This window comes from Aegilops tauschii, chromosome 2, assembly GCF_002575655.3.
Source record: "Aegilops tauschii subsp. strangulata cultivar AL8/78 chromosome 2, Aet v6.0, whole genome shotgun sequence".
NCBI lineage: Eukaryota > Viridiplantae > Streptophyta > Magnoliopsida > Poales > Poaceae > Aegilops > Aegilops tauschii.
This window is the reverse complement of record NC_053036.3, coordinates 86,825,946-86,898,034: the sequence shown is the minus strand read 5'-3', so window position 1 is coordinate 86,898,034 and position 72,089 is coordinate 86,825,946. Positions and strand designations below refer to the sequence as shown.

At 48.0% G+C, this 72,089-nt stretch overlaps 2 protein-coding genes and 1 long non-coding RNA gene across 6 annotated transcripts; all 3 read left to right on the top strand.

The window, feature by feature from the left end:
* Window positions 1-686: 686 nt before the first annotated feature.
* Window positions 687-1,216, top strand: LOC109785767 (uncharacterized; the record flags this gene model as incomplete). The annotated part of the gene is made up of 1 exon (XM_020344359.4): window positions 687-1,216. A coding segment is annotated over one exon (522 nt), but the record flags the coding sequence as incomplete, so codon positions are not given.
* Window positions 1,217-44,659: 43,443 nt separating this feature from the next.
* On the top strand, window positions 44,660-46,940 carry LOC109785775 (uncharacterized). 4 transcript variants are annotated; one of them, XR_012201892.1, is made up of 4 exons: window positions 44,660-44,969; window positions 45,107-45,178; window positions 46,053-46,167; window positions 46,584-46,940. It is a non-coding gene; the product is annotated as an uncharacterized lncRNA (long non-coding RNA). The 4 variants fall into 4 exon arrangements; XR_012201893.1 differs by having other exon boundaries at window positions 44,685-44,959; XR_002238169.3 differs by lacking the exon at window positions 46,584-46,940 and having other exon boundaries at window positions 46,053-46,318.
* Window positions 46,941-48,542: 1,602 nt separating this feature from the next.
* Window positions 48,543-64,761, top strand: LOC109785766 (tau-cadinol synthase-like). The gene is made up of 7 exons (XM_020344358.1): window positions 48,543-48,653; window positions 58,820-59,075; window positions 61,057-61,429; window positions 61,796-62,014; window positions 62,103-62,238; window positions 62,733-62,981; window positions 64,468-64,761. Exons 1-7 carry the CDS (start codon window positions 48,543-48,545, stop codon window positions 64,759-64,761), a joined length of 1,638 nt encoding a protein of 545 aa, XP_020199947.1.
* The last annotated feature ends 7,328 nt before the right edge of the window (window positions 64,762-72,089 follow it).

The following is a 72,089-nucleotide window of genomic DNA, read 5'->3' as shown; positions in this document are numbered from 1 at the left end:
GAAGACAAGTGTGTCTAGTGACTCAGATGACTTGGGTTTATTATACAGAAACGCCCAAGTTTAATGGGCCGCCTCCACAGCTACTGTCACCCGTCGATGCTGCATCTCCGGTCGCCATGAGTCGCCTCCACCTCTGCCATATCTCTAGCCGCGCGGCGAGTCAACACTACTGCAAGCCCCGCCTCTAACGCTGGGTTCATTAGTGCTCGCAGTTGCGACCCGCCGAAGCAGCCGCGAATCACCCACTTCTGCTGTCCCGGCCTCATCCTGCTTCGGTGGCCGGCCTTGATCTTCATCTCTTCGGCGTCCCCAGTCTGGCTCTGGCTCGCAGCGCCGCCCGGGTTGACTTCGCTGCCACACACTGCAGTTCGCCGCCACAGGCGCCGGGCTGAGCTCACCTCTGCCACGACCCGCCCGCATGCGCCGGTCTCCCAGTTTGCCTGTTCCTTTGCAGCTGCGGTTGGGTACCTGAAGAAAGAGGTAATAGCACCCGCAGTCCTTGAACTTGTCCAGGATGTGATGATCTAGTCCAAAACTTGCAAAAGCAAACTATTGCATCCCATAACTTGCACTCAATATGCAAATTTAGTCCTAGCCAATCAGACGACGACAAGTGGAGCCTAGTCAGCATAGCCGGTCAGCGCAGCACATTTTGCAATTACCCCCGGCCTTAGCAGTAATCAACCCGCTCCAACCCGGGCGCGTGGCTCATCCTCCGGCCCGCCGGCGACGGCGCGTGGGAGCCGTGGGGCCGCCTCGAGTGCTGGCGCGAGCGCGGCGGGGCGGGGTCGTCCGACAGCCTCGGCTACCGCTTCGACCTCCTCGTCCCCGGCGTGGACCACGCCGTCCCCATCGCGGACTCCACCACCGCCGCGTCCAAGGGCGGCAAGTTCGCGCTCGACTTGACAGCCGCGCAGCCCCTGAGCCGGGGGAGCACCCCGGGGTGCAGCCCGCGTGGCAGCGGCGACTTCAGCCAGTGGCCTCTGGGGAACTACCGGGGCTTCGTCATGTCAGCCTCGGTCGAAGGCGAGGGCCGGTGCAGCAAGCCCACGGTGGAGGTCGGGGTGGCGCACGTCGAGTGTGCGGAGGACGCGGCGGCCTTCGTGGCCCTCGCGGCGGCCGTGGACCTGAGCATGGACGCGTGCAGGCTCTTCTCGCACAAGCTCAGGAAGGAGCTCTCTCACCTGCGGTCGGACGTCCTCCGGTGAGCGCCAGCGGCCGGCCGGCAAACATCCCATTCCGACGAGCAAACTGTATAAAGTAGCCGAGAATCTAGAAGACAATTTAGCTGTTCTTTAGTTGGTTGCGGCCGTAGTAGTTCGATTTTGGCGATGGGTTAGTAGAGTAGTTGGTTCAGATCGCTTTCTTTTTTGTGAGCGGCAGTGTGGTGTGGTTGTGATTTTTTAGTTGGCTACTCCACTTTTAGCCTCCTTTGCTAGCTGTTTCCCTCTTATGAATCAAATGAAACCGAGAACCTTTGTGATCTACTCTTACTCCATTTCGATTTTGACCTTTGTAGTAGAACCCAAGTGAAAAGATGAACTAGTACTCATTTGCGATTGAGACTGTGATATGAACCCGTGATTCCACAGGGGATAAACCAAAATCCAAAGCATTTTTGTCTGCAAGGCATCATTGCCATGCTACCTGCTTTTGCAAATAGTAGCTGCAACTGTGATTTTGAGATGAACCAAAGCTTGGGCTGGCCCTTGGAGCCTTGGAGGAGCAACTACTCAAGGCAACCCTGCAAGCAATGTCCCTTATTTTTTTTGAAGGAAAATAACTTTTGGGGAGGAACAGGGAGCGCACGGCACAGCGGAACAGGGAGCATGGCAATGGCAGGTGTGGTGGAGGAGCACGGCCGGTCTCCCTGCCAGTCCGGCACGCCCACCAGTCACCCACCGGCCGTGCAGCGAGGCAACGCACCGCGCCAGTGGGGTGGGGTGTGCGATGGGAGTGTGGGGCTGGCTGCCGTGCTCAGCCTGTCGTCCCGTGAGACGCCGCCGGTCACGGTGTCCTCCATCGCCGGCGACGAAGGGAGGTACCACCTTGGGGCAACGACCGCGGCGTCGCAGGGGCAGGTGGTGATGAACTCCAAAAAATACCTCAGGGCGGCGCAGGAGCTGCTCGACGAGGTGGTGAGTGTGAGCAAGGACGTGGACGACGTGGACGCCAAGGCGAGGAGCGCTGCGTCAGTCAAGAAGAAGGAGGATTCGGAAGGCCTTTCCGGCGGCGGCGGCGGGGAGGAAGACGCCAGCGGGGCCAAGGGCGGCGCGCCAGCGCCCGAGATCTCGCGGCAGTTCCGCTGCCTCCGCGACGCCATCGCCTCGCAGGTGCGCGCCGCCAGCCGTGCCCTGGGCGAGGACTGCGACGCCGAGGGGCTCGGCGGAGGGCTTGGAAGGTAACGCAAGGGAGAAATGAAAAGTGCGGTGTAGTACGGGTTGATTACTGCTAAGGTCAGGGGGTAATTGCAAAATATGCTGCGCTGACCGGCTCTGCTGACTAGGCTCCACTTGTCGTCGTCTGATTGGCTAGGACTAAATTTGCACATTGGGTGCAAGTTGTGAGATGCAATAGTTTGCTTTTGCAAGTTTTGGACTAGATCATCACATCCTGGCCAAGTTCAAGGACTGCTGGTGCTATTACCTCCTGAAGAAAAGTAGCCGGGCGCTCATATGAGATCTAAAAAGAAAAGGAAAAAAGGGGTCCATGACTCAGCTGGTCCAGGGGTCTCCATCCTATTCACTATACGCCAGGCAACCTCACGAGTGCGACATAGTTCATCTGTCCACTCAAAATAAAATCAGATGTTATCCCTCCTATGTATTTTATCAGCACATACTTTGTTTAAGAACAATTGCTCTGGTCTATGGTATTTTTTCGCAGGACCATTATTCTTTACAAAGGTGTCGCAAAAAGGGCGCGTGTCAGCATTAATTTTGCACTAGCGCTTGTCCGTGCCGTGCTGCTGGACGGATACGTGTGCAAGTCGCCGCCCCTGCTACATCAACACGCGCGACTGACTCGTCGTCCGCGCCCACGGACGACTCGCCCGCGTTCGTGTCGTTTCTAACATTGCGGCCGACTCTCTCGTCCGTGCCGGCTTACAACACCGATGTCGACTCTTCCGTCTGCACCGGCTTATAATGTCGTGGCCGGCTCATCTGTCTGCTCCCACGGCCGACTCGCCCGTGATTGATTTCAACTTCACCGTGGTGATCATCAACTCCGTGGTGGATAACTTCTGGCCTAACATATCAGGTGAAATCCATCCGGTATATTTTTATATTATATATTGCTTTCTTTAAAAGAGCAGTTACTCCGGCTCGCGAGTTCTCTAATGCAGGACAAGTTATCTAATGCGAAAGGGACTATTATATCACTGAGCTGTTGAAAGACTTATACCGATTTATATCATGGTCAAATATGGAGAGTCTCAAGCCAATTCCTCGAGTAGTCTTAAGACTCAGGGGCTATGATGACATGATTCAGTAAATGTTGCCAATTTGAGCAAATTCAAGAACTCCGGGTCATTGGAGGGAAGATAACCCGGTCCCGGAGGCTACCGCCATATTGGTGAAAATTTAAAAGCCGTCAGAAAATTTCCGGCTTAAAAAGAAGGATTCCGGTTTAAAATCCGGCTCAAGGGAAAGCTGTCTCCCACAAAGATTTGAAGCTCTCAATATCCAGTTTTAGAATTTCCGGTTCAAAAAGAATTAATCTGTCGCAAGTTCGAGTTCTCAGAAAAATTAAAGGGACCAAAGAGAGTCTGTTGCAAAAGCACAACTCAAACATAGGTGCCCATTGAGCACAGCTCAAAAATATTGCTTGGGGGCTTCTTGTTCTAAAGAACAAAGAGTTTTTATAACCCTTGTAATAGCCTTAAAAGCCAGGCTTGGAAGCCAGGTGTATTCACCTAAAACCCCGGGTTATCCTGCCTTTTTAAGTAAGCCACTCCGCCCAGGTAATCCTGGAATGACCCGCCGAACGTTTGACAAGTCAATCTTATGCCGACCCTGAACTTGTCAAAGTTAAAACGACGATTGGTTATGTGAGGCCCATCTTATAAGGTTTGTAAAACGGTTTAACTCAGTGGCCTGTGCAGCCCGTGAAAGCACTCGATTTTCGGCCTGGCAGCCCATGAAAAGCCTCGTTTTTTCGTTTTTTTTATTCAACAGATCTTTTGAGGTTTATTTGATGAGGCTTATAATGCTTTATGATTATAATTCACCGGTGTTTATTAACCCGGCCTGGCTTTCGACTATAAGTCGCCAGTATGAGATAAGATAATATCCGGTGTTTATTAACCCGGCCTGGCTTTGTTCATAAGCCGGCAATATATGATAATTACCAGTGCTCAAATTTTGGGTTATCACCCTTACTACACTGGCTTGGTAAACCAACAGTGTGATCAAATATCACAGGAACCGGTTTTCAAACCGGGTTATATTATTCAAATCTTTAAATAGCCAACATGGCTGGATTTTTATTATGGTTATCAATAGCTAGTATTATGAATGAGGTTTTCAAAGTCGTTTTAGCGCAATGGCTATTACTTCATTAATGGATATGATTTATTCTACAATGGAAGAAATAGTTCCGAATTGTTGCAGGCTTATGACCCGGCACTTGGGGGCTACATTATTCAAATTGAGATTACATCAAATATACAAGTCCCATGGCACTGCCAGCATGCACCATGGCACTGGGGGCTAATGCAAAGTCATTTTTTGCTCACTTTATTGAAGACCCGACTCATCACATTGTAATGAGCCGGCCCTTGGGGGCTACCAATTGCTCCTGTCAAAAATTCAAGGTACACAAGTATTAATCCATTATATTGAAAGGCCAACTACTCAGTTGGTAGAGTACAAAGCTCTTAACCTTATGGACGTGGGTTCAAGCCCTGTGGTGAGGGTTACATCATATGATATTATTTTTCAATGAAATACATACAAAGTCCCTGCTCATTATTGCATAATGACCCGGCCCTTGGGGGCTACACTGGTTGAAGTTTTTATGAGCATAAGGCAATTATAAGTCCCTGGTTGCTACAAGCATGACAACCTGGCACTTGGGGGCTACATATGTAGAACATTCAGTTTTGACTAGTGACTGAGATGAACAATCTGGATTTCTTCAAGGTTGCACCATTTATATTGAAGCAAGTCTTAAGCTTTCACTATGTTCTCCTCTTAAGACTTGGGGGCTACAGGTAATATGCATATAAAGGAGGAACGTCTTCAAATTCTCAGTTTTGAGCAAATCTGGAAGATTAATTGTGTGACCCAGCGTTGGCAGCAATCATGACCCGGTGTGTATAACAGTCATAACCCGGAATCATCAGTTTCTATAACCCGGCAATTTTGGCAATGATAAACCGGCAAGTTCTACATCCTTAAGTCGGCTGAAAATAAGATGAGTATTTCAAGACCAATATTTTTTGTTAAGCATTGGGAGCTGAATCAAATGAATTATTCTTCACAATATTTCTCTGTGACAAACGAATTGATTATGAAGCTGGCCTATTGACCCGGATTTTCTAGAAGAAGGAAATGACAAGGACTTAAGGATGATCAGGATCAGTTTAACATGGATAAATCCAAATTAAACTGGGGGCTAATGTTGGGGATATACCCCGCGGTATGACCCGGCCGGAGTTATAACCCGGCTGGGACTTGGTAACCGAAAGATGTTAAGTCAGATCATAACCAGGCAGATGTTAAGTCAGATGATAACCCGGCAGATGTTAAGTCAGATCATAACCCGGCAGATGTTAAGTCAGATCATAACCTGGCAGATGTTAAGTCAGATGATAAGTCAGATGGTAAACTCGCAGACAGTCATAACCCAGCAGACAGAGTCGCCTGGGGTTAATAAGCCCGAGACGTTAAGAAGCCCAAGATGTTAAGAAGCCCATGAAGAGAAGTCAGAATAGTTTAAGTCTTAGTCCGAGATGGACTCTACATGTAACCCGCCCCTTCAACTTATATAAGGAGGGGCAGGGCACCCCAAGAGGAGGGAGAAATAATCTTAGGGCTAGACATAACTAGGAGAGCCGGTTTACGGCGACTCCCTCGCGATAATAATGAGACCTAGCCACAAACAGCATGTAGGGTTGTTACCAGATGATGTTTCCCGGGGCCCGAAGCTGTCTAAACCCTTGTCTTGTGTTGCGTTTCTCGATTCCACTCAGCCCTTCTCAAGCTACCACATAGATGCGTTGGCCTCACGACTAAGTCCTCACACTAGGACATCTGTCGTGACAATTCCACAACATACACCATTGTCTTCCTTCCACTGCTGCAATTCCAGTGTGGTACCGAGCTTCGTGTTGCCATCTTCGCAATTTGGGTACAACCATTTTTTGTGATCCTCTAACATGCGATCAAACTTCAACTTCTCCTTTTCACTTTCGCATTGTCTCTTTACATCAACAATGACCCAACGAAGATCATCATCGGGCACATTGTTTGGTTCCTCTTGATCTTCAGCTTCCCCTGTTGCAACATCACCGTATTCAGGAGGCACATAGTTGTCATCACACTACAGGAATCAGGAACTTTGCCGTCTGCCATGGCGGACGGCAAGGCATGCCTGGCAGATGGCAAAGGCCTTTGCCATCCGCCAGCAGACGACAACAGGTCCGGCTCAACGAGCTACGACAAAGGCATCTTTGACGTTGATAACCCACAAGTATAGGGGATCGCAACTGTTTTCGAGGCTAGAGTATTCAACCCAAATTTATTGATTCGACACAAGGGGAGCCAAAGAATATTCTCAAGTATTAGCAGCTCAGTTGTCAATTCAACCACACCTGGATAACTTAATATCTGCAGCAAAGTATTTAGTAGCAAAGTAGTATGAAAGTAACGGTAGCAGTTTTGTAGTGATTGTAACAGTGGCAGCGGTAAAGTAACTAAGCAAAGATCAATATGTGAAAAGCTCGTAGGCATTGGATCGGTGATGGATAATTATGTCGGATGCGATTATTCATGCAACAGTTATAACATAGGGTGACACAGAACTAGCTCCAATTCATCAATGTAATGTAGGCATGTATTCCGAATATAGTCATACGTGCTTATGGAAAAGAACTTGCATGACATCTTTTGTCCTATCCTCCCGTGGCAGCGGGGTCCTATTGGAAACTAAGGGATATTAAGGCCTCCTTTTAATAGAGTACCGGACCAAAGCATTAACATATAGTGAATACATGAACTCCTCAAACTACGGTCATCACCGGGAGTGGTCCCGATTATTGTCACTTCGGGGTTGTCGGATCATAACACATATTAGGTGACTAATGACTTGCAAGATAGGATCAAGAACTCACATATATTCATGAAAACATAATAGGTTCAGATCTAAATTCATGGCGCTCGGGCCCTAGTGACAAGCATTAAGCATAGCAAAGTCATAGCAACATCAATCTCAGAACATAATGGATTCTAGGGATCAAACCCTAACAAAACTAACTCGATTACATGATAAATCTCATCCAACCCATCACCGTCTAGCAAGCCTACGATGGATTTACTCACGCACGGCGGTGAGCATCATGAAATTGGTGATGGAGGAAAGTTGATGATGACGACGACGACGGATTCCCCTCTCCGGAGCCCCGAACGGACTCCAGATCAGCCCTCCCGAGAGAGATTAGGGCTTGGCGGCGGCTCCGTATCGTAAAACGCGATGAATCCCTCTCTCTGATTTTTTTCTCCCCGAACGTGAATATATAGAGTTCGAGTTGTGGTCGGTGGAGCTTCAGGGGGCCCACGAGGCAGGGGGCGCGCCCAGGGGGGCAGGCACGCCTCCCACCCTCGTGGACAGGGTGTGGGCCCCTGGCCTTGATTCTTTCACCAGTATTTTTTATTATTTCCAAAAATAATCTCCGTGAGGTTTCAGGTCATTCCGAGAACTTTTGTTTCTGCACAAAGATAACACCATGGCAATTCTACTGAAAACATCGTCAGTCTGGGTTAGTTCCATTCAAATCATGCAAGTTAGAGTCCAAAACAAGGGCAAAAGTGTTTGGAAAAGTAGATACGGCAGAGACGTATCAGTCCATCATATATCATCAATATTGCCTTTCACTTGCACAACCGAACGATGTGGATAATAATAATAGTGCACGTGCATTGGACTAAGCTGGAATCTGCAAGCATTCAATAAACAGGAGAAGACAAGGCAATATGGGCTCTTGGTTAAATCAACAATAATGCATATAAGCGCCACTTTAACATTTTCATCATGGTCTTCTCCTATCGACCCCCAAAGAAAAGAAAAGAAATAAAACTATTTACACGGGAAAGCTCCCAACAAGCAAAAGAAGAACGGGAAATCTTTTTGGGTTTTCTTTTAATTATTACTACTACAGGCATGCCAAGTACACTACCTAAAAGCTACAACTAATTTTTTTTGGTTTTTCTTAATGTTTTTCAAACACACAAGAAGAAAGCAGGAAAAAGAAAATAAACTAGCATGGATAGTACAATGAAAAAGTATGAACACCGACAACTAGCATGAGTGTGTGAACATGAATGTAATGTCGGTGAGAAATACGTACTCCCCAAAGCTTAGGCTTTTGGCCTAAGTTGGTCTATGGCCATGGCTGGCCCGACGGATATCCAAAGTTGTAACTGGGGTCGTACTGAGATGCATCCTCAGGATGCCACTTGTTGGCGATCTCCTCCGGATCCCACTGATAAACAGACTGACGGTGTGGATCAAGTAGTGGTTCCGGCTCTGGTTCTGGAGCTGGTGCTTGGTTCCGGTAGGCATGGATGGCCTCCGGCAGAACAATGTACTTGCCTGAAGATAAGTTAAACAAAGAAGGAGCAGGCAAAGTAATAGTCTCAAAATAATTCTTATCAAATATCAGTCTATAGTTAAGCTCCGTTTTCTTGTTCTTAACAATAAAATCATGTGCTACCATACTCTTATAGTCTAGAAAAACAGGAGGCAACAACTTTTCTTCTTTCTCATAATGCCTAATAGGTATGTTAAAGTGTGCAGCGAAGCGCGAGGCGAAGATACCTCCCAAGATGGGGCCCTTTGTACGGTTCAGATTTAACCGCTTTGCAACAATAGCGCCCATACTTAATATGTTATCACAAAACAAGGCATGGCACAAAATAACAATATCAGGGGCACTAAGGTTGCCACAGTTTCCGCAACCAATTAAGCATCTACTAGCAAATATTTCAAAGTAACGTAGAACAGGAAAGTGTATGCTAGTAATTCTTGCATCGGAAACCTTCCTCGTTTCCCGTACAGCAATTGTATCGATAAACCCTTCCACATCATTACGATGTGGTTCCTCTACGCTGCCCGCAAAGGGCAACTTGCAAACCGCACAAAAATCAAAGAGGGACATCTCCTTATACTCATCATATAAATAAAAATCCACCGAAGGTGGTGACCTCCTAGCATGGAAATGAAAATTTTGCACAAAGATATTAGTGAGTAGGAGATACTGTTCGCGTTGGTCGCGGAGGAAGTCGGTGAGGCCTGCATTCTCAGCGAAATCATAAAAATCATCATGAATCCCGGCTTCTCTCAAGAACTCATCACAAGGCCATTCACACGGCGGAACCTCCGCGGTGCGAGGGAGATTATATTTAGGCCTCTTATCTTCTTCACTTTGCTTATCCTTCGAGCTTCGGCTCAAAGAGCCCCTCAAAAATCTCTTCATTATTTTCTGAAAATTTCTAAAAAAAATTGTAACTTCAAATAAAAGTGACCCAAACTCAACAAAATTGATAGCAACTACTCCCACAAGTGCCTAGAGACTATATCATGCATTAGAACTACTTGGGACCAAATAGATTTCACATGCAAGCTCAAGAACAGGGTCACCTAAGCAGCAAAAATTTGCAATAAATAAAGCACTGGAACAAAAACTAATTGGACCATTGGAGGAGTCACATACCAAAGAATAATCCCCCAAAGCAGTTTTGTGAGTGGAGCTTTGAGCAAGGAGATCAAAAATGGCGGCAAGGTGAGCTAGAACTCGTGCTTGAGCTGGTTGGTGATTTTTGTGGGAGGAAGAAGAAGTGTGTGGGTGCAGGAATAAGTGGAGGGGGGCCACCACTAGTAGAAAAAGGGTCAAATGTGAAGCACATTAGTGCCGGTTTGATTTTGAGCCGGCACTAATGTGTGCATTAGTGCCGGTTCCAACGGCTAGCCGGCCGCTCTCATTAGTACTGGTTCGTGGTGAACCTTTAGCACCGGTTCGTGCCACGAACCGGTAGTAAAGTGAGTGGTGGCAGGATATTTTCAGTCTGGGGCCCCTCCAGCACCTTTAGTACCGGTTTGTGTCACGAACCGGTACTAAAGGTCGTCCTACATAAACCCTTCGTCCACCCAAGCTCGCTCTGTTCTTCCCCTTTCCCCTCTCCTCTCTGTTCTTCCCCTCTTCCTCTCAAGCTCATCACACATTTTACCCAAAATTTGTCAAGATTTGAAGGCCCCCATCCATTCAAATGATCACAAAGGTTAGCAACTTTGTCCTTCCATCTCTCATTGCTAGATTAGCTCTTGCAATTTGAGGTCAAAAATAACACTTAGTTTGCATATGTAGGTGTGGTTTACTTAGTGCCTTCTAAATATCCGTCGTAACCACCGTTGATCGCCCGCACCATCCCGTCGCCGGCACCAACTTGTGGTGAGCCTCTTGTTCATGAATGTTTTACATTACCAAATTGATGTTTGTGTGATTTGGATATATAGTTACTCAAATAATTATCTTACCCATACGTTGTTTGTTATACATAGTGCCATGGTTTTGATATCCGTCCCCGTCGGCCCTCGTCCTTGTTATGATTCAGATGTGGTATATTCTCTTTTAAAACTAGTTGTTGCATTTCGTGTTTATGACAAATTATGCCCATCAAGTTGACATAGATATTTTTATCTAGGAGGTATGTGAACCGGAAATTCCAACCGACCCTATTGTCAAGATGTTAAATTTAGTTGAAAGAGAAAACGAGTATTTGAAAGAAAAATTGGAAAGAATTGAGGGGGAGAAGATGGAATTGGAGTTGCATGTTGCCGATGTCGTCGATGATCACAAGATCAAGATGGAGAAAATGCGCTTGAAGATTAGAAAGATTAGAAAATAGGCCATTGATAGTGAGGCTTGGTATCATTATGCTGTTGGATCAATTATTACCTTAGTTGTGATCTTGAACGCATTTGTTGTTGCATTTAAATGCTTTAGCTAGAGAGTTATTTGTTTGTTGCATTTAAGTGTTGTATGAACTATATATATGTATGAACTTTATGTATGAACTTGTATTAATTTGGTCTTTTCGGTGTTGTGTAATGAAGATGAGCCGACAATGGATGTATGATGACCGATGCTCTCCCGAGTTCATTAATGGTGTGCATACTTTTCTGCTTGCTGCTGAGGCAAACAAGCGGGCGGATGGTTTTATGCCTTGTCCATGTGCGGGCTGTAAGAATGATCACAATTAATCTACGTCAAGAACCATTCACGTCCACCTGTTTGAGTCCGGTTTCATGCCCCACTATAATGTTTGGACCAAGCACGGAGAAAGAGGGGTTATGATGGAAGACAATGAAGAAGAAGAGGACGACGACAGCTATCCTGGCCATGGGTTCCCTGAATACGATGATACAACAATGGGGGAAGAAGCTGAGCCAGCAATGCGGGAAGAAGCTGAAGAAGAGGCATCAGATGAGCCCGCTGATGATCTAGGTCGGGCCATTGCCGATGCAAAGAGAAACTGCGCAAGTGATTTGGAGAAGAAGAAGTTGCAGCGCATGTTAGAGGATCACAAGAAATTGTTGTACCCGAATTGCGAAGCTGACAAGAAAAAGTTGGGCACCACACTGGAAGTGCTGCAATGGAAGGCAGAGAATGGTGTATCTGACAAGGGATTTGGAAAGTTGCTGGTAATGATAAAGAATATGCTTCCAAAGGACAACGAATTGCCCGAGAGTACGTACGAAGCAAAGAAGGTTGTCTACACTCTAGGGTTAGAGGTGCAGAAGATACATGCATGCCCTAATGACTGCATCCTCTACCGCGGTGAGTACGAGGATTTGAACGCTTGCCCGGTATGTGGTGCATTGCGCTATAAGATCAGCCGCGATGACCCTGGTGATGTCGAGGGCGAGCGCCCCGGGAAGAAGATTCCTGCCAAGGTGATGTGGTATGCTCCTATAATACCACGGTTGAAACGTTTGTTCAGCATGCCAAGGTGATGCGATGGCACATAGAAGACCGTAAGAAAGACAGAAAGTTGAGAGTACCCACTGATGGGTCGCAGTGGAGAGAAAAATCGAGAGAAAGTACGGGAAGGACTTTGCAGATGACGCAAGGAACGTATGGTTTGGTCTAAGCGCAGATGGCATTAATCCTTTTGGGGAGCAGAGCAGCAACCATAGCACCTGGCCTATGACTCTATGTTTGTATAACCTTCCTCCTTGGTTGTGCATGAAGCGGAAGTTCATTATGATGCTAGTGCTCATCCAAGGCCCTAAGCAACCCGGCAACGACATTGATGTGTACCTAAGGCCATTAGTTGAAGAACTCTTACATCTGTGGAATGGAAAAGGTGTACGTGTGTGGGATGAGCACATGGGGGAAGAATTTGACCTAAAGGCGTTGCTATTCGTGACCATCAATGATTGGCCTGCTCTCAGTAACCTTTCAGGACAGACAAACAAGGGATACCGCGCATGCACGCACTGTTTGGAAGATACCGATAGTATATATTTGGACAATTGTAGGAAGAATGTGTACCTAGGACATCGTCGATTTCTTCCGAGTAGGCATCCCGTAAGAAAGAAAGGCAAGCATTTCAAAGGTGAGCCGGATCACCGGATGAAGCCTTGCCACCGTACTGGTGCTGATGTACATGATATGGTCAAGGATTTGAAGGTAGTCTTTGGAAAGGGTCCTGGCGGACAACCTGTTCCGAATGACGCTGACGGACGCGCACCCATGTGGAAGAAGAAATCTATATTTTGGGACCTGCCCTATCGGAAAGACCTAGAGGTCCGCTCCGCAATCGACGTGATGCACGTGACGAAGAATCTTTGCGTGACCCTGCTTGGCTTCTTGGGCATGTATGGGAAGACAAAGTATACACCTGAGCCACGGGAGGACCAGCAACGTATGCATGGAAAAGACGGCATACATCAGGGTCATGCCAGCTACGCTCTTACCAAAGAAGAGAAGGAAATCTTCTTTGAATGTCTGCTCAGTATTAAGGTACCGTCTGGCTTCTCGTCGAATATAAAGGGAATAATAAACATGGCAGAGAAAAAGTTCCAGAACCTAAAGTCTCATGACTGCCACGTGATTATGACGCAACTGCTTCCGGTTGCATTGAGGGGGCTTCTATCGGATAACGTTCGATTAGCCATTGTGAAGCTATGTGCATTCCTCAATGCAATCTCTCAGAAGGTAATCGATCCAGAAATCATACCAAGGTTAGAGAATGATTTGGTGCAATGTCTTGTCAGTTTCGAGTTGGTGTTCCAACCATCCTTCTTCAACATCATGACTTACGTCCTAGTTCACCTATGCGAAGAAATTAATGTTTTGGGTCCTGTATTTCTACACAATATGTTCCCCTTTGAGAGGTTCATGGGAGTCTTAAAGAAACATGTTCATAACCGTGCTAGGCCAGAAGGAAGCATCTCCAAGGGCCATGAAAATGAGGAGGTCATTGAGTTTTGTATTGACTTTATTCCTGACCTTAAGTCGATTGGTGTTCCTGAATCGCGGCATAAGGGCAGACTGGATGGAGAAGGCACGCTAGGAGGGAATCAAATAATATGTATGGACGGACATTCTCTCACTGAAGCACACTACACAGTTCTACAGAATTCCGCCTTGGTGGCTCCGTATATGGACGAACACAAGAATTTTCTACGCTCCAAACACCCGGAGCGGTCTGATGACTGGATTACACGTGAACAAACCAGGAGTTTCGCCGGCTGGTTGCAGACACGTACCATGCATGACGCCTCTATTGAAGATGACATGTACTCGCTATCCCAGTTACCATCTTCGAATATAATGACTTTCAAAGGGTACGAGATAAATGGTAATACATTTTACATGATCGCCCAAGATAAGAAGAGCACCAACCAAAACAGTGGTGTCCGCTTTGATGCAACAACCAAGACGGAAAAGGAAACATATTATGGTTACATAGAGGACATATGGGAACTTGACTATGGACGTGGTTTGAAGGTCCCTTTGTTTCGGTGCAAATGGGTCAATATGACACGAGGCGGGGTAACGGAAGACCCGCAGTACGGAATGACAACAGTGGATCTCAACAATCTTGCGTATGCAGATGAACCATTCGTCCTAGACAATGATGTGGCACAGGTTTTCTATGTGAAGGACATGTCTACCAAGCCGAGAAAAAGAAAAGATAAGGAAGCGAATGCATCATACGATGAGCCAAAGCGCCACATAGTTCTTTCTGGGAAGAGAAACATCGTGGGAGTGGATGACAAGACAGACACGTCAGAAGATTATGAAAAGTTTGATGAAATTGCTCCATTCACAGTGAATATTGACCCGAGCATCCAGTTAAATGATGAAGATTTTCCATGGCTACGGCGCAAAGGGACACACGCGGAGAAAAAGTTTCACACCCAAAGATCTGGGATGTGATCGGCTTCACTATCATCACTTTCTTCTGTGTTTCACACCCAGGAGGGAATCTCTGTAATAGTTAGGGTAGTTATGTGTTTTGGCATTTGAAACGCGAAGAAATTTTATGTGCAAACAAATTCTTTCATGCATTTACTGATTTTTTTAGCTAAATGACCCTGAAATTGAAAAGCATTTCAAATGAACTCAAAAAAGGTTGAAAGTTAGCATGGTATCATAATTTCACCCACATAGCATGTGCAAAAAAGTAGAGAGGGTTACCGCAAAAACTGGATGCACTTCGTGTACAAAATGGACAATCTCTTTCGAAGTATCAGGGTTTCGGACGAAAACTCATCTGTTACAAAGGCATTTCATTTTTTAAATAACCTAAGCATTACCAAATTGAATATAATGATAAAACACACTATATTAAACATAAGAAAAAAGAATCACTGAAAAATCTATTTTCAAAGTTAAGTTATTCACAAACTAGTGATTCACCCAAATTTCAAATAATTCAAAATTTAAACTATTCAAATTTGAAAACTACCGGCACTAACAGAAAGTTTGTAATTTTTTGTACCTAAAGCAAAAATATTCACAAAGAAACTCTAAATACAGGAAAAAACAACTCAAAAATAAATAAAACAAAAATAAATAAAGCAAAAAAATAAAAAAATAAAAAAGCCCACCTACTGGGCCAGAGCGGCCTGCATACAACTAGAAACCGAACGTGTTGTTGGGCCAGGATGCAGGCCCGCAAAGGCCCAGTAGGCCCACAGGGTAGCATACAGGTAGGCCCAGTAGGCCTGCTTTGGAGAGGAGCTCGAGAGAGCTACCGCACTGGGGCTTATAAACCAGTGCGGACGCCCCTCGGCTAGCGAGGTGGGACTAAACTTGCCGCACCGCACCTGCGCCAGCGCATCCCCTTTAGTACCGGGTCGTGGCTCCAACCGGTACTAAAGGGGGGGTCTTTAGTACCGGTTGGAGCCACCACCCGGTACTAAAGGTGGGCGCTTCCCGCCGCTTGGCTCCAACCGGTACTAAAGGGGGGCTCTATATAAGAAAACACTTCAAAAAAATTCGTCAGTTCGTTCTCCCTCTGCTTCTTCTCCTCTGCCCCGCCGCTGCCGCCCCTCGTCGCCGCCCCTCGTCGCCGCCCCCGTCGCCGTCCCCGTCGCCATCCGTCGCCGTTGCCGCCACCCCCGTCGCCATCCGTCGCCGTTGCCGCCGCCCCCGTCGCCGTCCCCATCACTGTCCGTCACCGTCCCCTCTGCCTCGCTGTCCGTCGCCTCGCCGTCCTGTCGCCTCGCCGTCGCCGTCGCCCGCACTGTGAGCCCCTCTCCCCGGCCCCTCTCCTCCCTCCAATCGAAGCCGCCGCGCTGCCGGCGCCGTAGGTGCACACACGCGCACACACACACACACACACACACACACATGCGCGCGCAAACACACACGCACGCACACACACACACACACGATTCTGTTTTTTCTGTTTTTTATACAAATGTTTTAGATGAATTAATTAAGTAGATTAGATTAATGTCAAATAGTATATAGAAATGTTAGAAATGTTAGAAATTTTAGAAATGTTAGTTTTAGCTAGATGAATTAGATTAATTTCAAATTGTTATAGAAATGTTAGTTTTTAGTTTATTATAATTTTAGTTATAGAAATTTAGAATTTGCATATAAGTCGCAATCCAATCATTTAAAAAATGTCACTTTTTGCGGGCATATAGTATTTGTTCTCGACGATGCCCGGCCCGCATCCTCACCGCCGACCCGTTCGCGATGACGTCCGGCTGACCCATGTCCGGGACTGGGCTCCGCCGGGCTGGCACTGGGAGGTGCTACCTGGAGGGGCGTGCCGCTTGGTGAGGAACCCGGCCTCGGGTCCCGTCATTGACCCTCATCTCCTTTGGTGGCGTTCGCGTGGGCCACATTCGGTGCAGAGGGAGCCGGCCCCGCCGGAGGTGGTGCGTCGCCATGTCAGGGAGGTGGACGAGCACGTCCATCGCTACATGGCTGCTATGGACGTCAGGTTCTCCAATACCTGGCAGGTTCTTTGGGCAGATGACCGGAGATATGATCCTGTGATGGTTCCTTATCTTTGGGTGTCCACCGCTGATACGTCTCCAACGTATCTATAATTTACGAAGTATTCATGCTATTATATTATCCATCTTGGATGTTTAATGGGCTTTACTATGCACTTTTATATTATTTTTGGGACTAACCTATTAACCCAGAGCCCAGTGCCAGTTTTTGTTTTTTCCCTTGTTTCAGTGTTTCGCAGAAAAGGAATATCAAACGGAGTCCAAACGGAATGAAACCTTCGGGAGCGTGATTTTTGGAACGGACGTGATCCAAGAGACTTGGAGTTGAAGTCAAGGAAGCTTCGAGGTGGCCACAAGGCAGGGAGGCGCCCCTGCCCCCCTGGGCGCGCCCCCCACCCTCGTGGGCTCCTCGTGGCTCCCCTGACCGAATTCTTTCGCCTATATATGTCCATATACCCTAAAAACATCGGGGAACAGAATAGATCGGGAGTTCCGCCGCCGCAAGCCTCTGTAGCCACCAAAAACCAATCGGGACCCTGTTCCGGCACCCTGCCGGAGGGGGGATCCCTCACCGGTGGCCATATTCATCATCCCGGCGCTCTCCATGACGAGGAGGGAGTAGTTCACCCTCGGGGCTGAGGGTATGTACCAGTAGCTATGTGTTTGATCTCTCTCTCTCGTGTTCTTGAGGTGATACGATCTTGATGTATCGCGAGCTTTGCTATTGTAGTTGGATCTTATGATGTTTCTCCCCCTCTACTCTCTTGTAATGGATTGAGTTTTCCCTTTGAAGTTATCTTTTCGGATTGAGTCTTTAAGGATTTGAGAACACTTGATGTATGTCTTGCCGTGCTTATCTGTGGTGACAATGGGATATCACGTGATCCACTTGATGTATGTTTTGGTGATCAACTTGCGGGTTCCGCCCATGAACCTATGCATAGGGGTTGGCACACGTTTTCGTATTGACTCTCCGGTAGAAACTTTGGGGCACTCTTTGAAGTTCTATGTGTTGGTTGAATAGATGAATCTGAGATTATGTGATGCATATCGTATAATCATACCCGTGGATACTTGAGGTGACATTGGAGTATCTAGGTGACATTAGGGTTTTGGTTGATTTGTTTCTTAAGGTGTTATTCTAGTACGAACTCTATGATAGATCAAACGGAAAGAATAGCTTCGTGTTATTTTACTACGGACTCTTGAATAGATCGATCAGAAAGAATAACTTTGAGGTGGTTTCGTACCCTACAATGATCTCTTAGTTTGTTCTTCGCTATTAGTGACTTTGGAGTGACTCTTTGTTGCATGTTGAGGGATAGTTATATGATCCAATTATGTTATTATTGTTGAGAGAACTTGCACTAGTGAAAGTATGGACCCTAGGCTTTCCTAGCATTGCAATATTATTTACGCTCACTTTTATCGCTTGCTACCTTGCTGTTTTTATATTTTCATATTACAAAAACCTATATCTACCATCCATATTGCACTTGTATCACCATCTCTTCGCCGAACTAGTGCACCTATACAATTTACCATTGTATTGGGTGTGTTGGGGACACAAGAGACTCTTTGTTATTTGGTTGCAGGGTTGTTTGAGAGAGACCATCTTCATCCTACGCCTCCCACGGATTGATAAACCTTAGGTCATCCACTTGAGGGAAATTTGCTACTGTCCTATAAACCTCTACACTTGGAGGCCCAACAACGTCTACAAGAAGAAGGTTGCGTAGTAGACATCAACCGCCCGTGCCCCAGGAACCGCGAGTGGCCTAGATTCTTCTGTAGTATTCGATCTTTATTAGCTACCTAGCCAGTGATGTATTCGATATATAATATTCGAGATGATGTATTCGAGATTATATATATTATTAGAGACGATGTACTTGAGATTATATATTATTCGAGACGATGTATTTAAGATTATATATTATTCGAGATGATGTATTCGAGATTATATATTATTCGAGTCGATGCATATTATGTACTATATGATTCAGTTTTTCCTTATTGATTGCATCCATGCATTGTAATTTGAATACTAAATTGTTTTATATTTCTTCTGGATTAGTTAAATAAAAGCTATGCCGGACAATGCCGACAGAGAGGGAGAAGAGGCCCTGTTCGAGATCATACGCAGCCCTAACAGGCCAGATGATCTGAATGAAGCAGATGACGGCTCCCAATATCTGAACAATACCGGGGAGGGTGATGATAAGATATTCGATCTCAACGACCGAGCTGATGAAGTCATGAACTATGATTATGATTATGATGATGCAGACAATGATTATGATGACGCATACAATGTTGATCTTGAAATAACAAAGACTACCGGTGAGGTATATTTATATAAGCAGGCATCTAGTGATCATCACATGTTTTTTTATTTGAAGATATATTAACGAATTGATCTTTCTTCTTTCAGCCCTCCGGATCAAGCAAATCTGCTTCTACAGAAAGCAGGACAAAGCGAGGCCCGGGCAAAAAGTTGAAGGAGGGTGTAAAGTACAACATCGATTCCATCAAAGCTAGTGGCGAACCCCTCACGCCTAAGAACATTGCGAACAAGTTCGTTCGTCAGTGCGGAGTTCTTGTGAAGGAGCAACTCCCGATCTCCATTCAAGAATGGAAAGAGCCAAAAACTACACGTCCAGATGTTACTTGGGTCGACGACAGAGCAAAAGAAAAGATTTGGGAATCTCTGATGGAACATTTCACCCTACCAGATTATTCCACTGATGCAGATGTGCAGAAAGTCAAGGACGCTGCTCTTAAGAAGATGGCAATTGCATTCAACACCCACAAGAAAACTGTATGGGCCAACTACGTCGCTGCAGAAAGGAAGACTCCAGAATTCAAGAGAACACTGGAGAAGCAAAGAGAACACTGGCCCGCTTTCGTGAAATTCAAGGAATCAGAATTATCTAAGGAACGGTTGAGAAAAAACAAGGACAATGCCGCAAAAAAGATGCAGTTCCATAGGCTGGGGCCAGGTGGCTACGCGGTGGCAATGCCTAAGTGGGATAAGTCTGAGCAAGAGATGGAGGATGCAGGGGTCACTCCGGTTACTAGGAGTTGGCCCCCCAGGTGCAGAACTTGGTTCTATGCGCATGGGGGGGCGTTGGACCCGAAGACAGGCCTGGTTTCGAAGAAGGCAAGTCTAAAAGGAGCCGAACAAAAGTTACTTGACGCAATAGAAGATGCTCGAAAGGGGGTGTTCACGCCCAACAGAGAGAACGACGAGCTTACGCGCGCCCTGGGAAATCCTGAACACCCGGGAAGAACATGAGGCAAGGGCGTTATTCCCTGGTATGAGGGCTTTTCGGAATGGAACGACGACTACAGGTGCTGTGCAAGAAAGAACATGGAGGAGGAGAAGAAGAGGAAGTTGGAGGAGGAGCAGAGGAAGCAGGACGTAGAACGCCTTCAAGGCCTAGAAGCAAGGCACGCGGACTTGGCACTCAAATTCCAGCGGCAGCAGCAGCAGATCGACTCACTTAGCCAGGAAAGGGGGTCTCAGCAGCGGCACCAGCTAGCGGATGATCGTCCAGCATTGGATAGCACCGTCCCATCCATGTCGAGAAGCAGCGTTGGTTCCACCCCGGGCGACCCACTGCTGGATAGATACCCTGTGGATGACATCATAGAGAACACTAACTGTGAGTTACACTTCAAAATGAAGAACATATCCATGAAGGTGGCGGACGCCGTTGCTTTTACAAATCCCCCCGAAGCAACCTTCCATTGCAACGGGATTCCAGCGGGCTATGCTCGTGTCTTGGTTGATGAGGTGGTGGACCAATATTCGGGGCTAGAGCTTGACATTCCTGGAGGTGACGACGAGCACACACTGGGAGAGGCCATACATCGTATCATCCTATGGAGAAAGGATTGCATCATCTTTCGAAGTCCACCGACACCGCGTCAGCCGAGTCCTCCTCGAAGTCCACCACCGAGTCAGCAGACTCCCGCTCCTCCAAGTCCACGAACGCGTGAACCGACTCCTCCTTGAAGTCCGCCACCGTGTCAGCAGACTCCCGCTCCTCCAAGTCCACGAGCATGTGAGCCGACTCCTCCATGAAGTCCGCCACCGTGTCAGCAGACTCCCGCTCCTCCAAGTCCACCAATGCGTGAGTAGACTCCTGCTCCAACTCAGCCACGTCAGCCGTCTCCGCCGCCTCAACAATCGCAGAAGAGACACGCCGCAGCTATGGTGCGTAGCGGTATGAGTTGAGGTAGTACAGGAGGTACAGGCGGAGACAAGCGATATAAATATGGTCCAAGCCTCGCTCCTCTTCCTCAGAGGCCTTACGACATGACCGAGGAGCAAAACGAAGCCATAGTGCGGGCCCAAGTGGACGCCCATTTTGGACCAAAACCGGCACCGCCGCCAAGGGAGAAAGTGCCTGAGAAAGTTATTGACCACTTTATTCATATGGCAAGAAAACCAGCTCCCAAGCCTATTGACTCAAACTATGAGCGCCAAATCAGGAAGGCACATCGAGCATGACTATAGAAAGAAGCAAGCTCTAGCTCGAGCCAACAAGCAGCTGTCAAAAAATGCGGGAAAACCGTTCCCCAGCTGGGAGAACAGGCGGCGCAATCGATCCCACCGCTTGTTGTGCCAACAACACATGAGAGTACGCGCACCCTATATATATGTGGGCAAACCGTTAACGTTCCCCAGCTGGGCAATGTGGTAATAACCGAGGAGCATATAATGCAGGCTGAAATGCTCAAGATCACTGTTGGACAACTCCTCGATATCGAGCCCATGTCTCCGCTTAGAGAGGAGGAAATAAAACGAAAATATGTCCGGGGCCAACCTTTGGTCGAGCCAGACAAGGTCAAGAACCTCCCAACGAGAATGTATGAATTGCATCAATGATACATGAACATTACCAAGATTTCCAATCGAGAGTCCCTCATGGTGAATGTCAAGGAGGAGCATTACTTCCATGAGAAAGCTCTGTCCGTTGAGTATTCATAACTATTTCAGTTATACAATCAAGACGCACTCGACAAATCTCTCGTCAGTTGCTATTGTCTGTAAGTGATTTCTTTCTGTAATTTAAGTCTCAAGCTAGCTGTAGTGATCATTTTGATCAATCATTACCTGTAATTATCCTCACTATATTCTTTTCTGTGGTATTATGCAAGATGAAGATGTATGAAATGAAAAAATCTGGACGCTATGGCATTGGGTTCGTTGACCCAAATACCGTTAATGAACACACATGGAATATTCCAAGTTGTCGAGCAAGTTTAGAGGAAAGCATGCTAGAGTTCTTGAAGCGACTCAATACCAATGAAGATATACTACTTCCTTACAACTTCCTGTGAGTCACACTGTCTTGTACTACAAATTATGTTTTTGCTTACTAGCTAGCTAGATGTTAATAATTAAGTGTATAGGGTTTAGGGTAGTTGATTAGTGTTGTGCACATGCCCGCTTAATTAAGACATGCAAACGTGTGCGCATGCAGTTACCACTGGATCTTGTTAGTCATTAAAGTTGATAAAGGAACAGTTGATGTACTAGACTCACTACTTAAGGAAGAAAGTGACTTCGCCATCTTGAAGGGGATACTCGACAGGTAATTTCAATCATTATTAACTATATCTCGGTGATACGTCTCCAACGTATCTATAATTTATGAAGTATTCATGCTATTATATTATCTGTTTTGGATGTTTATGGGCTTTACTAAACACTTATATTATTTTTGGGCCTAACCTATTAACCCAGAGCCCAGTGCCAGTTTCTATTTTTTCCCTTGTTTCAGTGTTTCGCAGAAAAGGAATATCAAACGGAGTCCAAACGGAATGAAACCTTCGCGAGAGTTATTTTTGGAACGGAAGCAATCCAGAAGACTTGGAGTGTACGTAAGGGAAGCAACGAGGAAGGCACGAGGCAGGGGGCGCACCCACCCTCCACCCTCATGGGCCCCTCATGGCTCCCCTGACCGACTTCTTTGGCCTATATATATCCATATACCCTAAAACCATAAAAAAACACAATAGATCGGGAGTTCCGCCGCCGCAAGCCTCTGTAGCCACCAAAAACCAATCGGGGCCCTGTTCCGGCACCTTGCCGGAGGGGGGATCCCTCACCGGTGGCCATCTTCATCATCCCGGTGCTCTCCATGACGAGGAGGGAGTAGATCACCCTCGGGGCTGAGGGTATGTACCAGTAGCTATGTGTTTGATCTCTCTCTCTCTCTCTCTCTCGTGTTCTTGATTTGGCACGATCTTGATGTATCGCGAGCTTTGCTATTATAGTTGGATCTTATGATGTTTCTCCCCCTCTACTCTCTTGTAATGGATTGAGTTTTCCCTTCGAAGTTATCTTATTGGATTGAGTCTTTAAGGATTTGAGAACACTTGATGTATATCTTGCATGTGCTTATCTGTGGTGACAATGGGATATTCACGTGATCTACTTGATGTATGTTTTGGTGATCAACTTGCGGGTTCAGTGACCTTGTGAACTTATGCATAGGGGTTGGCACACGTTTTCGTCTTGACTCTGCGGTAGAGACTTTGGGGCACTCTTTGAAGTACTTTGTGTTGGTTGAATAGATGAATCTGAGATTGTTTGATGCATATCGTATAATCATACCCACGGATACTTGAGGTGACATTGGAGTATCTAGGTGACATTAGGGTTTTGGTTGATTTGTATCTTAAGGTGTTATTCTAGTACGAACTCTATGATAGATCGAACAAAAAGAATAGCTTCGTGTTATTTTACTACGGACTCTTGAATAGATCGATTAAAAAGGATAACTTTGAGGTGGTTTCGTACCCTACAATAATCTCTTCGTTTGTTCTCCGCTATTAGTGACTTTGGAGTGACTCTTTGTTGCATGTTGAGGGATAGTTATATGATCCAATTATGTTATTATTGTTGAGAGAACTTGCACTAGTGAAAGTATGAACCCTAGGCCTTGTTTCAACGCATTGCAATACCGTTTGTGCTCACTTTTATCATTAGTTACCTTGCTGTTTTTATATTTTCAGATTACAAAAACCTATATCTACCATCCATATTGCACTTGTATCACCATTTCTTCGCCGAACTAGTGCACCTATACAATTTACCATTGTATTGGATGTGTTGGGGACACAAGAGACTCTTTGTTATTTGGTTGCAGGGTTGCTTGAGAGAGACCATCTTCATCCTACGCCTCCCACTGATTGATAAACCTTAGGTCATCCACTTGAGGGAAATTTGCTACTGTCCTACAAACCTCTGCACTTGGAGGCCCAACAACGTCTACAAGAAGAAGGCTGCGTAGTAGACATCACTCGGCCTATTTAATTAGTTCATCATTTCCTGATATCAACTATTTAATAACCCCTTTATTCATTTTCTTTGCTGCCGGGCAGGGCTTGGGCAAAGTTCATCAAGGTGACTCCAGGCAACTGGAAAAAAAGCTGTATTGGTGGCGACCCAAGGTAAGTAATTAAGTAGTACTAGCTAGCTAGCTACCATCTCTTTTATTCTTGTTCCAATACCATTAATTAATTAGCATGCTTGATTAATCATTATCTGATTAAATTCCATTCTCGTAAAGGCCCTGAAGCAGGCGCCGGGGACTGATCTGTGTGCATACTACGTTTGCAAGAACATTCGCATGATGGCGTCCGAAAGGAGCAGATCTCAAAGACAGGACTGTGTACGTTTGTCAGAACACTATTCACAAATTTTTACACCATTGTCGATATCTAGTCACACAACTAATACACATGCATATTGATCTCCTTCTTAACAGTTCAGAGAGGTGCGGGAGCAGCTCCTACCAACGGAGTGCATACTAGCACTTCAAGAGGAAATAGCGGGATTTTTGCTCGACCAGGTCATAGATCCCAAAGGAGAATACTATTACCCGCTACCGCCCCCATGAAGCACTTGTCATCGTGCTCCAAAGGCACCAAGGCAACATGTAAGAGAAATTGTATATATATATATATATATATACATGTGTATGTGTGAATAATTAATGGTGGTTGTGAGACATTCGATGATATATATTTATATATGATCGGTTCTACGAGAAAATCTATTTATATATATGCATAACGTGTACAATATGTAGTATCGTAAAATACCAGCAAACAAAAAAGAATTAAATGGAAAACACAAAATTAATGGAAAAATAAAAAATAAAACCAAAACCCCCCCAAACATTTAGTACGGGTTGGTGTTACCAACCGGTACTAATGGTCTACCAGCACCCGGGCCTGGCTCGTGCCACGTGGTGGCACTTTAGCGCCGGTTCGTGCCGAACCGGTAGTAAAGGGGGGGCCTTTAGTCTCCACTCTTTAGTGCCGGTTGTAGAACCGGCACTAAAGGCCCTTACGAACCGGCGCTAAAGCCCGGTTCTGCACTAGTGCACGAGGGGGCCATGAGGCAGGGGGGGGCGCGCTCAGGGGGTGGGCACGCCCTGGACCCTCGTGGCCAGGTGCTTGCTCCCCCTGATGTGTTCTCAGTGCCAGATATTCTTAAATATTCCAGAAAAAATCATATATAAATTTCAAGGCATTTGGAGAACTTTTATTTTCGGGGTATTTTTTATTGCACGGATAATTCAGAAAACAAACAGAATACTAAATTTTTCTTTATTTCAACTAAATAACAGAAAGTAAAAGGAGGGTACAGAGAGTTGTGCTTTCTAACTTCATCCATTTCATGCTCATCAAAAGGAATCCACTAACAAGGTTGATCAGGTCTTGTTAACAAACTCATTCCGAATCGCATGAAACCGGAGAATTTTCGAATAGCACTAGGTTACCTCAACGGGGATATGCACGTCCCCGATAATAAGAATATCATATTTCTTCTTGACAGTAGGAAGAGGAAATTCAAAACCTCCAAAAATAATCGACGGAATTTTTCCAATAGAGTTTATACTATGAACTTGAGGTTGTTTCCTCGAAAAGTGTACCATATGCTCATTGCCATTAACATGAAAAGTGACATTGCCTTTGTTGCAATCAATAACAGCCCCTGCAGTATTCAAAAAGGGTCTACCAAGGATAATCGACATACTAGCGTCCTCTGGAATATCAAGAATAACAAAGTCCGATAAAATAGTAACGTTTGCAACCACAACAGGCACATCCTCACAAATACCGACAGGTATAGCAGTTGATTTATCGGCCATTTGCAAAGATATTTCAGTAGGTGTCAACTTATTCAAATCAAGTGTATGATATAAAGAGAGAGGCATAACATTGACACCGGCTCCAAGATCACATAAAGCAGTTTTAACATAGTTTCTTTTAATGGAGCATGGTATAGTTGGTACTCCTGGATCTCCTAGTTTCTTTGGTATTCCACCTTTGAAAGTATAATTAGCAAGCATGGTGGAAACTTCAGCTTCCAGTATCTTTCCTTTATTTGTAACAATTTCCTTCATGTACTTAGCATAAGGATTCATTTTGAGCATATCAGTCAAACGCATACGCAAAAAGATAGGTCTAATCATTTTAGCAAAGCGCTCAAAATCCTCATCATCCTTTTTCTTGGATGGTTTGGGAGGAAAAGGCATGGGTTTCTGAACCCATGGTTCCCTTTCTTTGACGTGTTTTCTAGCAACAAACTCTCTCTTATCATAACGTTGATTCTTTGATTGTGGGTTATCAAGGTCAACAACAGCTTCAATCTCTACATCATTGTTATTGCTAGGTTGAGCATCAACATGAACCTCATCATTAACATTATCACTAGGTTCATGTTCATTATCAGATTGTGTTTCAGCATCAGAAATAGAAATATCATTGCGATTCTCAAATGTGTCAACAACAGGTTCACTAGCAGCATGCGAAGTCCTATCATTTTTCTTTTCCTTCCTCTTAGAAGGACTAGGTGCATCTACATTAGTTCTTTGAGAATCTTGCTCAATTCTCTTAGGGTGGCCCTCAGGATACAAAGGTTCCTGAGTTATTTTACCTCCTCTAGTTGCAACTCTAACAGCAAACTCATTTTTCTTACTATTTAATTCATTGAGCAAATCATTCTGAGCTTTAAGTACTTGTTCAACTTGAGTGGTAACCATAGAAGCATGTTTACTAATGAGTTTAAGTTCACCTTTAACTCTAGACATATAATCACTCAAGTGTTCAATCATATAAGCATTGCGTTTTAATTGTCTACCAAAATAAGCATTGAAATCTTCTTGCTTAACCATAAAATTATCAAACTCATCTAAGCATTGTCTAGCAAACTTAGTAAGCGGTATTTCAGCTTTATCCTATCTATAGAGAGAATTTACCTTTACTACCTGTGTCGGGTTATCAAGACCATGACTCTTTTCAATAGGTGCTGAATTAAGACCATGTATTTCTTCAACAGGAGGTAAATTCTTAACATCTTCAGCTTTAATACTTTTTTCTTTCATAGATTTCTTTGCCTCTTGCATATCTTCAGGACTCAGAAATAGAATACCCCTTTTATTCGGAGTTGGCTTAGGAGTTGGTTCAGGAAGTGTCCAATTATTTTCATTAGTCAACATATTATTCAATAGCAACTCAGCTTGATCGACAGTTCTTTCCCTGAAAACACAACCAGCACAACTATCCAGGTGGTCTCTGGAAGCATCGGTTAGTCCATTATAAAAGATATCAAGTATTTCATTTTTCTTGAGAGGGTGATCAGGCAGAGCATTAAGTAATTGGAGAAGCCTCCCCCAAGCTTGTGGGAGACTCTCCTCTTTAATTTGCATAAAATTATATATTTCCCTTAAAGCAGCTTGTTTCTTATGAGTGGGGAAATATTTAGCAGAGAAGTAATAAATCATATCCTGGGGACTACGCACACAACCAGGATCAAGAGAATTAAACCATGTTTTAGCATCACCCTTTAATGAGGACGGAAATAATTTAAGGATATAGTAGTAGCGAGTTTTCTCATCATTAGTGAACAGGGTGGCTATATCATTTAATTTAGTAAGATGTGCCACAACGGTTTCAGATTCATAGCCATAGAAAGGATCAGATTCAACCAAAGTAATTATCTCGGGATCGACAGAGAAATCATAATCCTATCAGTAATAAAGATAGGTGAAGTAGCAAAAGCAGGGTCATATTTCATTCTAGCATTCAGAGATTTTTCTTTCAACTTAGTTAATAATTTCTTAAGATCACTTCTATCATAAAGAGAAAACAGTTTCTTCATCCATAACATAACCCTCAGGCACAACAGGCAATTCATATCTAGGGGGAGAATCTTCATCATCACTTTCATCAATATTATCAGTTTCAATAATTTCATTCTCTCTAGCCCGAGCAAGTTGTTCATCAAGAAATTCACCTCGTGGCACAGTATTATCAAGCATAGAAGTAGTTTCATCATAAGTATCATGCAAAGCAGAAGTGGCATCATCAATAACATGTGACATATCAGAACTAATAGCATAAGCAGGTTTAGGTGTCGCAAGTTTACTCAAAACAGAAGGTGAATCAAGTGCAGAGCTAGATGGCAGTTCCTTACCTCCCCTCGTAGTTGAGGGATAGATCTTGTTTTTTTCGTCTTTCAAGTTCCTCATAGTGATCAGCAGATATAAATCCCAAGTGACTCAAAGAATAGAGCTATGCTCCCCGGCAACGGTGCCAGAAAATAGTCTTGATAACCCACAATTATAGGGGATCACAACACATTTTTCGTGGGTAGAGTATTCAACCCAAATTTATTGATTCGACACAAGGGGAGCCAAAGAATATTCTCAAGTATTAGCAGCTGAGTTGTCAATTCAACCACACCTGGATAACTTAATATCTGTAGCAAAGTATTTAGTAGCAAAGTAGAATGAAAGTAACGGTAGCAGTTTTGTAGTGACTGTAACAGTGGCAACGGTAAAGTAACTAAGCAAAGATCAATATGTGAAAAGCTCATAGGCATTGGATCGGTGATGGATAATTATGTCGGATGCGATTATTCATGCAACAGTTATAACATAGGGTGACACAGAACTAGCTCCAATTCATCAATGTAATGTAGGCATGTATTCCGAATATAGTCATACGTGCTTATGGAAAAGAACTTGCATGACATCTTTTGTCCTACCCTCCCGTGGCAGCGGGGTCCTATTGGAAACTAAGGGATATTAAGGCCTCCTTTTAATAGAGTACCGGACCAAAGCATTAACACATAGTGAATACATGAACTCCTCAAACTACAGTCATCACCAGAGTGGTCCCGATTATTGTCACTTCGAGGTTGCCGGATCATAACACATAGTAGGTGACTATTGACTTGCAAGAAAGGATCAAGAACTCACATATATTCATGAAAACATAATAGGTTCATATCTGAATTCATGGCACTCGGGCCCTAGTGACAAGCATTAAGCATAGCAAAGTCATAGCAACATCGATCTCAGAACATAGTGGATACTAGGGATCAAACCCTAACAAAACTAACTCGATTACATGATAAATCTCATCCAACCCATCACCGTCCAGCAAGCCTACGATGGAATTACTCACACACGGCGGTGAGCATCATGAAATTGGTGATGGAGGAAAGTTAATGATGACGACGGCGACGGATTACCCTCTCCGAAGCCCCGAACGGACTCCAGATCAGCCCTCCCGGGAGAGTTTAGGGCTTGGCGGCGCCTCCGTATCGTAAAACGCGATGAATCCTTCTCTCTGATTTTTTTCTCCCCGAACGTGAATATATGGAGTTGGAGTTGAGGTCGGTGGAGCACCAGGGGGCCCACGAGGCAGGGGGCGCGCCCAGGGGCAGGCGTGCCTCCCACCCTCGTGGATAGGATGTGGGCCCCCTGGCCTTGATTCTTTCGCCAGTATTTTTTATATATTCCAAAATAATTCTCCGTTGATTTTCAGGTCATTCCGAGAACTTTTGTTTCTCAAAAATAACACCATGGCAATTCTGCTGAAAACAGCGTCAGTCCGGGTTAGTTCCATTCAAATCATGCAAGTTAGAGTCCAAAACAAGGGCAAAAGTGTTTGGAAAAGTAGATACGACGGAGACGTATCAGCCGTCTGCTCTTTCTTTGCCGTCAACTTTCTGTATGCTGATGGCAAAGACCTCCTTTGCCGTCTGCTAGCTGACGGCAAATGAAGGAAATATGCCTAGAGACAATAATAAAGTTGTTATTTTATATTTCCTTATATCATGATAAATGTTTATTATTCATGCTAGAATTGTATTAACCGGAAACTTGATACATGTGTGGATACATAGACAAAACACCGTGTCCCTAGTAAGCCTCTACTAGACTAGCTCGTTAATCAAAGATGGTTAAGTTTCCTAACCATAGACATGTGTTGTCATTTGATGAACGGGATCACATCATTAGGATAATGATGTGATGGACAAGACCCATCCGTTAGCTTTGCATAACGATCGTTCAGTTTTATTGCTATAACTTTCTCCATGTCATACATATTCCTTTGACTATGAGATTATGCAACTCCCGGATGCCGGAGGAATGCCTTGTGTGCTATCAAACGTCACAACGTAACTGGGTGATTATAAAGATGCTCTACAGGTATCTCCGAAGGTGTTTGTTGGGTTGGCATAGATCGAGATTAGGATTTATCACTCAGAGTATCGGAGAGGTATCTCTGGGCCCTCTCGGTAATGCACATCATAATAAGCCTTGCAAGCAATATGACTAATGAGTTAGTTGCGGGATGATGCATTATGGAACGAGTAAAGAGACTTGCCTGTAACGAGATTTTACAAGGTATGAAGATACCGACGATCGAATCTCGGGCAAGTAACATACCGATGACAAAGGGAATAACGTATGTTGTCATTACGGTACGACCAATAAAGATCTTCGTAGAATATGTGAGAACCAATATGAGCATCCAGGTTCTGCTATTGGTTAGTGACTGGAGAGGTGTCTCGGTCATGTCTACATAGTTCTCGAACCCGTAGGGTCCGCACGCTTAACGTTCGATGATGATTTTGTATTATATGAGTTATGTGATTTGGTGACGGAATGTTGTTCGGAGTGCCGGATGAGATCACGGACATGACGAGGAGTCTTGAAATGGTCGATAGGTAAAGATTCATATATATGACGATAGTATTCGGACAGCGGAAGTGTTCCGGGGGTACCGGGTACGTATCGGGTCACCGGAAGGGGTTCCGGGCACGCCCCGGCAAAGATATAGGCCTTATTGGGCCTAGGGCGGGACAGACCAACCCCTTGTGGGCTGGTGTGCCCCCATATGGGTCAATCTAAGTGGATAAAGGAAAAGGGGAGGAGGAAAGGAAATAGAGGGAATAGGATTCCCCCTTCCTTTCCCCTCCCCTCTTTCCTCCCCCCCCCCCCCCCCCCGGAGATAAGGAAAGGGGGATGCCAAATTGGAGGAGGCCCCCAAGTAGGATTCCTCCTACTTGGTGCGCCCCAAGGCTGCTCCCCTCCCTCTCCCACCTATATATACATGGGGAGGGGACGCCTAGAACACACACCAACAATTGTTAGCCGTGTGTGGCGCCCCCCTCCACAGTTTACGCCTCCGGTCATATTCACGTAATGCTTAGGCGAAGCCCTGCACGGATTACTTCACCATCACCGTCACCATGCCGTCGTGCTGACGAAACTCTCCCTCAACACTTTGCTGGATCAAGAGTTCGAGGGGCGTCATCGAGCTGTACGTGTGCAGAACTCGGAGGTGTCGTACGTTCGGTGCTTGATCGGTCGGAACGAGAAGAAGTTCGACTACATCAACCGCGTTAACAAACGCTTTCGCTTTCGGTCTATGAGGGTACGTGGACACACTCTCCCCCTCTCGTTGCTATGCATATCCTATATAGATCTTGCGTGAGCATAGGAATTTTTTTGAAATTGCATGCTACGTTTCCAACAGCAAAGAACTGGCTGACGGCAAAGATCCTGATTCCAGTAGTGTCATCCTCTTCTCCTTCGTTGTCTTCCATCATAACCCCTCTTTCTCCGTGCTTGGTCCAAACATTATAGTGTGGCATGAAACCCTATAAAGCAGGTGGGTGTGAAGGATTTTCCGGTCAGAGTAAGACTTCTTATTCCCACATATAGGGCAAGGATAACACATAAAACCATTCTGCTTGTTTGCCTCAGCCACTTCGAGAAAAGTATGCATACCCTTAATGTACTCGGGGGTGCGTCTGTTACCGTACATCTATTGTCGGTTCATCTGCGTGCATTATATATAATTAAGTGTCTCAAAAATCATTACAGAACATCATGAATACAGAAGTGACCAAATTAATAGAAGTTCATCATCACATTAAAACCAAAGTACAGTAGTGATCAAATGTTATTACTGAAAAAAATACATAAAGTTCATACATATATAGTTCTCATTGAACAACATATATATAGCTCTCTAGAGCATCTAATTAAACCATGCATTGAAACTATGTCAAACATTTCAATGCAACAACAAATGCGATCATAATCGCAACTAAGGTAACAATTGATCCAGCGGCATAAGATACCAAGCCTCGGTATGAATGGCATATTTTCTAATCTTTCTAATCTTCAAGCGCATTGCATCCATCTTGATCTTGTGATCATCGACGACATCCGCAACAGGCAACTCCAATCTCATCCTCTCCTCCTTAATTCTTTTTAATATTTTCTTCAGGTAATTGTTTTCTTCTTCAAGTAAATTTAACCTCTCGACAATAGGGTCGGTTGGAATTTCTAGTTCACATACCTCCTAGATAAAAACATATATGTCACATTGTTCGGCATAATTGTCATAAATACTAAATGAACCAAATAGTTATAAAATATAATATATATCACATCCGAATCATAGACAGGAAGAGGGCCGACGGAGGTGGATACCAAAACCATCGCACTATATAATAACAAACAATAATAAAAGTAAGAAAATTACACAAGTATCTATCTAAATCATACAAGTAAGAATTTTTTCTTTTAGAAAGAAGATAAGAACAAGAGGCTCACCTCGGTGGTGCCGGCGACGAGAACGGCGTAGGCGGTCGACGGCGGTGAGGACAGGGATGGGACAGGACGGACCGCCAAACCTAGAAAAAACTTGAGGAAAAGGGAGCTTGGACAAGGAGCTTTGAGAGGAGAAAGCTGAAGTGTGGTTCGGGCATTTCATCGAACACCTCATGTGCATAGGAGATGAGCTAGAGCATCATAAAGCTCTCCACATCCGACCAAAAAAACAGAGCAGTGCATTGCTCTGCTCGCGGGCAGGGGGTATATAGGCTGACGAGACCCGACAAGAGCCACTCGTTACCACCCGAAGAAAACTTGACAAGGGGAAAGGATAGCGACACCGCCAAATCTTGAGTTCGGGGCATTCCGGAGGCCTGTGTCATCCTCACAAATGGCAGCCAGAGGCTGATCTGCATGAGACGACACCACTCGCCGCCACTATCTCCGTCGTCCTCGCTATGGTTGATCATACAATTTTAATCCTCTCAGGTGACCACCGTTTGGCCGACAACTGCTCAGCAGCATGTTGGCCAGATTCATAGCGCCACCTGAACTTGCGCCCGAGCCCGAGCAGCAGACCACCATGACTGCGCCTCTCCGCAGGGGATGAGGGTGACGGCCACAACAACTGCAGTTGGCCACCGCCTCAACCTGCCGTGCCCCAACGCCAAAAGCCACTCCAGGAGCAACGGCCATGGCATGAGCATGCTGCACGCTCTCAGGTTGGATCTCCACTTCCCAATCATGCACCAGTTGTGCTGCACCGGATGGAGAAGCCACAGGAGGTGGCCGTTCGGACTGCGTGTGAGCAGACCTTCAGTCTTGACATGGCAGAGAGGAGTTGTTCCGTGCTTCTGCCCAGGAATTGACGACGCCTCGAGGCTCCCCCCATCGGTGACCATGGCATCCATGAGTGGCAGCGGCCTGCATCTTCATGCCGATCTGGCCACCCAACATCCATGCATATGTCGGATCGAGCCCCACGCGGAGGGCCGCCGCCGCCACCGCTGCATCTTCCGCCTTCACAACATCTAAGCCGCCGCTGCACCTCGCCAAACCACTGCCAAGATTGCCACGGGATTGGAACCCCGCCGCTGCCGTCAGCCGCACATGCGAGCCCGGCGGCGCCGACCGGCGGCGGCAAGGGGAGGATGCACGGGGAACTGCCGAGAAAAACGGATCGAGTAGTCGCCCAGGCGGACGACGCGGGTGCAGTTTCTTTTAGGGGGTCGCCTAGAACTCAGCTGACTGAGACGTAATTCAGCTGACGCGTCCCTCAGCCACCCGCTCGTTTCCATCGTCGTCTGGGTTGTTTTTCTGGGCTGGGCGACATCCTTGTGGGCTGTCTATGCTTTGTTTTTCTTTCTTTTTTTGGCTAGGTGTGAGTTGATTTGCTAGGCCTCGTAGTACTTGTTGTTTGATGCTGGCTAGGTGCCTAGGCCCGTCTCTCTCTCTCCTTGGCTCGCGGTCTCATGCAGTTTTTTTCTAGTTTCTCAAAAATAAAGTATTTTTTTTCTTTATAAATCAACGGTGTGTTGTTTTTCTATGGGAAACACCGGTGTTGTTGTTTTTTTTTTGAGAGAACACCGGTGTTTGGTTGTGACTATGTGTGGAGAGTAGCTAGAGCGCACCTGTGAGTGAATATAATTTCATAAAACGAAACACACAAATAGGCCAAAATAGAAATTAAAATGTTCTATAAAAAGGGAAAATGATAGGAAATCTGATGCTAAGATAAAACAAACGGACAAGTAATTGGTCAAACAACAAAAGTGTCCTTTTGCTCCCGAGCTCAAATGAGATCGGGTGAACAGTAAATTCGAAAGAAAATGGAAAAAGAATCAAAATTTTGAATTTTTTTGTGATAAACTTTAACAAAGGTTTCAAGAGCCTCCAAATTTTCACGTAGAAATAACATTCGTGGAAGTCACAGAAAAAAAACAAAATCAGCACATGAGAATGCTTTTGAAAATGGCACTTTTTGGAGAATCGGTTTTTTTCACCACTTCCACATATGTGATATAAAAATTTGCGAGCACTCGGAAATTTTGTCAATGTTTCGCACAAAAAATTCAGTTTTTAATTTATTTTTTATGATTTTACTGTTCATGCAGGGTCATTTGAGCTCGAGATGAGAATAGTTGCGTCCACCCGACAACCCCTTCATGCTCCTCATTGCGGTCACTATGCGCGCGTGGATTTGCCGTTAGGTAACAACGCTTGTAGTTGCATGTTGATGGTTGACATGCAACTGGGGACCCTTGACAAACACACACACCCTTAGTTGTGAGTCGATGGGCAGCTTGCAACTGGGGGCCACGACAAAACACACACACACGCACCCCATAGTTGCGAGTCGATGGTCAACTTGCAACCGGGGGACCTCAACAAACACACACACCCTAGTTGCGAGTCGATGGTTTACATGCAACTAGGGACCCCTGACAAAAGGACACACACACCCCTAGTTGCGAGTCGGTTATCGACATGCAACTGGGCACCCTCAACACACAACACACACACATCCTTAGTTGCGAGTCGATGGGCGGCTTGAAACTGGGGGCCACGACAAAACACACACACACACACACACCCCCTAGTTGCGAGTCGATGGTTTACATGCAACTAGGGACCCCTGACAAAAGGACACACACGCCCCTAGTTGCAAGTCGATGGCCGACATGCAACTGGGCACCCTCGACACACACACACATCCCTAATTGCGAGTCGATGGGCGGCTTGCAACTGGGGGCCACGACAAAACACACACACACGCAACCCATAGTTGCGAGTCTGGTCAACTTGCAACCGGGGGTTCTCAACAAACACACACCCCCTAGTTGCGAGTCGATGGTTTACATGCAACTAGGGACCCCTGACAAAAGGACACACACACCTCTAGTTGCGAGTCAGTTATCGACATGCAACTGGGCACCCTCCACACACACACACACACATCCTTAGTTGCGTGTCGATGGGTGGCTTGCAACTGGGGGCCACGACAAAACACACACACGCGCACCCCCTAGTTGCGAGTCGATGGTTTACATGCAACTAGGGACCCCTGACAAAAGGACACACACACCCCTAGTTGCGAGTCGGTTATCGACATGCAACTGGGCACCCTCCACACACACACACACACATCCTTCGTTGCGAGTCGATGGGCGGCTTGCAACTGAGGGCCACGACAGAACACACACACACCCCCTAGTTGCGAGTCGATGGTTGACATGCAACTGGGGACCCTTGACAAACACACACATCCTTACTTGCGAGTCGATGGGCAACTTGTAACTGGGGGCCACGACAAAACGTACACCCCCCTAGTTGTGAGTCGATGGTCAACTTGCAACCGGGGGTCCTCAACAAACACACACACACACACACATCCTTAGTCGCGAGTCGATGGTCAACTTGCAACTGGGGCCATGACAAAATACACACACACACACCCTTGTTGCGAGTTGATAGTCAACTTACAACTAGGGGTCCTCAACAAACACACACCCCCTAGTTGCGAGTCGATGGGCTTCATGCAACTGGGGACCCTCGACACGCACACACACACACACACACACACAACAACAACAACAACAACAACAACAACAACAACAACAACAACAACAACAACAACAATAACAACAACAACAACAACAACAACAACAACAACAACAACAACAACAACAACAACAACAACAACAACAACAACAACAACAACAACAACAACAACAACAAACAACAACAATGATTGACTTGCAACTGGGGCACAGATGCAAGTCGATGGTTGAGTTGCAACTGAGGCAAACTACAAGAAAACGAAACGAAAAATAACCTAGTTGCGAGTCAATGGTTGACTTGCAACTGGGGCCTACAAAACTATGACACATCCCAGTTGCGAGTCGATGGTTGACTTGCAACTGGGGCACGGTTGCGAGTCAATGGTTGAGTTGCAACTGAGGCAAACTACAAAAAATGAAAAATAACCTAGTTGCGAATCAATGGTTGACTCGCTCATTGCGGTCACTATGCGCGCGTGGATTTGCAGTCAGGTAACAACGCTTGTAGTTGCATGTCGATGGTTGAATGCAACTGGGGACTCTTGACAAAAAGACACACACACACACACACATCTAGTTGCGAGTCGATGGTTTACATGCAACTGGGGACCCTTGACAAACACACACATCCTTAGTTGTGAGTCGATGGGCCGCTTGCAACTGGGGGCCACGGCAAAACACACACACGCACCCCATAGTTGCGATTCGATGGTCAACTTGCAACCGGGGGTCCTCAACAAACACACACCCACTAGTTGCGAGTCGATGGTTTACATGCAACTAGGGCCCCTGACAAAAGGACACACACACCCCTAGTTGCGAGTCGGTTATCGACATACAACTGGGCACCCTCGACACAAACACACACACACACACATCCTTAGTTGCGAGTCGATGGGCGGCTTGCAACTGGTGGCCACGACAAAACACACACACGCGCACCCCCTAGTTGCGAGTCGATGGTTGACATTCAACTGGGGACCCTTGACAAACACACACATCCTTACTTGTGAGTCGATGGGCAACTTGCAACTGGGGGCCACGACAAAACGTACACCCCCTAGTTGCGAGTCGATGGTCAACTTGCAACCGGGGGTCCTCAACAAACACATACACACACACACATCCTTAGTTGAGAGTCGATGGTCGACTTGCAACTGGGGCCACGATAAAACACACACACACACACACACCCTTGTTGCGAGTTGATAGTCAACTTGCAACTGGGGGTCCTCAACAAACACACATCCCTAGTTGCGAGTCGATGGGCTTCATGCAACTGGGGACCCTCGACACACACGCGCGCGCGCACACACACACACACGCACACAAACACACACACACACACCACCACCACCACCACCACCACCACCAACAACAACAACAACAACAACAACAACTGGGGCATGGATGCAAGTCGATGGTTGAGTTGCAACTGAGGCAAACTACAAGAAATCGAAACGAAAAATAACCTAGTTGCGAGTCAATGGTTGACTTGCAACTGGGGCAACTACAAAACTATGACACATCCCAGTTGCGAGTCGATGGTTGACTTGCAACTGGGGCAACTACAAAACTACAACACATCCCAGTTGAGAGTCGATGTTTGACTTGCAACTGGGCACGATTATCAGTCGATGGTTGACTTGCAACTTAGGCGAACTACAAGAAAATAAAAAATAACCTAGTTGTGAGTCAATGGTTGACTTGCAACTGGGACAACTACAAAACTACAACACATCCCAGTTGAGAGTCGATGTTTGACTTGCAACTGGGCACGATTATCAGTCGATGGTTGACTTGCAACTTAGGTGAACTACAAGAAAAATAAAAAATAACCTAGTTGAGAGTCAATGGTTGACTTGCTAATGCCCCCCGCCCTCCTAGTTGCAAGCCAAAGGTTGACTTGCAACTGGCACAACTGCAAAAAACGTAGTTGCGAGTCGATAGTGGACTCGCAACTGGGCCCGCTAGTTGCAAGTCGATGGTTGACTTGCAACTAGGGCGCCTTCAAACTATGAAAAACTCGCTCCTAGTTGCGAGTCGAGGGTTGACTTGCAACTAAGCCGGCTACAAACTATGACCTAACCTTAGTTGTGACACGAAGGTGGACATGCAACTGGAGTACTTGCAAAAAATGCCCCATTTGCGAGTTGAGGGTTGACTGGAGACTGGGGGACAGTTTTGACTTGATGATTGATTTGCAACTGGGACAAACTGCAACTTTGAAAGAAAAAACTATTCGTGAATCGAGGGTGGATCTGTAAAACTGGGCAACTGAAACTATAAAAATTACGATTGCTAGATGGCTACTTGCAAATGAGATGACTACAAACTGCAAAAAAACGCCAAATTCCGGAGTCAAGGGGTTTACACTTGCATAGATAGTACAAAATTGAATGGAAAAAGTGCATCAAACAAAAAAGTAAAGGAAAAAATAAATCGGCTAATAACAAAAAAGGACACTGATGACATGGGCAAAAAAATACATACCTAAAAATGATTAAAAGAAAAAAAGTAAATGGTGAAATATATCTAGACAACTTCTTCTAAAAAATGACATGAACATGAGCGATTGCAATATAAAAAAACTCACAACCATTGGCCATTGTGCAAATTTACTTCACTTCCGTATGCACAAGACTGAGCCTTTGACGACGTGAGCGAGGCTACTAGCTCAATCTCATAACGTTGCCCAAAACAAAGCCCAACACTTAGAGCTCAAAACAAACAAAGGCTGGCCCAACAAAAAAAACAGGAACCAGCCCACCCCGCTGTAGCCCTCCGTCCCGACGTAACAACGCGACACCCACGATCACGAGTTGAGCGGATCGTGCACGAAATTAAAGACACAGAGATCCGATGGTTAAATACTTAGATGTGAGATCACTAAAAAAATCTAGACGTGAGTTAGCCATTCCGTTAAAAAAAAATCCCATCCGACTAGACTTAGTTACAAGTATTTACATATGAGAATTTTTTATAGCAAAAAGTAAAGAAAAGGTTAAAAAAGAAAAATCAAATGATAACAACAACAAAAAATACAAAAAATAGGACAAAAGATAAGTCACGTGAATCAAGATCGGCAGGGTAGCTTTCCCTATTAATCTGCAGACATGAAAAAAAGCAGACAAAAAACATGAGTATGGACTGTGGTAGCTGGCGCCTAGTAATGCGCTGGTGCATGTCGCTACTGCGTGGGTAAACAGGCCGACAAAACAAAACAATTGGGCTGCCGCGCCCGCGTCCCTGCACGTAGAAAAAAAACAGCACGCACGAATCTCTGCATCTTTAGATCGGATGGTTAGAGATGTGAATGAGACCAATTTACTTCTCAGCTAGCTGAGTTTTAGCAAACCCGTTTTTTTAGTGATCCAATTTTTCATCAGCGAGTTTGTCTCTGGCGAGGCCTTCAAAACAAGATATCATATTGTCATGTTTGGACGATTTTTTATGGCCTCTAGTTGTTAGAATATGTCAACATAAGTGTCTATGCCAATCGTGAACAATTGCCACAATAATTATGTACTATTACCAGATAATATATTTGTATGTGTTTAGATGTTGTAATGTTTTGTAAGGGTGGTAGAGAGTGAATATCCAACTGTTAACAATAGAAAAAGAGTGGCATCATCCCATACAAGTACCACGAAGCAAGTTTGCTAGTGGTATTTTTACTGGTATATATTGGCGTTCAATAATCCAACAACCAAGTTAATCTAATCTGATAACAAAGTGGCTCATAATCTGGAAACTAAGTGACATTAATCTGCCAACTACTGATGAAAACAAAAGTTATCAAAACATGTCAACATGTGTGTATTAGGTATTTAGGTTTGAAGATCTCGTCGCGAGGGAGCTAACAGTAAAAGTGGATCATCGATCGGATTAACAATTTGGAAGCTATATAAAAATAAAAAAATCTTTGATGATGCGTGTCTATGAGGAAGAAGAGCCGCGGCATGAAAAGACCTCTGGTGAAGTCCAAAAAAGAAAGAAAGAAAGAAAGAAATCGGCGCGACATGACCTTAAGCCCTTAACCAGAGCAGGGCAGCATGCTCGCTATGTTCAATGAAGGCCATCCATGTCACCGTCCTCTTGGCAGCCGAGCTCAAGGTATTTTCGCCGAAACTCTGAGCGGAACATCACACGGCTGCTATGTCGTAATTAATTACTCCATTCGTTCTAAAATAGATAACCCAACTTTGTATTAACTTTATACTAAAGTTAATATAAAATTAAGTCATCTATTTTAGAACGGAGGGAGTACCAGCTAGGCCATACCTCCATGTAATGATGTACAACTTGACGTCGTTAGAGGAGAGCGGGTTCCTACGCAGCCAGAAAAGGTCTCTGTTCTTACTTCACTATCGGTCGGGCCGGTCAGCTATGGCTGTCCTGTCCTGTCAGCTTAGCGGCAGCCGGACGTCGTCGGTCGGTCGTCACGCTCACGCAGACGACGAGAGCGCGGATGCCATGCATGCATGCATGAATGAATGGGCCGGATCACTACTTTTCACACCTTGAGGACCAGCTCGCGCGCGCGGTCTAGCTAAATTAATTGGTCGCGGTAGGAAGTAGGACACTGAGATCATTGAACTTCGCCTCAACCCCTCTCGCGACCGCGTCGCCTCGCCCGGCCGCGCCCCCAACACCTCCCCCCGAACCCTCCCAGCCCCTTTGTTCCCGCCACCGTTGCCGGGCCTGGCACAAGCGGTGCCGGTGGCGGCGGCCCCTGCCCCCGGGCCTTTTCCCTCTCTGTGACGCGCCGACGATGGGCGGAGCGGCGCCTTGGGGTGCACCTAGGCGGCGGCGGTCTGGCGCGGCAGCAGGCGACCTGTCGTGGGCGCGGGTAATCTGCTGGGCGGCGATGTGACACGCGACGCAATCTGGCGGCGCCCGCTCGGCCCAGATTTGGGCCCTTTGGGCCCCATCTGGGTCTGGGCGAGCCGGCGGCATGGCTTCCGGGAGCGGGGGGGGGGGGGGGGGAGTGGCGTTGGGCTTGTGGGTGGCGGCGCTGCTGGCGCAGGCCTACTGCAGCGTGGCGGACGGGGCTTTGCGAGCCTAATTTGGGCCTGACCGGGCCAGGGGTGGCCTGGTATGCCCTGCTGCCGCGTCCGGACGGCGACCGCGACAGTGTTGGAGGCACGGGCCTCCCGCACGACAGTGGTGGAGGTGGTTCCCTCCCGTGTGGCTCTGTTGCTGCCGCTCCCAATTCCTGGCGCTCCTCTCCCAGTCCCTTTGGCCTCGTGATGATGATCTCAGTGCGGCGACATGGGAGGCATCAAGACCGCGGTGGCACATGCTAGTGGGCGGCAGTCTGGCTGGTTGGCCCCGGATCGGTTGGGCGGTGGAGTTTGGGGTGCGGGAGAAATCTCTACCGGTTCTTTCGGCACCGACGCAGTGATGCTTGCGGGTGCTGCCATTCCTTCCTGAAGGGTGTCGATGGTGCCCATCCCCCACTCCCCTCCGCATGCCGAGTGAAACCCTAGGACATGTCCGGGCAGCAGCGTCGTCGGCATCGCATTCCTTCTTGAAGGTGCTGGTTGGTACGAGCGTGCGGACCCTTGGACGGTGGTGGGACGAATCCGGAGTGCGCAGTGGTGGCCGGTCATCCGCGCTTTGTCGTGCTGCCGTTGTTGGCATTTGTTCTTTTTCTTCTTTCTTTATTGTTTCCTTTGGGCTTGATGTGTTGCTCGCCCCAGCTGCTATGTGATCAGTATTGGTTGCTTTTTAATATAAAACGGAGGAAACCTTTTTCGGTGAAATTAATTGGTCGTTAGTCATTACGAACGCGGATATCATATGTGCGTCGCGGTCTTCCGAAGCACACTGCGGCCTTCGACCGGCGGATGCACAGGCGTAAAATGCATTCAATATTGGGTCGCTAATTTTCATGAGCAGCTTCTGAACTACCACCTGAGCTCAGCTCGTGGTGACACTTCAAGTGCAAGTTACACGGAGGTACGCGCACGACACGACGGATTCAAGTTCAAGATGACCAAGGGCATGCTCAGCAACGTCGTGTTCGTTGGAATTATGTCAGACGCATTGACAATTAGGCTCGTCTTCTCCCAAAGTCCCAATGGTGACGCGAATTAAATTGTAGAGGAAGTTGCACAAACCATCAACTATCGATGTTGATTTTACACAAAACATCTACTATATGGATTTACACAGAATAACAAATATTGATGTAATCTGTTGCGGCTAGGTCTAATCCAATGTTTACATAGGTTGATGTGATTTCTAGTGGGTGGGTCCGGCATGTAAGTGCATGTTTGCAAAGAAAATTGACAGCATGTTCAAAATTTAACATGTTTACAAAAATGTGAAAAAAAAACTTGGTAGATCATACGTTTACTCAATTAATCAAGAAAAACTCAATTGGACCAAGTGTTTTGAAGATATCGAAAGTTTTAGTTGGTCGGCTGATGTGTCCGTTTTTTCTTACCATGTGTGCGCTTACAAGCAGGTTTTTTCTTCTTTTTACCATGTGTCCACTCACAAGCAGGATACACTTGTTGAAAATCATGTCAACATACTTGAATGTTGGATTAGACATGATTGCAATGAATTACATCAATATGTGATCTTATATACAACAAATCTGTATAGTGGGTGATTTGTGCAACAATAGTATCAATAGTTGGTGGTTTGTGCAACAATAGTATCAATAGTTGGTGGTTTGTGCAATTTTCACTGAAATTGGATCTGAGGTGGAGGTGTGGTGCTAGCTGACCGCTCTTGAAAAAGAAAACATTGGATGATGCCTGCCCGTTCAAAGACCCATGCAGCCATTTATTTTTGGAAAGGAGGTTGAGCCCCGGCCAGTCAAATTATTTTATTATTCAATAATGCCTCACAAAATAAAACATTGATCCTTTCGAAACCACCTTCTAGACGACAAAAATCACTCCACCTACAAACGTGATGATAATGGTGGTCATGATCAAGGCCACTTGCCCTAATCTCACCCCTACACATACCATCTAAAATCGGAGCACCGCACTAGTAGAAAAACGACTTTTAGTACCGATTCGTAAGGACCTTTATTACCGGTTCTGGAACCGGTACTAAAGAGTGGGGACTAAAGGTCCCCCTTTAGTCCCGGTTTAACACGAACCGGGACCAAAGGCCCACCACGTGGCACGAGGCGCGCCGTGGTCTGGGGGACCTTTAGTCCCGGTTGGTAAGGATTTTTTTTTATTTTTGAAATAAAGCAAAAACAGCCAACCAACTGGGCCGGCACGGCCTGCATACGACTAGAAACCCAATCTCTAGTTGGGCCAGGATGCAGGCCCGTACGGCCCAGTAGGCCCCACAGGGCAGAAGACTTGCAATATGCCCACAAAGGCCTGCTTAGAGAGGAGCTCGACACGGTAGCCGCGGCGGGGCTTATAAACCGGTGCGAGCTCCTCTCAACTAGCGAGGTGGGACTAAACATTGTGCACTGCGGGTGACAGCGCACCATCTTTAGTACCGGCTGGTGGCTCCAACCGGTACTAAAGGGGGGTCTTTAGTACCGGTTGGAGCCACCAACCCGTACTAAAGGCCACCACCTCTTTAGTACCGGTTCGTGGCACAAACCGGTACTAAAGGTTCGCCACAAACCGGTACTAATGAGCGCCGTCTGCCTGGCCGTTGGAACCGGCATTAATGATCACATTACTGCCGGTTCAATACCAAACCGGGACTAATGAGTTTCACATTAGACCCTTTTTCTATTAGTGCCGGTCCAACAAACCCTTCCCACAATGTGCACGCTCTAGAAGTCGTTGTCATCGTCTTCCGTGAACCCATCTTCGGTGCAGGGATCAACGAAATGATCTTGCCAGGCCTGTTGGCGCGGTTGGGTCAACCCATCTCCGGATGATCTGAGCTATGTATCGCACCGAATGGCTGAGCCTGTCAAGGGAGCATATTAGACTATCAGATATGTTAGCCGGATGCAGCTACCACACCCACCGGTACTTGGATATATCATACGGTCTGACCCTCCGATAACAGGGTCATGGGTACAAAGTCCGACTCATCCAGCTGACTAACGCCTTCCACTACCAGAAACTGAACCTTTCCCCACGGTGACCTATTTTCCTGTGGGGCCCGAAGCACCTCACAGGATTATTAATTTTCCTGGCGCCTTTACTTAAGTACACAGCAAAACAACACATTTACTGTAGGTCAGCGTATACATCACATGAAAATGATATGTCCCGTGAGGCTAGCTCACAGGAAAATGGTCTGACCAGTCCTCCAGCCGCTGCGAAACCAGCTGTCGCGCCAAAATAATACTTGCGCGCGTGAATTTTTTGTCCCTCCCGCGCGAGGAGCGAAGTCGCGCGAAGGCTCGTCTGAATTCTTTTTCTCTTTGTGCAGGGCCCACGGGAGAAAAAATCCTTGAGACACATGGAAACCCTACGCAGAAAATTCCCCATCCACACATCCTAGCTCCCAGCCGCCAGCCCACCGTCCTTCACCACAGCCGCCGCCGCCAGCCCACCCCTCCCCACCGTCCTCGCCCATGGCAGCCTCCCCACCGCCGACCTCGCCCGCGGCCAACGCCCTCCTCTACATCCTCCGCCCCGAAGGCCGAGGTCGTTCCCGTCTCTCGCCCTTGTGCGTGCGCATTCGTCGTAGCCAAGCGTGAGGAGGGGTCGGGTCAGTTGCTTCTTCCCTTCTCGCTTCTCCCGTCCCCATCGCCTCGCCGCGTCTCTCGCCTTGCCCCTTTCCATGGTAAACTCAGGTCCTCCCCTCTCCCCTGCTCTTTTAATTTCTTTTGTCTTTAATGTTCTTCCTTTGATAAATCTAGGCCACGAATTTGCAGAAATCTTACTAAATTTCGTGCTCTTATCTCTTCCATCTCGGTGGTTTCTTTTTTAGGTGCATTGCGAAACTATTTCTGGAGGTCGTCGCTGCCGCATTAGTCACCGGATGGTGTTCCCCTGTTCCGTTGTAAGTGAAAAACACTACTTTTTCAGAGAGGCTATCTCCCTACCTCTGGCCGGAATCGATATTGGGTCTTCTGTTTACCTCCGAGACGAGTTCCCAAGAAATCCTATTTGTTTATTGCCTTTTTGCATTCTTTTGCAGTGTATGGATTTATTCATTTTTCATGTTGCAAGAAATGGCTTTGTTCTCTATGCTAGCTCACAGTTTAGATGCTACTGCTAGGTGTGCTATTAGCAATCACATTGGTAGATCACTGAAAAACTGAAAAGATTAATGTCACTGTAATTTTCATCCTTGCTAGGTGCTTCAGGATATGCAGTGTATGCATCTTGACTCTTTTTCCTTGCTAGGTGCTTCAGGACATGCAGTGTATGTATGTGAAGATGTACTCTTCTTCTTAGATCACTGGATGCTATTTGCCCAGTACTGTTCGAGGCCCAATTCAGAGTTACGTAATAGGCTGACGGATTTCCCTTAGAGAAAAATAAACTATCATTTACTGCTTGGATCACCACGTATGACGGTGGCTGGCGTTCGTTTTTCTCTCATCCCGCTCTTCCCTGGATCCAACTCTCAAAGCACCATGCTAATTAATTGCTATTGCCGTTGGTCATGATTATTGCTGCTATTTTTTTCATCTTCCTATGGATTTGTTTCCTCCTATAAATACTTCCCATCCCAGTGCCAGTACGGTTAGATGCAGATTTACATCAATTTCCAATTAGCCAAAGCAAAATATAATCTGATGGTTCAAGGTCTCAAAGAATTCATGTATCTTTCACATTCTTTCTTCTTTGGCCCTTGTACTGTGGTCTATTGTTGGTTTTCCACTGAATCACTAGTCTTTTTTCTACACATACAATGTGTTCTTGTGCAGGCGCTGCTTTCAGGAGACGGTTAGTCCGGAACAGACGAGTGAAGATCATTGCTGGATAGTTTCATAGTTCGATTTCTACCGGTCTAACAGGTTCATGTCCTCTGGCTATCTTTCTGTAAGTATATTTCCTAATAAGCATCTCTGAATTGTCTAGTTGTAAAGAAAAAAGGATATCACATTGCAGGAGGCATGAAACCAAGTGCCAGATTATACAGTTTCATATATACTTTTCTGGTTTTATTCATATAAAATATGGTGTGTCCACAAATGGCACTACTGCATGAGATGCATTAATTCTGAATATGCATGTCTAGGACAGTACTACTCCAGTAATAATATATGTGTCACAGTGAGCTGAGTTCCAACATATTCAGTCAATGCTCTGTGCTGTCTATGTATTTAAATTAGTGGCTGCTGCCAGGTAGTATGTTGGTTTTATGTGACTTTGTGCTGGCCGGCTATAATTTAACATGGGCTGATTTGGCATCTACATGTTGTTGTTCATCATTAATTTCGTACATGACTTTGTAGGACATGACTTTGTAGGGGAACTACTGTGCATCCGAAGGAGGATATCACTAGTCCACTTGCAGTTCAACTAATGATCGACCATCTTATGGTATTTTAGAAATAGTGAAATGTGAAATGGCATGTGTGTCGATGATGCTGCTGATCATGAACCTAGGTAACATAGAAATGTGTGTATTTAGTCGTCATTGCTCTGTGCAATGTGATCGATGAGAATCAGAGTGGTGTCATGTATATTTAGAAATGTTATTGCTTTTGAGCAAGTTCATTACAACTTTTCATATGTAATTTACTGGATGTTGAATGATGGTTCAGTTGATTTATATGTATGTAAACATTAATTTTGGATGCCTTTCCTAACATGTGGGCCATCAGATGTATGATTATCTATCAAATGGATTTGTTTTTATTAAAAGGTTATAGAACTATCGATTATATGGTGTACGCTGCTAGGTGAGCATGCAATTTCTCTGAGTATATACCCTGTCAAATTTCCCTGACGGCCATCCTCCACCAAAATGTGTATCATAAACCTGACGAGACAAATGATTTTCCTGTGGGCAGCCGACAGAAACAACCGACAGGAATTGTTTTCCTGTCGGCCTACTCTCAGGCAAAATTCCTTTTCCCTGTCGCTTTAATCCTGTGGGTCTTTTCCTGACGGTTCAGCCCCATTTCCTGTCAGTTTTTAGCTGTAGGGAATAGTCCAGTTTCTGGTAGTATTCTGGTTGGGTGCGTTTGACGACTGTCACGCTGGCGGCCGGTCGTCGCCGTCGGCCAAAGGTGCCTTCATGGACGGCGCCACCGCGTGCAACTGAGACGCCTGCCGGTCCGGGGCGAAGAGGGGTCAGACGATGAAATAAGCTTTTTTTGGGGGGGGGGGGGGGGGGGGGGGGAAGGGGGGTCAGTGTGCGAAATAAGGACCTTCAGAGATCATTAGGTAATTTTTTTACAAAAATGAGTAAACTCAGACAAATGTTGACGCATCGGGCGCCGCAGAAACAGTACACTGCATGCCTAGGAATCAACAGCAGGGGCATACGAATCTATGGCATTAAAAAAGATGAAACACAGTGGATGAAATGCACATGAAACCCAATGCAGATGAAATGCAACGCAGACAAAAAGCAGGGCAGGAACAATCCCACCACCATGCCACTAGGCGGCAAAACAATCCCACCACCATGCCACTAGGCGGCAGGGACCACATGCATGCGCCCGTTCCGTTGCGGCTGTTTTTCTGTGGCGGGCTACCGTCTGACTGTGTGGCGGTAGGGGCTGCCGCCTGCCTGCGTGGCAGGTGCCACGCGTCGGCTGGCGTGCCTGCCGCCATGACTGGGATGGTCTCTTCTGTCAATTTCATCTAGAGGTGGTCTTTTTTGTCAATTCCGTTAGGCAGGTAGTCTTTTTGGACAAAAATTTGGCACCGCCACATGAAGCAACCTTTGGCCCGTCATCCCCGACGAAGGGGACGCCGCCGCAGTGATCGGAGCCGCTGCCCCGTGGGCCTTGTGCCGTAGATCTCCGCCGATTCTGACGTCCCCACATTGTCACCGGAGCGACGTCATGCCGCTGGGAGGAGCAGCCGTTGTAGGAAGATTTCGCGCCGCCGTGCACCACCCCTCCCGGAAGCCGCGCCACATGATGCGAGATCCCCGTCGTACCCTTCACCGGCGGCGCATAGGTTTTCCCTATGGCCAGCTCTAGGGACGGCAAGGGGGAGACAAGAAGGAGGAGGAGGTGGTGGCGGCGGGGGCTAGGGTTAGCGCCCCCGGTCGCCATGGAGAAGGTGACGCAAGGGACGCAATCTGTTCCTCTCCTTGGCAGGTGAGCAGCTTGTGAACACGAAAGACCAGCTTGTCAAGTCTTTTCAAAGCCACGATGTGTATATAAGGCCATCGGTCGTTCCAGCTTTTCTCCAAGCCACACCACTACAACAATCACCAGACTACACATTTTATCATGGCGTCTCATGATGCTACCGCCACTGCCACCGTTCCAGAGATGGCACCTGTGTTTCATCCCATAGTGTGGGGTGACTTCTTCATCAACTACAATCCAGAACCGTTACAGGCATGTTTTCTCTTGTTACAGTAGTAATAACAACGTCCGGGAGCAGTACATTTTTTCAGTCTGCATGTTTTCCCTTCGGTTTTGTGTGCCGAATCCCGGTTGTTTCATGGCCCGACCTCAAGTAATTACCTGGTCTGGAGCCCTTGTTGAGATATATGCCTGGATTCTGTTTGTTTATTGGCTTTCAGTTTTGTTTCGATAAACTGATAAAACTTCAAGATTGCATTCAAACTCCTCTTCTAGAGATTTTGATGTTATAAGTAACTTATCTCATGTTTCTTGTTTCCCTTTGAAGTTTCTATTTATATTTAAACATGGCACAGTCTGTTTTCCTGTTTGCAGAATAGCTAAACGATTATGTAAAAACAATAGTAATATCTAACGGCTGCAACTTTAACCAAGAACAATCTTGCCTTCTAACACAATTATTTTCTCCCCTTGTCACTACCGGACTCGTGGCCTATGCCGACGGCCCAGGGCCGTCGGCATAGGTCATTTCCCGTCGGCATAGATCTATGCCTACGGCTGCCGTCGGCATAGCCCCGTCGGCATAGATCACGTCAGCATAGTCTTGTCAGACCGTCGGCATAGTATAGCCGTCGGCATAGGTGCCTATGCCGATGGCCGAGCGCCAGCCGACGGCATAGTTTAGCCGTCGATAGTGTTTTTCGCCTGATGGCAACGGACAGCGCCGTCAAAAGCGCTGACGATTCACGGGAAGCCACGTGGCAGAGGTATGCCGACGGCTTTGCCATCGGCATACCTCTGGCACGTGGCATTCAGTGGTGCCTCCTGGTGGCAGGGCTATGCCTACGGCAAAGCCGTCGGCATAGAGTGCCACGTGTCGTCCCCTGGTGCCTCCTGGCGGCAGGGCTATGCCTACGCAAAGCCGTCGGCATAGCCCTGCCACGTGGCACGCCCTGGGAAGCCCTGGGCTCATCTATGCCGATGGCTTTGCCGTAGGCATAGTTCCCCCCTGTTTTCTCTTTTTCAATTCATTTGACAGCATTTCAAAGCAGAATAATATGGGATTAAGCAGAAATATGACAGTTCATCATCTAAACATACTCAAGTTCATCATCATCATTTAAACATACTCAAGTTCATCATCTAAAGATCATCACCGGTGAAAGTTCATGAACATAAATAGTGCAAGACATGGAACATGAAAGGTATGGCACGATGGCCACATGCACGGGTATCATCATCGACATCAAGCAAGACCGCCGCCGCCAAAACCACCACCGCCAATACCACCTCCGCCAAAACCACCACCGTCAGGACCACCTCCGCCAAAACCACCACCGCCAAGACCACCTCCGCCAAAACCACCACCACCACCAAGACCACCTCCGCCAAAACCGCCACCGCGACCACCATCACTCTGCCAGATCGGAGTGAATGGGGTCGACGGAGCAGGAGTCGAGCCACCGGTCCCCTACATGTTTGAGAGAAGATTCTAACGGTAAATATGATACGATAGTGTTGAATGAACGAGAACTAGTTTGTCAGTAGTTAGGCAAATGTACTAACCGGACTATCACTGCCTAGTGCCACCCATTCATCGAACGTGGGCATGTGTGGGGGTTCTCCCGCAGGTGGTGGTGGGGGTCCCATTTGTGGTGGATCCGTGTAGTTATTCCAAGACACCAACATAGCCTGGATGTTAGTTAAACAAGCAAACTAGAAGGTCAGAAGGAATGAAAGTACACAAATTTAACTTGGTTTTAAGAGGGCAAAACTAACTGTCATCATCTGACGATTGTAATCATCGTTTGCCTTCACTCGTTGCAAGTACTCTCGCACCTCGAGATTCCTATGCTCGACAAAGGCCTTATATGCCTACATAATTTAGGTTGTTTCTAAGTGAGCGATGCTGAAAATAAACTGAGAATGCTAGAGAGAAAGAAGATAAAGGGGAAGTACATACAGCATGCTGGTGGGCTAAGGGAGTCTGTGAATGCCCCGTACTCTCTAACTGGCTCGGGTTGGTAGCCCGAAGCCGTGTGTACGAGATCGAAGGAGTGATCAAGCCATCGAAACACGGATACCGGCCATGTGACTTCCCCTGGATGGCCACCACCGCCGTGTCGTCGATCTGAGACTGGGCGACCTCAGGACCAGGAACATCCGGATGCAACTTCTGATAGTTCTGAGTGTAAGACTCCAGGTGCTGCTCGGTCTTGCCGTAGTACTGGCTCTCGCCGTCCTTGCGACCACTTCGCTCGCGGGCCAGCTTCCACGACTCAATGTCTGAGAGCGGCCTCTTCAACTTGTCCTCCTGCAATGTCAAACAGAAGTTAGCCATACATAAGAACATGACGGTAAAGAAGAACAAAAATGCATCATGCATATAGATATACCTTCATGGCCTTGAAGCCCCAGTGGTTCCTATTTCCTTGGCCGTGTGTCCCGTCTTTTCCACGGTTAGCCCGGGCCTTGCTGCTCTTGGCAGCAAACTCTGCATCGTCGTCGAGCTACCTATCCACCAAACTCGCCCATCAGTCATGCCTTCCATAGCACCAACAAGGAACAACCTATGCAAATTTTGGAAGCATGACATGTGAGCACGAAACATATAGTTGACTGCTTGAAACAATGAAAAGTCAGTAATAGTTACCATCATGAACTGCTCCCTGTTCAAGGTAAGTCATTGCCTCTGCGCCTGAGTTTTGATCATCTTTTGTTGCAGGTAGATGTGGTAGTACTGCGAGACGGGAACCCAGCGCACCTCGTACTGCAACTGACGAGCTTTCTTCTTCGCAGCCGCAAGCAAGACCATGTCGGCTCTGGCCTTGTGCTCGTCAAGAACTCTATAGAGTTGCTGCAATCATGCATAAACCAGAAGCAAACAAAGCATGAGTTGAGTGATTCAGAAGAGAACTTACCCAAAATTTGGTGATCACGGCCTTAGCGGCCGTCCCGTACTCCGCGTTGCTGCAAGCCTCGTAGTGGGCCCAGCCCGTGGCCAAAACCCGCAGCTGCGGGTCCCTGTCTGGCCGCGGGAAGAATAGGCCAGGCCAAAACTCCTTCAACAGGACAGTGATAAGGCCGTTCGGTTTACGGCCCTTTCCGCGAAGGATCCAGTTACTGCAAAAGAATCAAAGGATTGCCATGTGTACAATAAGAAAATGTTGTCATGTGTTGAAAATATGATTGAGAGGCACTTACTCCGTCCCCGCAGGTTCAATGAGCCACTTGTGCGCCTCGACAGAAGGTGGTGTAGGTACTCCGGCAGTACCACGCAACCACCCCTGCGGAGCACCCGGTGGCAAGTCACCCCACAACTCGGGGTCAACCTCCCCTCCACCACCCTCCTCGCCCTCCTCCTCACCCTCCTCCTCGGCCTCCTCCTCCTCAGCCTCCTCCTCCTCGCCCTCCTCCTCCTCACCCTCCTCCTCCTCGCCATCAGGAACATACTCCTCCTCCTCAAACTCAGAAGGTGCCTCAGTATAGGAGGGCATCGAAGAAGACCCTCCTATTTGGGACACGGCCCGGAGTTTTTTGCCCCGACTGCCTCTCCCCCCACCTCCTCCTCCTCTAGGGGCTCTCCCCCACCCCCTCCTCCTCTAGGGTATCCTCCCCTGACCCCTCCACCTCCCTGTGAGGTGTCATCCTCGCGTAGTCGGGAGGGAAACTTGTGGGCTCGTCCACTCCGAGTAATTCCTTTGAATTTACTGAGGAAACTGGCGCCGCTGGACTTGCCCATGATTAGCAAACCTGCATTGAGAAGAAAATAAACAATTAGTAAGGATATCAAATAAATAAGCATACAGGAAAACCATTAATAACAGAAGAGCACATTAAGCATACTATTGTAATGATCATTAAAAGAACTTACATTTTCTAGAACCCATATGAATCATCACTATTGTAATCTATTTGTCGACCGGTCTCATCATCACTATCACGCATATCTTCTTCGTTGTCTGACGGAGGTGGAGGCTCTTCCTCATCGTCAGCGTCTTCATTTAACTTTTCAAGCATAATTATGTCTCTTTGATTCACAACTGCCTCACCATCAATCCGTGCGTCGTCGTCGTTTGGGTCCAGGTCAACATAACCCAAGTCATCATCCTCGTTGTTTCGGACCACGTCATCATGTTCCTCTTGAAAGAACACTCCCTCGTATGTCATGCGGTTTATGTTGTAGTAATCATCATCGTTCGGGTCCGGTAGCTTATCATGTGGCGACACATTGAACACAACTTCCCAACCCTTTAGGTACTCTTTCTGGCATGGGTAAGGCAGGTAATATACTTGTGTGGCCTGGGTAGCGGCGATAAAGAGATCAGCTCCGGCATAGACGTTTGATGGTTTAACTTCAACTAAAAGAACAGAAGGCATATGTCTCGGACCCTTTTTGGGGTCGAACCATCGGCATTTGAACACAGTGAGACTTAGGGGTTCGCGGCCACGTCTCTCAGGGCCGTACTGCCAACGATTCTGCACAGGGCCCCCCAACAATACCTCATTCGCGAGGTGCAAAATGAGATGTGTCATCGGAGTAAAGAAGCCTGGCGGGAAGATCTTCTCTAGCTTGCATATCAACTCTGGTGCCTTCTTATGCATTTCTTTTATCTTCTCAGGACATACTTCTTTAGCACAAAGCGTGCGGAAGAAATGGCTTAACTCCGCAAGCACATGCCAGACACGCTCGGGAACATAGCCCCGAACCATCACCAGCATAATCCGCTCAATCCATACATGATAGTCATGACTCTTGAGCCCGGTCACTTTGCCCGTTAAAAGATTGACCCCCTTACTTATATTCGATGCATAACCATTAGTGAACTTCACGACGTGTTTCAGCCACCTCAATGTCTCCATCTTATGAGCGGTGCTTAGGCGAAGCCCTGCGTCGGTAGAACATCACCATCGTCACCACGCCGTCGTGCTGAAGGAACTCTCCCTCAAAGCTCGGCTGGATCGGAGTTCGAGGGACGTCATCGAGCTGAACGTGTGCTGAACTCGGAGGTGCCATGCGTTTGGTACTTGGATCGGTCGGATCGTGAAGACGTACGACTACATCAACCGCGTTGTGCTAACGCTTCCGCTTTCGGTCTACGAGGGTACGTGGACACACTCTCCCCTCTCGTTGCTATGCATGACCATGATCTTGCGTGTGCGTACGATTTTTTTTGAAATTACTACATTCCCCAACAGGCCACATCTCAGGAGCGCTTCTGGCCATCGCGTGTGGGCCGTTGCGAGGGCCCACCACACAGCTACGTTCGCATGCCCTTCGGCTTACCGAGCGTGGCGTCGGCCTTTCAGCGCAACGTGCGGCAAGTCTTGGCAGCTCAGGAGGCCAGGTTCCACGCCGTCGTGGAGGAGATGGAGACGGTCTTCAGGGAACCTCCTGAACCCCCAGAGCCTCCCGAGGCTCAGGGTCCCGGTGGCTCATGAGGAGCCATTCCTTCAACGCGCGGCTTCAGCTGCACCAACTCTACTTCGTCTACAGAACCAGGTGACATCTTCCAAGTTCGTTTAAGCTGGGAGCGCCCCTCGGGCTGCATTATTCCTAGGCCACATGGGTCCGTCCCTGTGGCATGTATCCCTTTTGCTTAAGTCTTTAGCTTACTTTTCTCGGGGCGCCCCTCGGGCTGCATCATCCCCAAGCCGCTCGGGCCAGACCCAGTGGCATGTATCGTCCTGCATTTATCCACGTTGATCTGCTCTTCATGCTTAACCTGCCAACGACTATCGCCTGCTCGATCATCGCCTCCCCCGGGGCCTTCACACAGGCACATCGCTGGTGCATGGGTCCGTCCCTGCCACGCCGAAAAATTCTCCTTAAACTTCTGTGCTTGGTGGAAAAGAAGCGAAGACGTATATTCCTTGCTCATTATCAGACAATCACTTATTCCCAATCAAGAGACATGGCTAAAGGATGGAAGTGAATTAGAATCAGACGGTCGTCGAACGAATTCCCAATAAATGGAAGATCTACGTGCAACGAATTTCGTATAAAAAGTATCCGAGCGGTCGAGCTCTGGCTCGCGGCACGCGCCGCGCACGTCACCACACCAGGCCCTCAGTGCCTTCACCTCACCCAGAGCAACCAGCGGCAGGCTAACAGCTATAACGGCAAACCATGTTTCTTCTTGTGCCTGCTCACAGGGATCCTGAGGGAAGGATAGCAGGCGGCACCGCGAGTTCCTTTTTCTCTCGTGCAATTCGCTTGCGCGTTAAAAGGGGGGCTCCTGAGCATCGCGACTCAGGAGCCCTTACTGGCTCTCCAGCCGTCACCCCCTGGCCTTGACCACGGCATCGCGACCTGGCATACCAGCGGCGGCTGAGCTCGCTCGAGGGCCGGGACCTGAGGATGTAGAGCACTAAGGAGAGCATGAGGGGAGGGGAACTCGTATGGGTCGACCTGGCTATGACGCACGAGTTGGCGCACAGCCCAAGCGCGACATCAGGAAACGCTGCGAAGTCAGCAAGATAAGTTTCGCCCCAGGATCGGCTAAATATCTGGGCCTAATGGTCACTCACGCCATGCCGCTGCTCCGTTGCGGCTAAGTCATTTTCCTTTCTTGCCTTACCATGGCTGCTTGAGCGCTAAGGGGGACCTCCTGAGCACCGCGCCTCAGGGGCTCTTACTGGACCTTGGGCCGCACACCTCCTGGCCTTGACCACGGCACGCGATCTGGCATACCAGCGACGGCTGTAGCCTGCCTGGGGACCGGGACCTGTCAGCGTAGAGCAACAAGCCATCGCAAGGAAAGAAAGGGGGGACCAAGCCTTAACGGGACATGCGCTCACCAAGTTTTCATAACAAGGAAGATAAGCACCAAATACATGATAGACCCTTACATGCCCCCACGGGGTGATTCATGTTTCTTCGCAGGAAACAAAAGCTGATACTAAGGGGAATCCTATCTACACCCTTCCGTGGTAGATGCCATCATCAACAGTGGGCCACGGGAGGCCGGCGCCAACCCCATCCAGATCAGCGGCGGCGACGGCCGGACGCCGTAGCCCTGCTCCGAGAACGGCGAGAGCTCGGGGGCACGTAGCTGTCATCGCTCGTCTCCGGAGTCTCGTAAAGCTCAGGAGAGCTGCTGGACTCCCAGGGGCTGCTGCTCTTGGAGTAGCTGCGGGCGGAGCGCGCGTCGGTCTGGCGCTCCTCCCCAGAGCAGCACTCCAGGCGGCGACCCTCGGCGTCGAAGACCTTGAAGAAGAGCGTGGAGGCTCCGTCGTACTCGAGGTGGATCGCGAGGGCTCCTCTCGCACGGCAGACCCGCGCGATCTCGCCCCAGCCGTGAGTCATGAAGATCTTGCCGGTGGGGATCGCTTCGATCTCCGCTCCGGTTGCCGGAGCGCTGCAGTCGGCGTGCTGCAGCCAGAGCTCGAGAGGCCCCCTCGGCGGCATCACGTCGGAGAAGAACCGCGAGAAGCGGATCCAGGAGCTTGGAGGCATTCGGCGCCCACAGCACCAACTCGCGCGAGGAGTCCGCGGCGTGGACCCCAGGGGCGACGGCACGTGACGCCGTGGTGCGGCGGCCCCGGATGCGGCACGGGCGGCGCTGCTCGTCGCTCCAACCTGCCGAGCCCTCGGCTCGGGCGTACAAGGGTAGCGGGTACCCCGGAGGAGGCCGCTCGCACCAAGGCCTCGTCACCACCTGCATCGCCGCTTCATCACGGCGATGGATCGACCTCTTGTTCGGTGGAAGGGGCCCCGGATTGTTATGGGGAGCTTTTCCTTTCTCTTCGGCGGAAAACCTTCTGATGGGCGCCATTGTTGTCAGCAGCGGAGCAACGAGGAAGAAGCAAGCAAGCAAGGAAGAGATGGGCAACGGGGGCTCCGCCCCCCCTCCCCATTTATAGCAAGAGAAGGCCAACCGGCGTCTCCCACGATCGCAGGTAATGATGGTTTTCCTTGCATGTCGCAGGGACTTGTCAAGTCGTGCAATTGCCGAGGCAGCGTGGGGAAGCGGAGACGCCCACGTCCAATCAACCGCCACGCGTCGACCGAGGCCGCAGGCTTTTGGGCCCCTCAGTGCTCCGAACTTGACCCTTGGCTTCGCCACAAAGCCAAGCCCGAGCGCACCTTGGGCCCGGGGGCTACCGTCGGCGTTCTGGGAACGGGGGTCCCCAGTCTTGCCTGCCTGCGGCCCACAGCGCGGCCAAGCAGCAGGCCCTACGGCCCATCTTCGTCAACAAGGCACCCAAGACCCTCGCGAGGGTCCAAGCCTCGCGAGGCGGACGACACAAGACCGCCTCTGGAGTGGCCTAGCCAAGCAGGCTCACGAGGAGCGGAGATATCAAGGCAAGGCAAACCTCATGAGGCTTTCGTGACGTGAGCCATGACGAACGGTACCAGGCGTGTGCCAGGCGGGAGCCAGTGCGCACAGCGTCCCTATTTCCTCTTTGGTGCTAAGGAGGCCAGCGCAGGCGAAGAGTACCGAGGCATCCGGCAAAGGTTGCCATATTGGTGCAACGAGACCAAGACCAGGAGGACGGCAAGGCGGAGGTCATCGTGGAGCCCAAGACGACGTCACCCCAGAGCTTTTCGCATGCGAAGACCGCTTTTGTCAGGATAGCTTGTACTAGCTGTCCCCCTTCAAATTTGCCCGCCGTTGTTGGCTCCCTTCCCGCTCGATATTTGGGAAGAGGACCAGGGCCTATATAAGTAGAGCTAGCCACCACAGTAGAGGCATCGAATCCTCACGCCACAAGTTCATACGCCACAAGAACACCTCAACCTCAGGAGGCTGTTCTTCCCTTGTACTGTTCATCATCAGCCCAAGAGGCAATCCACCACCACCACACTAGAGTAGGGTATTACACCACAACGGTGGCCCGAACCAGTATAAACCTCGTGTCTTTCTGTGTTGCGAGTTCGTCGAGTTCGTCCGCGAGATCTTAGCGAGCTAGAGCGTAGATCGGTAGGAGGGAGAGACTTCGCGCGCACCCCAGTGTTCGCACCATAAGGGTTTCCCGGAACCCCACATCCGACAATCTAGCCCTTTGACCTTCCACGGACGGGCTTTGAACAGTGGACCTTTCCACTCGGTTGTGTCAGGTCAGCCAAGAGGGACACCTGAGAGCAACATCCGGGCCAAACCCACAGCTACATCCCCTCCGTGTAGACCCGACGCATCGTTTCCCCCCTCCAGGTGCCGGCGGCGGCGCCGTCCGTTAGGGGGGCACGCCCCGGAGATGCGTGCCGCCTCTTCGGACATGCCACAACACCACCTGGTTGTGGTAGGTCATCCCATAGAAACACTTGGGAGCAACGTCCCCTCCGTATACACCCGATGCGGCTGTTTCCGCCCTCCAGATGCCGCCGCCGGCGCCGTCCGTGAGGGGGCACACCGCGAACGTGAGGGGGTCACACTCCGGAGACGGGTGCCGGGCGTTTGCAACCGCCAAAAAACTTCTGTCGTCATAGCAGTTTTGATTTTAATAAAATATAAGGACCTATATTCAAAAGAACATGACGGCACATTATTAACGTGCTCGAAAAAAATACAAACTATATATATATTCATAATCTATGGAAAAAAATTACAAACTACATATATATTCATATAATACATAGAAAGCATAGAGACATATGTAAAAAAAGCATAAAAACATATGTAAAAAAACATAAAAACATATGTAAAAAAACATATGAAAAAAAATAACTATGCCGACGGCATTGCCGTCGGCATAGAAACGGCAGGGTTTAGGTGGGCGCCGTGCCGCGGATCGGTGACGTGGCGCCTATGCCTACGGCCGCCGTCGGCATATCTACGCCGCGGATCGATGATGTGTCATGCGGAGATATGCCGACGGCTGCCCGTCCCGACCGTCGGCATAGGTTTGGCGGCGTTAGCCGCTGGTCACAGGCGGGGTCATCGGGCCCCACTGGTATGCCGACGGCTGGTGTATGCCGACGGCTGCTGTCGGCGTGTCCGCAGCTAGGCCGACGGCCGTTCTGTGCCGACGGCTGCCGTCGGCTTAGATCGGGGTAGCCCGACGGCCAGGCTAAGCCGACGGCCAGGACGAGGCTGTCGGCATAGCTCCAAGTAGGCCGACGGTAGCCGTCGACATTGTTTTGGCCGTCGGGGTAGGACCGTTTTCCGGTAGTGTGTCACATGGTTAAATAAATTTCACCATGGACATGGTTTCAGTTAACACTGTGTAACATATATTTTGGTAATGCCATGTAGATGTCAGAGGAAAGGATGACAGAGAGGTCCAATCAACTGAAGGAGAAAATAATCGGGTTATTTTCGTGCGGTACCATAGTTGAGCAACTGAACCTTGTAGACACACTCCAACACCTAAGCGTAGATCATCATTTTCATGAAAAAATTGACTCCACATTAAGAAGCGCTCATGCTGGTGAATTCAATAGCTCCAGCCTTCATCATGTCGTCCTTCGGTTCCGCATACTGAGGCAGCAAGGCTTTTGGGTGTCTCCGGGTATACACTAAGAGCAACTCTAGCAGACCCCGCAAAATGCGTTTGCAGTTCGCGCAAAACCGTTTTTGCGGGCCGACGAGGGCTAGCACAGATGCAGACCCCCCAAACGGACCCGTAAAAAAGTATATTCACGGAATATGCTTTTTTACGGGTCGGATATGCGGGTTTTGCTCGCGCAACAGCGCAACGACCCGCGAACAGAAAAACTGCAAATCTGAAATTTGTCATAGGGTTTCACAAACAAGTTCAAATTCAAATGACATAAACAGTTTGCGCGCGAATAAAAGCGAAATTCATTACGCAAAAGAGGGCATGCAAAGGTATGCGCCCATGTCCGGCATCATCTTGGGGGTCAATCTTCACTCGGCGCCATGGAGTCCATCTTGAAGTTCATCGGCGCCACCGTAGCCACCTCCGTCGCTTGTTCCAACTCCCGCACCGAAATCATCCACATTGCCACCGTATGGAGCAGAGAAAACATCACCGGAACTGGCAGAGGGACCGGCCGAGGCGACCATTCTCCTCTTCAAGATCTCTCTCCTTGCCATATCATGCCATGTTTTGGTGACGTCGTCCATGTCATTGCGGTTCATTGACATGATCTTGTTCTCTTCGGCGAGCAACAATGACAGCGATTTGTTTTCAAAGGCGCGTACTTTTCTCTCCTCAATGGCAACTCTGCACAGCCCCTCTTCCTTGAGCATTTGCCATTTTTCTTGCTCCTCTTTTGCCTTCTTTTCGGCCAACTCTTTCTTGATCTCCAACGACTTCAACAACATTAACTCGTTTGATTGCACCATGGCATCAATCTTCTCCCTCAAGTTTGAAAGGGGCTTGATCAATGTCAACCGCGTTCGTGTCCAACAAGTTCACGAACTCGGTTGTTGCATTGTTCGAACCACCGCTATACCGAATGATAACAAGTCACGAGCTATCGAAAAACAATGGCGAAAATGAAAGAGAATCACCGAAGTCCGAAGAGATATACCTTTCGGCCATTTCGTCGAACACCTCGCTCGCGGGGGAAGCGGCACCGTTGAACGGCATCGCCGGAGCACCTCCTTGTGGGGGGATGGAGTGAGAGGTTGAAGAAGATTTGTTCCTTGAAGTCGGAACCTTCCTCCGCTTTGCGCCCGCGGCCTTGCCGACCTTCTCCGCCGCCGGCCGGGATCGCACAGCGGCATTGGCGCCCGGAGCGCGGGCCATCGCGGCGGGGGCAGCCGGATTCCCGCCCTGCACAAGCACGTTGCCTTGCCGCTTGCGGGCAGGCGTGGCGTGTGCTTGGGCGACGCCAGCGGGGCCTACATGGCCGGCGACGAGATCCGCCCGAGGGGAAGGGGCGTGCGCGACCTCGACGGTGACGGGGGACAGCATGGGGTCGTCCATGGCGGCGAGGGACGGACGGGGAGGAGCAGCCGGAGCTTTCGGAGGGGGGGCAATGGTGGCGGAGGGTGCGGGGAGCGGGAAAGGGGGCGCGGAAATGTCCCTCCCGCCAAATCTCGCGCCGGATGGGGGTTGAGCTCGGGTCGGCCTCCCAGCCGTGAAGATAGAGGTCGGGGGAGAAGATTTGCCGCGCCCCGCAAAAATTTTTGCGGGCCGGGGTGTTTTGCGGGGTCTGCTCGTGCAAATTTTTTGGCCCCGACCCGCAATTTGGCGGTTATTTTGCGGGCCGGGGCGTTTTGCGGGGTCTGCTAGAGTTGCTCTAATAACCCAACCTCCTGAAATATTGTATTATCCTTGAAAGTTTCTTGTTTTATGTAAGTAGCCGTTGTTAAACTTTGAATTTTTCGCTTGATAATACACAGAAACACTGTACAAGCTAAAAATTCACATCATGTCACGTAAAAGCAGTTTGGTCTGGAATACTGTTGTGTTGTTTGCTTTAAAAAAAGTACAAAACATATGCATGCAATGAAGAAGAGAGAAACACCAATGCTAGCCATATATTCTCATAAGATGTAACATGTATTTCTTCTTGCAGATGTATTCAGCAAGTTCAAAGATGAAGATGGGGCCTTCCATGTTACCATAACTAACGACCCAAGGGGGCTATTAAGTCTATACAATGCAGCATACCTTTTTATCCATGGGGAGACAGAACTTGAAGAAAGCATCTCGTTTGCGAGGCGACACCTCGAATCGATGAAAGGTAAGCTTGAGTACCCATTGGCAGAGCAAGTCAGGCGCGCCCTTCACTTGCCGCTGCCAAGGACCTTGAAGAGAGTAGAGGCGCTGCATTATATGTCAGAGTACAAAGAAGAGCCGATACACAACACCTCCATTCTGGAGTTCGCCAAACTGGATTTTAACGTTCTGCAACGTCTCCACTTGAAGGAGCTCAAGGCTCTCTCTAGGTAACATATACTAGCTCTATCCCTGGTTTATTGGTCCCCTTAGTATTTTGTGTCAAACTTTGACCGTGGATTGAATTAACAAAATGTTAATGCATGTTACAAAAAATAGTATCATTGAAAATTATGTTCAAATACGAATCCAACGTCATAAGTTTTGAGGACATGCATTACCATTTTCTAAGTTAAATCCACAGTCAAATTCTGGCATTAAAGAATAGGTAAAAATCAAGTTCTTGATATTAGGATGCTAATCCTTTCGTATTTTCCCGGAACAAAAGACAACTTTCAGTCATAGTTCTCATAAAATGAACCTAGCGGCAATATCGTTTTTACAGAACACAACACTAACAACAAACTCACTTTCAGATGGTGGAAAAATCTTTACAGAGAAGTGGGGCTAAACTACTCGCGGGATCGTGTGGTTGAGTGTTACTTCTGGGCGTATACGGCATACTATGAGAAAGAGTACACACGTGCAAGCATGATTCTTGCCAAGATAATCGCAATAATAATAATGACAGACGACACTTACGATGTCCGTGCTACTTTGGTGGAGTGTAGACAGCTCAATGAAGCTATACAAAGGTTGGGGCTGCTTGATCTTCTTGATTTGAGAATAAAACATGATTCGCAAAATTGCATTCAATGGCGTAGCTAATTAATGTGTATGCAGATGGGAGGAGAGTGCTACTTCTTTTCTACCAGAGTACTTACAGAAGTTCTACCTCAAGCTGATGAGCACCTTCAAGGAGTTTGAGGACGAATTGAAACCGGATAATAAGTACCGGGTCGCTTTTAGCACAAAAGCGGTACATCGATCTCATCCCACAACCAAACGACGACTATTTTCCTTACATTCTATATTTATTTTTCCCTTATATTTCCGTATCTCGCAGTCACAAATTTTACCCTTTTTCTCACAACACCTACCGCACTTGGGACTTAAAAAAAATAGTAGTAAATGTATAAAAAAAAACTATCTCTACGAGCTGAGACTTTTCACATCAGAAGATCTCCAGTTCACAGAACTTTATGCTGCATATGCAGCATGCTCTGCACAAATATGTAATACTGTTTAGATCTAGAAATCATATACTTCGATATGAGATAAAAGTTTTACTAGAAATTCAGTACTGATATAGGTACTCCCAGCCCAAGTGGATAATAAATCTGATTCTATATCATAATAGCGAAAAACACATGTATATTTCAAATATTAATTCTCTACATTCATATCCACGACGTCGACATATCGAAATCTTTTATCAGAAGTACTAATACGGTTTCATTTTCTCACTTGTAGTTTCAAATATTGTCAAGCAACTATCTCCAAGAAGCCGAATGGTTTCATCAGAATCACAAGCCAAGATTCAATGATCAAGTGAAGGTATCTAGTGTCTGCTCAGGCGGGCCATGGATATGTGTTGGGTTGCTTGTTGGTATGGGCGATGCTGCAACCAAGGAGGCACTGGAATGGGCCCTCGGCTGCACTGATGCTGTCAGGGCTTGTGCAGAGGTGACACGCTTCATGAATGATCTAGCTTCACTTAAGGTGAACTTTACATCTCCAAGATTACAGGCTATATTGTTCATCCTTTGATCATGATGGCACCCTTGATTTTTTATTTTTTTAGAAAAGGAGGAGGACCCCGGCCTCTGCATCTGGGCGATGCATGCGGCCACTTTATTAATTATTCTCACAAAACCTTACAAAGTCATACAACAGTAAGACTAAAGCCACCATCTAAGCAACAACTGTCGCTACACCTATCCAATTGATGAAGGGGCGCTCATAGCCTGGGCCTAATACCAAACAGACATCGTAGCCAGACCTAACATCTAAGACCTGAGGTCCCAATCAGGACGCCTGCCGGGTATGGGCACCCACCAGTCTAACGTGCTCCTCAACCAGGACGCTTGCCGGGTATGAGGCCGCCGCAGCCACTTGCCACCAATCCATCTTCAGAGCTGTACTGCTGCATCGACCTTGCCCGGTCTAGCTGCCGCCAACGCCACCATGACGCCAGCCAGCGTCGACCTCCTGCACGAGTCCATCATCGCACATCAGACTCCTAATCTCCAGGGCGCCATGCCATTGAGATCTGTCGCCATCCATGTGTATGATGAAGCACCGCTCCACCAAAGACGTCGTCCACTGGTCCCTCGAGCCCGCGTACACCTCCAAGAAAGACGCCCCCAAGGGGGAAACGACACAATCGTGCCGCCTTCTTCTGATCTATCGATCTAGGGTTTCCTCCGGAGGTAGCAGATAGTAGTCTAGAACTTCTCCACTGCGATGCCTTCAAGAAGGGAACGACGTCGTAGAACGCCGCCATCGCCGGCTTTGGCATCTAGCCAAGAGCAGGTTTTCACCCAGATCTGTTCGAAGAACTCCATCCAGCTTCTTGTGCACGGACCGCCGCCTTCTCTGTCGGAGACTAGATCAAAAGGATCCAGCCGCCGCCGCCAGATCCATGCACCAAGCACAGGGAGATGACGACAATCTCCCTGTACCAGAGCTAGCACGAACCGTAGCAGATAGAGTCGGAGACGATGATACTCCTGGATCTCCGGCAGACCAGCGAGCCGTCGGCACCACCGTGTCCAGATCGTCGGCCACGCCGGGCCGCCGCACCCCCGCGCCGTCCGGTAGTCACCAGATTCGGGACGAGCCGGAACCGGTCGGACCAACGGGCGCGCCGCCACTCAGCCATGGGGTCGCCGCCCCGGCCACCGCCGCCCCTGTGCATCCGGCCGATTCCCACCGGCACCACCACAGCCGCCGCCGCTGGGACGCCGCGCCGCCGTGGGCCGAAGTGGGGGCCGCACCTCCGCGGATCTGGGTGCCCGCGCCACCCATGGATCCGGAGGAGAGGGGAGAGGGGTGCCCGGCGCCGACTACCTGCGGCGGCGGAGGGGAGGACGGGGCGTGGGGAGGGTTGTGGTGGCGGAGGTTGCCCCCCCCCCCCCCCCCCGTGTCGTCCGTGAGGGGGGCGACGCGAGAGGGAGAGGGAGAGCATTTGTTTGTTTGTTCACAGCGTGGGAAGAACAAAAATGATGTGGCCAGCTCCGTGGAATGTTACATCAGTGAGCAGGGCGTGGCGAGTGAGGTCGCCATTGCCAAGATAGGTTCTCTGATCGAAGACGCATGGAAGACTACGAACCAAGCACGCTTTGAGCTCCCTGAGCTGCTGCTTCCGGCGGTGCAGCGAGTCGCAAATATAACGATCAGCATGCCGTTCATGTATGATAACAAGACAGATGCCTTTACGTTTAGCAGCCGTCTTGAGGGGACGATTAAGCGACTGTTTGTCAATCCTATCAAGCTCTAGACATTATGCGGTACATGCCTGTTCATGAAATCATCCACCGACAGAAGCGCCAACTACCCCGTGCAAACAAAAGATGTATCCGGACACTCCCATTCTGCTGCACCTTTGCTTGATCATTATCTTTGTGAAATTTTACTATGTATGAAATAAGGCTTGCATTATTTGCTAGTATTACTTGAAATGCAACAAAACGTAGCTTTAGTTTTCTTATCAGGCTTACCATGCATCAATTGGTGTGTGTACTTTGTGGACAATACTATGAATTAAATGTAAAGGGGCTGTCTAATCATCAGTTGACTGATTTTTATTTCAGTCTAAGTCAATTTTTCTGTCCAATGAGGCGATGACACATCAGTTTATTTGTTTTTTAGTGTGGTCCGTTGCAAAAATCAACTGATCTCAGTCAAATTTGGCTTGCTGGGCCTCTCACCCCACCCATGCACCTGCTGTCCGCTATGCTTAGCAAAGCGGCCGCGGCAGGCCATATCAAAGGGTTGGTCGGCCACCTCATTTCAGGAGGAGTGACGCACCTTCAGTACGCGGATGACACGCTGCTGATGTTTCGTCCGGACCACCATAGTATTGCCACGGTCAGGGCGATTCTTCTCAGCTTTGAGCTTATGTCAGGTCTCAAAATTAATTTCCACAACTGCGAGGTGCTCTACTTGGGGGTAGAGCCAGAGGAGGGTCGACGTATAGCCGATTTGCTCAACTGCAAAGTGGGTAATTTCCCGTTTACGTACCTTGGCCTCCCAGTGGACACAAAACGGCCCACGATTAAGGATTGGGAACCTCTATGTGCCAAAGTCAGGGGGTAGGGTTTGCCCTTGGAGAGGTAAATTCCTCTCGAAGGCTGCAAGGCTCGTTCTCACCAACTCGAGCCTTTCATCCTTGCCCATGTTTGCCATGGGCCTCTTTTTGTTGGCGGAAGGGGTACACGCCAAGATGGACACACCTCGGGCCAAATTCTTTTGGGAAGGAACGGACCCTAATCGCAAGTACCATATGGTTAAATGGGCGTGGGTGTGTCGACCCAAAGCCTTGGGAGGCCTTGGGATCACTAACACGAGGATCCTAAACATCGCGCTTGAAAGGATCGATATAGTTGACTAGGGGGGGGGGTGAATAGGCAACTAACAATTTTTAGCTTTTCTTTACCAAATTAAACTTTTGTGTCAAAATAGGTTGTCTAGATATGCAACTAAGTGAGCAACCTATATGATGCAATGACAACAAGCATGCAAGCAAATAAGAGATATAACACGAGTAAACTTGCGAAAGTAAAGGGACGAGATAACCACGAGTGGAGCCGGAGAAGACGAGGATGTGTTACCGAAGTTCCTTCCTTTTGAGGGGAAGTACGTCTCCATTGGAGCGGTGTGGAGGCACAATGCTCCCCAAGAAGCCACTAGGGCCACCGTATTCTCCTCACGCCCTCACACAATGCGAGATGCCGTGATTCCACTATTGGTGTCCTTGAAGGCGGCGACCGAACCTTTACAAACAAGGTTGGGGCAATCTCCACAACTTAATTGGAGGCTCCCAACGACACCACAAAGCTTCACCACAATGGACTAGGGCTCCGTGGTGACCTCAACCATCTAGGGTGCTCAAACACCCAAGACTAACAAGATCCGCTAGGGATAAGTGGGGGGAATCAAATTTCTCTTGGTGGAAGTGTAGATCGGGGCCTTCTCAACCAATCCCGAGAAAATCAACAAGTTTGATTGGCTACGGAGAGAGATCGGGCGAAAATGGAGCTTGGAGCAATAATGGAGCTTTTGGGGGAAGAGGTAAGTCAACTTTGGGGAAGAAGACTTCCTTATATAGTGGGGGGAACAATCCAACCGTTACCCCCCACACCAGCCCCGCAGAGAGCGGTACTACCGCAGGAGGCAACGGTACTACCGCTGATCACAGCGGTACTACCGCTACCCCGGGCGGTACTACCGCTGGGCCTAGAGCGGTACTACCGCGGTGGTCAGGGCGGTACTACCGCATACGAGCGGTACTACGGCCCCCACTACCGCGGCTAGTACCGTAAAACCCGACACGAAAAAAGACCCCTCGAATCGAGGCGGTACTAGCACGAGACTGCAGCGGTACTACTGCTGGGGGCTATCAGCGGTACTACTGCTCTAGAGCGGTACTACCACTCTTAGAGCGGTACTACCGCTTGTAGCCATAAGCGGTACTACCGCTCCGGCCCGCGGTACTACCGCTGGGACCAGAGAGGGCACACTGAGAAGGGGAACGAGCCCATCATAGAAGCGGAAAGGCTCGGAGGGGGGCAAAGGAAGTGTACGTGATGATTCCACCCTAGCCTTTCCAAAACGGACCCCCTCTTGATAGTACGGTGATCCCTATGAAACTAGTCCACCAAACTAATTCGAAAGGACTACACCGTCTTCGCTTCAAGCTCCGAGGGGAGGGAATCGTCTCGTGCCAAAAGGATGAATCTCTGAAAACACTCAATGCACATGATTAGTCCGCAAAAGCATTGTCATCAATCACCAAAACATCTTAGGGATAAATATGCCCTTACAATCTCCCCCTTTTTGGTGGATTGATGACAATACGGGATTTGCACAAACGGGAAAAGACAAAGGACATAAGCAAACCCCAAATCTCTAAAATATAGACGGGCTCCCCCTAGATATGTGCCATCAAGATAAGTGCTTTGGACTGCACGACACACATACTAGGATCAACACTCCCCCTGTATTTTAGAGACCAACAACCTAAGCGAGATTCAAGAGAGCAGGATATATAACATAATAAGCATGCAACTCATGAGATACCAAATGACTAAAGACATAGATAAAGATATGATAAGGATAAGGTAGCATATGTCTCACACCATATGACTGGAACTAAGGTCTCACTGAACATAAAACCAAACAAAGCACAAGGTAGCAAACACAACGAAAGCACAAAAGACAAAGACACACTCGCAACACAACGACGCAAATCCCTAGACTCTCTCCCCCTTTGGCATCGAGACACCAAAAGGGGCAAAGAGCTAAGCTACGGCTCCAGGTGAGAGCATGCTCAGGATCTCGAACATCAGGACTCTGCGTGATCATCTGCACCGCCGTCCTCAGCCGGAAACTGCTCGGCATCTGAATCGGTCCACGGACAGTGCTGCTGGATCCACTCCTCCTCCTCAGTGATCTGACCCTCAGAGCCGCTGGTGACTGTCGCACCCAACTGACGCATAAGCTCCTTGTGACGCCCCCTTGCCTTCTTCTCAGCCACATGAGTCATGTACTGACCGTGAGACTCCTTGCAGAACAACTTCTTCATCTTGTGTTTGAGCTTCTTTGCCCAAGAGGGCTCTGCCGCAGAAGGCTCTGTCCCAGAAGGCACATAATCCTCATCGTCATCATCGGCATCGGTCTCGCCCTCGGTCTCCATGGTAGCAGCAGAAGATGGAACTCAAGATCTAGGAATGCCCCAATTATCCTTCTTCCTCAGACGCTTGATCTCATGAGAAACCAACTCTCCAGTTTCCAGCTGCTCCTCAGGATAGGTACGTCTCCAGGCCTTCTCAATGAGCAACATAATGAACGGACCATAAATCGGACACTTGCGCTCAGAAATAGCCGCAAGAAGTTCAGACCACATAACATGAGAGATGTCCAGGGGCTCGCCAGTGTTTGCTTCCTTCTCACGCTGGCAGAAGAGAAGCATGTCCACGAGGTAAGAGTGTACCATGTCCAGATTCCCGATACGAGGGAAGAGAGTCTCGCGGAAGATGCGGTGAAGGATGTCCAGATAGGCAGACAACTCATAGGTTTCCTTCCTCGTCTCAGGGTGGACCTTCCGAGTACAGTAGGGCCAGAGGGCTTGCTTGTGAGTGGAGGTGACATTGTGGTGAGGACGAAATCCGACTGGAGTCTCGAGCCCTTGATCTTCCACCTCTAGCAACCCCATGAAGGCCTTCCACTTGACAGCTAGCACATTCCCATTAGTCATCCAAGTCAGAGTCCTATCTTCATCAGTTCCTAGGTGGACAGCGGCAAAGAACTGAGCCAGCAAATCTGCATCAAAGTTCTTGTTGAACTGCATGATCCTGAGAATGTTCAACTGAGAGCACATCTGAAGGGCATCACCAAAGTACTCAGGGTCCTTCTCCATAGCATCCGTGTTGATGGAATGAACATTGACAAAGAGGTTCTTCTTAGCCTTGATCACGTCAAAGTAGGTGGCATACTGAAACCGGTTCCAGAACGGGCGATTGACAAGGTTGGGTTCTTGGTCTTCCTCATATGGGTTGCGGTGACGCCTGTCCCAGAATTCCTTGCTAGTCATCTCAGTCACCTTCTTGCCACTTGGCTTTGGCCTGTTGGCAGTCTTCTTCTTGAGAGGAGGATTGGCACTTGAGGAAGCACCCACTGGCGGCGGTGGAGCACTGGAAGAACCACCTGCAGCCTCAGATGTGCGGTACCGCTTTGACGTTGAACGCCCGGGGTTGACACGGCGGACTTGCTGCTCAGGATGTTCATCACCTGGAACCAAACACACGGACACACGAAACAACCAGAAGGAACGAGCAAAACCAAATAAACACAACAAATATGGATCAACATGTGGTAGGAAACGATGGAACTGGGCATCCGGCGGTAGTACCGTGCCTGCACAGCGGAAGTACCGCACCAGCGGTAGTACTGCGCCTCCACAGCGGCAGTACCGCTCCAGCGGTAGTACCGCGCCAGATGGGCGGTAGTACCGCCCGAGACGGGGCACGGAGGATTCCTACTGCCGTGGTCAGATCCGGCACTACCGGGGATGCCAAATTCAAAAATAAACCTACCAAACATCAATCCAAAGAGTCTAGTTGCCTTCTCCAACCTACTCAAGCCTAGATTTGGCCAAAAATCTAGAGATGCAACCACTATTGCCCCTAAAACGCGAGATCTGAAAACTAGACAAGAAGAGAAGAGGAACGGGGGCAATACCGGCATCCATGGCAAGAGGGCGAGGTGGGGATCGACTCCACCGAAGGAAATGGAGAGGAACGGTCCGGAGACGGAGGGCCGCCGGAGCCCTCCCGCGGCGAGTTGGCGCTGGAGAGAGAGGAAGAGGAACAAGGGGACGAAGCAAATGGGTATGGGGGAGGAAACCACCCCTGCCCACGACTTAACCCCCTGGCCCCGCCCCTCAGCGGTAGTACCGTGGTGATGGGCGGTAGTACCGCGCCTTCACAACGGTAGTACCGCCCAGCGCAACTCAAAAAACGACTCAACACCTATGGCACAAAAGGAAAAGAAGGGAAACGACAGCAAGAAGAGAAAACCAACACAAAGCAACAAGAGCACCAGCACGAGAACAAGAACCACACACCTCTACACGAGAGGGCGGTGGCCGAGGCCACCTATGTTTGAGTCAATTGGTATGGCACCGCGAAGAATTATCCTTGGGCCCATGACCAAAACTCGTCTTTGAAGCACAAGTACCATCAAAAATGGCTAATGTGGAAGAGTGAGATTAGTTTATGCATTATGGGGGGAGGAAGAGTTCATTGAGAGAACAACACTCCCCCTAAGTCCATGCCTACACCTAGACAAGAATGCATGATGAATGTGAGGGGTGTGCAAAGGTTCAAACCACATTGCTCGAATCAATGATATTTAGCTCATGCCTTAACTCGCGAAATCTTGCTTCATCCAACGACTTCGTGAAAATATCTGCAAGGTTATCATGAGTGTTGACATAGTTGAGCTCGATCTCCCCTCGCCTAATATGATCCCGGATGAAGTGATACCGAATCTCAATATGCTTCGTCTTGAAGTGTTGCACCGGGTTAAGAGAAATCTTGATGGCACTTTCATTGTCACACCAAAGAGGCACTTTGTCACAAATGACACCGTAATCCTTTAAAGTTTGCCTCATCCATAAGAGTTGTGCACAGCAACTCTTGGCCGCCACATACTCCGCTTCGGTGGACGAGAGAGACACACAACTTTGCTTTTTAGAAGACCAACTTACCAAAGAGCAACCAAGAAATTGGCACCCTCCGGAAGTGGACTTCCTATCCACTTTGTCTCCCGCCCAATCGGAGTCCGAATAACCTACAAGCTTGAAGTTTGCTCCTCTTGGGTACCATAAGCCAAAGTTTGGGGTATGAGCCAAATATCGAAAGATTCGCTTGACCGCCACAAAGTGGCTTTCCTTAGGTGCGGCTTGAAACCGTGCACAAATTCCCACACTCAACATGATATCCGGTCTGGATGCACAAAGGTAAAGCAAGGATCCAATCATGGAGCGATATACCTTTTGATCCACCACTTTACCATTGGGATCAATGTCAAGTTGACACTTGGTGGGCATTGGAGTGGAAGCCGGCTTGACATCACTTAGCTTGAATCTCTATAGCATGTCTTAAGTGTATTTGGCTTGGTTGATGAAGGTTCCTTCTCTTCTTTGTTTGATTTTGAATCCGAGAAAGAACTTCAACTCTCCCATCATAGACATCTTGAACTTTGAGGTCATGAGAGCGGCAAATTCTTCATTGAAGGCTTTGTTAGGGGAACCAAAAATAATATCATCAACATATAGTTGGCACACAAACAACTCCCCTTTGACCTTCTTAGTAAAAAGAGTGGGGTCGATTTTCCCGATTTCGAATCCACGATCTTGTAACAACTCCGTAAGATGCTCATACCACGCACGTGGGGCTTGTTTAAGGCCATAGAGCGCCTTGTGGAGTTGATACACATGATCGGTGAAATAGGGATCTTCGAACCCGGGGGGTTGTTTGACATACACCAACTCATTTATGGGACCATTAAGAAAATCACTCTTCACATCCATTTGTTGCAACGTGAAATTATGATGAGAAGCATAAGCAATCAACAAACGAATAGATTCAAGGCGAGCGACGGGGGCAAAGGTTTCACCGTAGTCGATACCCTCGACTTGGGAGTAGCCTTGTGCCATCAAACGAGCCTTGTTGCGAACAATGATCCCATGAGCATCTAGCTTGTTCTTGAATATCCACTTGGTTCCAATGACATTATGGTTCCCGGTTGGCCTTGGCACTAATTTCCACACTTGGTTATGTTCGAAGTTGTTGAGTTCTTCATGCATGGCATTGAGCCAATCCGGGTCCTCGAGCGCTTCATAAACCTTTTGGGGTTCGACACAAGAAACAAACGCATGATGTTCACAATAGTTTGCTAATTGTCTACGAGTGCTTACCCCCTTTCTTAGGCTTCCAACCACATTCTCCATGAGATGACCTTTGGTGGTGAGCTTGGAAGCGATCTTAGCGGCACGACACTCCAATTCCTCCTCGGAAGTGAAACGAGGAGGGGTTACTTGAT

Bases quoted from the DNA above. Each gene is read 5' to 3' on its own strand.
- LOC109785766 (XM_020344358.1), top strand. From the start codon at position 48,543: ATGGCGTCTCATGATGCTACCGCCACTGCCACCGTTCCAGAGATGGCA. The intron at 61,430-61,795 runs GTAACATATACT...ACTCACTTTCAG, and splicing joins GAGCTCAAGGCTCTCTCTAG to ATGGTGGAAAAATCTTTACA. The intron at 62,982-64,467 runs GTGAACTTTACA...GTTTGTTCACAG, and splicing joins ATGATCTAGCTTCACTTAAG to CGTGGGAAGAACAAAAATGA.